A 72,089-nucleotide genomic window follows, 5' to 3' on the forward strand; every position below is an offset into this window, starting at 1 on the left:
ATACCGAGCGTTCATTTCCTTCCGAGGCCGAGAGATCGAGAGAAGTGTGGCGGGCGGCGCTAGCGGAGATGCCGACATTTTCGACCAGTAACGTCCCGCTTAAGTTTACCCTCGAAAGCATTTTGCTTCGCTCGGAATCGTTTGGAGGTTTCAAATGTGCAACACTGTATCAAGATTACGTTGCAGACTAAACCGTTAAAAGTCAATGGTTTTCGTTATCATTGTTCGCGACTACAGGTGCCCTGGACAGAGCTGCGAATGCAGTGAGGAACATACCTTGAACCAAGAGCGTGTTAATTTCGTACTGTGTGTAAGAGTGTGGTTTTTTGTTATTTGCCGTGCTACTTCTCTGTGTAATTGTAGTGTGTGTGTGTGTTGTGTGTAAGTGAAGCGATTGAAATGCCAGCCCCAAAGTTCACGTTATAACAAAGATTTTTCATGTATGACACTTACGTGAAAACACACTCGTGTCTAGATGTGTGTAGGCAATTTGCACAGAAATTCCCTGATAAATATCTGCATGCTAAAGATATGTCCATAAAAATAAACGGGACGTTACTGGTCGAAAATGTCGGCATCTCCGCTAGCGCCGCCCGCCACACTTTTCCCTATCTCTCGGCCTCGCAAGGAAATGGACGCACGGTATTATGAGTTTTAACTGAAAAGAGTACCGCTTCTTCCTTTACGGTTACTGAATGGTCCTTTTAGTTGGCTCACGGGGGGTGTATCAAATTGATACGTGTGTGGGTGAATCTTTGCATTTAAATTGTCTTGTTATGACAGTTTCAAAACGCTCTTGTTCATTCTCGATTTAACTTTGCTCGCATAAGGATGTGAATTTTCACACAATATTGTAAGAATAAAGGAATTTTAACAAAATGAATATCGAAAAGTTAATGTTGTTAGAGAAGCTATCACTTGCTGAAGTAAATGTTGACCTGAATCAAAACAAGATATTATACTTGACATGGTTCAATAGAAATATGCATGGAGATTGAGAAAACAAATATATTTGCATACTTTGCAATTTAGGCAAAAAAAATACATAGTATACACATGAAATTTGATCATGGTAGCTATATAGCAATTCTCTTGTTCACACCTTACCTTCACAAATGGAGTTTCTCTTGTTCATAGCCCTTTGAAACTCTTAGAAATCAGTATCCATTGCCCAAAACTAGTTGAAAGTCAAACAAAAATTATATACTATTTCACACATATAATTTCATTTCAGCCACAGTAATATGTGTTAATTATTGGTTGGTTGGTTGATTTGGTGTTTTCAGTCCACTTTATGCACAGGAAGGCTAATCGGGACTGGACCTACAGTTTAAAGTGTGACCCGAACTACTATGTACCTTCACCGGGTATCGAACCCGGGACCCCTTGACTACAAGGTGACGACGATACCACTGAGCCATCGGGGAGGCCGATGTGTTAATTATTGAAAGGGCCTTGGAGGAACATGATAACTTCAAACTGAAGCAATGCTTTTGAGGGGAAAGACTATTGTCGGGGAAACTGTGCCTTGTTTCCCCCCTTCCCCTTTCCTTGTACTCGCTTGTTCTTCCCTGAAAATAACCTGCGGACCTTCATAATTTGGCTGTAGCTTCATATTACAATAGGCTACTTCTAGCCACGAAATTCCTAACTGCATCACAAGTCTTATATTTCAAAATTACATAAGTAATAGGTATTATCCGTCGCCAGATTTTGCTACGATTTTCGCTATTTTAATCGGTAAATTAATGCAAATTCAAAGATTGCGACACTTCTTATAAAGTGATAATTTGTGAGCCTTTCTCGTATCGACAATAGATTGTAAGAAAAATATGCACGGTGTCAAGAATATATTTTAATTGAAGCATATTTTTCTAAACATTTATTATTACCTTAAATTTGTTCAGGTGGGCAATTGAATGGGCAGAGGAATTTTTGGGTGGGCGCTTGCCCACCCTTCGCTCCGTCCCTCTGGGTTCCGCAACACCACCTGAACATTTTTTCTAGCAGAATTTAAATTCGTTCCAAGTTGCGTATTGTTCTATTGATCCCGGAAAAAATGTTATTGGACCGTATTTAAATTGATCGGGGAGAAAAAGGTTCTGGATCGAATGGAAATACTGAAACATGAAAAGATTCTTTACGGTCTAGAACCTATTTACACTTGCCGATTTTCTCTCCCGGACGGGAATTGAATTTACTTACAATTCCTGTACCCTTCATTTTTCGTTCTTTGAGCGTAAAGTGTGTTGAAATTCGCGAAAAGGGCCATAATTCGTGTCTTGTGCCAAATTTATTTCGTGATTTTGAATGGCTGAAAAATGTGTTCAAAACATATTACTGCACATACATAAAAGCTCTTTTTTTTTTTTTCAGCAATTAACATTTTTCGGTGTTATCGTGTTTGCGAAAAATCAAATTCCCTAGTGATAAGCCACGCTCGTTTCTGGCTTGTGAGGGGATTCGTACATTAGAAAATTTATGTTGAGTTATACAAGAGATGTGTATGGTAGAAGGTTCAATGATTGAAGGCTGGGATTAGTTTTGGCTCGACAAATGGACGCGTGAGAAGGGAAGTGAGTGCATGACGGGGAAAACTCGGTTGCAGCTATCATCCGTTTGCTTCGCCCACTCGCTTTCTTCTCTTCTCTACCTTTATGCGCTACCTTGCTCCACAGATTCCTGAGACTGTAAATCCTGTAGTTGACAACTAATTTACACCTAATTTATATTTTATTAACGAGCATGGACATAATCGAACTATTAATCTTTATGATCACTGCTATTAATTAATTTATACATTTTTAAAAAGTAGAAAGGCAATTTGTTGAGATCGGGACATCGACTATTAAAAAAAGAAATAATTTACCGGGCCGCGGTCTCAAGAAGGTTGAGAACCAAGGACGTACTTAGTACATGGGGTCTGGACTTCCACCCCCCCCGAAAGACTTACCAAGAATAAAAATTAAATAATCAAAATATACTTGTTTAGCATTTGTTGTGTAATCGGTGGTTATTTATTTCTGCTGAACTTACTGGAAAGCAAGGAATTGGAATCATACGGCTTTGCAGGACAGTTCCAAAGATTTATGCACACTACTAGCAATGATAATGTGCATAAAATGTCAATGAGGAACTTGACTTTTCCTCAATTGGATCTAAATTCATTTTTTGTTATTCAATAAATATTCAACTCTATATCTATTGACATTAATTCCCTTGGCAGAGCAGTTGTTTTTATACACATTTTGGTGATCTTAACTACACGCAACATAAATAATGAATACGTGTTGTAATATCTCTATTCTTGTACATCTTCTTACCTATTCATGTAATAACAAGAATACAATATTAATTAATTTATATATTAATTAATATTTTTTAAAATTTAATTATACTATTTAAATTAGTATTATTATTGAGACGCTTGGTCGCCCCCCGCCGAAATATATTTCTAGATACGTGCATGTTGAGATCCCCTATCATAGATTATGTATGCAATGTATATAGGCAGTCGCCAAAGAGTACAACTTTTTTCGTTAATTCTAGGAATGCACACTTTGAGAGGTCCAGAATGTAGATGCGTCCACGCTCCACGGCACACAGTCTACATCCAATATCAATAGACGTCTCAGGTGCGTCTACGGCCGAGGTAAGTGACTTATTTTTCATTTTCCATCCATTTTGTACCGGTGAATGCATTGTGTTCTCCTTGCAGCTACGTTTGCGCTTCAGTCCGAAACCGTAATTTGACGATTGTCCTAGAAAGGACCGTTGGAGTAAGTTCGCAATATGTGAAGCTCGGGAGTGGCTGGTGGCGGGATCTGCTCTGCCTTACCTGGCACAAGAAAGCCAGCGGCGTGTGTTTTGTTGGGGGACGACCTCACAGCTCATTCGGATGGATGGAACCAGGAGGCGATTCAAATGGGAGGCAAAGGCCATAGCAGGAGCAAGGTAGGTGCCGAATCTTTTCGTTTCAAATGTTCAAATACTATTTTTAACCAGAAAGTGAAATTTTCGCCTTTGATCCGTTTCGCTTTTATTACGTTCGCGTTTATTCTTTTCGCTCTAATTCCTTTCGCGCTTATTCCGGTGTTCAGGTTCAGTTTCGCGATTAATCCCTTTCGCTGTTCTTTCTTTCGCTCTTATCGCATTTCACGCTTAAACTTTTCGCGCTTTTTCCTTCGCGTTTATTCCGTTCGCTCTTAATCTGTTTCGCGGTTGTGCCCTTTTGCGGTTATTCCGCAAGTCCGTGGAGTGTTGGACGGGAGACTCCACTGCTACTCCTGGTTCCTTCGTTAATTGTGCTGTAGGGTAAAGGCGACCGGAGCGTGGTGCTGATCACATCACACTTCCAAAATGACCGAGATCGAGAATGTGTGGGTCCCTACCCCCCCACATCCCTTAAAGGTGCCTTCATGGCACGCTGCTACGTATATGCACGGGGAACCTTACCTTACCATTTGACTATTATATTATTTCTCCTATTGAATTTTATACCAGCGGCTGCCCTCCAACACAAAAACTTTTCAACATGCCCTTGTCTACACTATACCTAGAAAACTGTTCATGTACATTTCCGTCACAGACTTCAAAGTTTCTTGAAAGGCAGATGGAAAGAGTTCAGTCAAAGAAAAGCAACATGATTATTGGAGTAGACAATTTGTTGTGAAGTTTTCCAATATCGACTTCTCCTTTCCTTAGACTTTTGTACAAATGGCGAATTGCAGTTCCTATATGGAAATTCGATTTCTCTTTCATGGATTTACCAACACTGTAAGCGCACTAGTCTTGTCCTAAGTTATTTCCAGGAATTAATAAGTTTGTACAGCCAACGGCAAAGATAACCGTTGGCAAATTGTCCATCACTATTTTTATTCTCTTTTATTCAACATCCTATGTTGTTTTAAGGCATGGAATTCTGTAAATGGGAGCACATCTTGCCCTCTGATTATTGATGTTTTTGTCTTAATGCATGTTCATCGAATTGTGGAAAAAGACAGTGAAAATGGTGATGGACAATTTTCCCATTTCTTTTGCCGTTGGGTGTACCAAAGCCTTGTTACGCCTTCATTTGCTTGATACAAACGCTGGTTCCAATTTTTGATTGGATTCTATGCTTATTGGTTAGATGGGCTACAACAAGATATTGGTGTATGCTCCACATAATCCTGGGACAGAGTACATACGTCCCAGGACTAAACCACGCATAACGGCAGAAGAAAATGAGTGGACGGAGCGAAGCAGTACGCGCTGCTGCAAACGGCTGCTATACTCAGTCCCAGAAATCTCTGGAGTCAGAGACAGAGTATCGCTGCAATCCTGTTGCAATAGGCTTTATTTCCTGCTAGAATTCTATCATGCATACTGTTTGGTTATTCATCATAATTCCCAATTAAGCCTATGTGAAATTTTGCACTCCCTCAATTATCTCATTACTTATCATTTTGTCCTACCTTGTGTTCTCCTCTTTGTTTTATCTTTATATAATCATATATTTATTTTCCAGTCTCTTCTGAGACCCTCCTTTTTGTTCTTTCTAATATTGTTACATCGTCTGCATATGCTACATCTGTCCCGGAAATCTATGGAGCAAGCCCGCGCATAACGGTAGAGATGGGGAGAAAGCGAGTGGGCGATGCAAAGCAGTGCGCCCTGCTGCGAACTGCTGGTAGCCGCAGTCGTGTTGTCCCCTACATGCAATCTCCTTCCCTCTCACGTGTCCATTTGTCGACCCACTCGTGTCACTACTTTCTTGTTTTCGCTCGCTCCCTCGGGAGCTTCCCGGGGCAGAGCAAACTGACTTTGTAAAAAGTCATTCTTTTTGGTATTTTTGCTCAGTACTGGTACTCTATGTTGAATATTAACGCAGACCCGTTGTTTAACTCCTCTGTTATATCGGAATGGATCACACAAACATCTTATTCTATCTTCTATATATATAAAAATGGATGTATGTGTGTATGTATGTTTGTTCCGGCGTAACTCTAGAACGCCTGGAGCAATTTCAACCAAACTTGGTACACGTATCACTTGCAATCTGAAAAGAATACTTTGGGGGTAAGACACCCCTGGCACCCCTACAGGTGGGGTGGGAAGGGGTAAAATGTAAAAATAATCGAAAACGAGCGATGTCCGCACAATCAGACATCCGTTACTCTATGCAATCCCGCACAACGATAGTGTTTCTCGGGTTGTCAAACATTCAGGCTCATCAGGCTGATATGACTTTGTGTTGCGAAAACGAACGATATGTGTGGAATCCATAGTTTTCGTGACACTCCCAATGCGGTTCAACTTCAAGTTCATCACCTGTCGGCATGGGGGGGGGGGGCGAAAAATAAAATGCCACAAATGACCTAGATTATACCGCGTTTGTTGGAACCTGTCCCGTTTCCCGCGCTAGCGATCGCTCGACAGTTTCGGTGCCAATGAGAAACGAGGAAAAAAACGTCTGCTGGGCAACGAGGAGCGAATGGAAGCCAGAAGAGAGGCGCTTACGTAGACACTGTTGTGACGTTGCGCATTTTAATTGGCTGCCTGACTTTGACTTTCCCCAGCACGGAGAAAAGCCAGCGACCAGCTAGCGCGGGAACCGGGACAGGTTGTAACAAACGCGGTATAGTGTGGAATCCATAGTTTTCGGAGTCGCTAAGCTATTGGTGACATTCACGATCACATTTAAAATTAGTTACATTTTAGAATTCATTATTTTCCTGTCTAATACGCCGGGTAATCAGCTAGTATACTATTAAAAACATTGTTGAAGAGATAGTGGATAAAGAATATCCAGGGAACTGTAAGGGTTAAAATAATGGTGCAGTTCTTGAGGTTTTCTTTCAAATTTATTCATTTTCTGAAACTTGTAATATTTACATGTTCATGAAAGAGAATGATCTACAGTAACGGTGACATTCCCGGGCAAGATAAAATAAACCTCCATTAGTGCTGACACACAAGGTAATCGTCTGCATCTTTTGTCCCGCTTTTATGATTCCATCCAGATGTCGTTCCAGTCGCCGTTACCTGGGATACCATTGTTGACCCTGGCTGGGAATCCAAAGATGAAAACTCTCTCGATTCGGAGATAACCTCTGTGAAGAGGGCAATATTCATAGCAGCGATAGCAGCGCCATTCAGCCTTCTGATGCGGATAATTTGAGCTTTCATGATTATTGCCCTTGAATGCCATACAAAATGGAAGCCTTTGTGCACAATTAGCGACATCTGACGCTAGTCTTTGAAGCCATTTCTTGTACGCCTTTATCTCATCTTCTTGTGCCATGTAAGATATTTATTTATCTTGCGGAAAAGAAAGTTCTACTGAAAAAGCTCTAAGTCTATCCCTCCCCATCTTTTCTATGTAATGTTGCTCTTTTGAATATACAGTAAAACGTCTAAATAACGGACAGGCCTGGGGGGAAAATAAATGTTCTAAATTAAGAAGTGTCCGCTATTCAGAAAAAAGTGTAGGATGTTACACAATAGGATAACCATATTACTGTACGTACTTTACGAACATAATGTGTTTTTTCCCCTACATTCAAAGAACAAAATACTGTACTACATACGGTGAATTTAAATTTACTAGAGTATCCCTACATACATTACAAATTTCAAAAAAGAAAATACAGTACACGTAGTGTAATCCTTTGTTAATTACTGCATTCAAAATGACACACTGCTCAAGATAACCACAAAGAATAGCCTACTGTTTACTCTCTGCATTTTTAAAAAGAAATACGTTCGATGCAACATGAAACTAGTTCGAAATACTGGCCATTGTTGTGTCAAATTCCAGGAATTTCTTTCAGGCTGTCCGTTATTAAGAAGTTTTATTTGCGTTGGAGAGGTAACTTAGTTTTCAGTGTCCACCGCGTCCGTTATTGAGAAGTAATATTGCCATTAAACCCCATGTATTTCTGTTGAAGAATTTAAAAATGTTCGTAATTTAGAGGTGTCTGTTACGAGAAGTTTTACTGTATATTATACACTGGTTGTTACGTACCCGATAGGACCAAATAAGGTAAATAGTTTCCCAAAAAGGAATAGAGATGGCAGCACCAGGCGTACAAAATTAAGAATTAACATAATATATGTGAATAACTTTATAAATAAGAACAAAGCAGATTGGAAAGTTAAAAAACAATAGAATCTACTGTAAGAAGATAAAGAATAAATATAAAAGAAATAAATTAATGTATATAATCGATAAATAAAACCAGTGTTCATATGTAAATTGATCAGAAAACTAAAGAAGTCAAAGTACCGATACAAATTTATGTCTGAACTGTCTATGGTCTGAAGAGAACTTGAATCTGTCTGATTTGATTTACTTTTCCAATAGTGGAAATTTTGTTTACTCCAGTGGCGACGCGTTCCAGACCACGCCCCACATCACTTCTGGTTGCGAGTTTCAGCCGTGGCACCTATACTTGGATGCATGTGTCAGTCGTTGGCACCAAGTACACCCTAGGTTGTACCTATTTAGTGTTCCTCAAAGCTTAAGGGAAAAGCTGGAAAAAGGATAAAGGAATTCCTAAATCCAAGAAAAGCGGAAATAGAAGGAAAAAAACATGAAGAAGGAAGTCCAGATCTAGATTGTTCAGTAAGAAGGAAGTCCAGATCTAGATTGTTCAGTAAGAAGGAAGTCCAGATCCAGACATTGCATTAAGAAGGAAGTCCAGATCCAAACCGTCCGTCCAGATATTCCATTAAGAAGGAAGTCCAGATCCAAACAGTAAGGAAGTCCAGATCCAGATATTCCATTAAGAAGGAAGTCCAGATCCAAACAGTAAGGAAGGCCGGATCTAAACAGTCCCTAAGCATAACTCTAGGAATGTTGATCCAATAATGACATGTAGTCCATGAAAGAAGAAAGTCCAGATTCCGACCTTCCATTACGAAGGAAGTCCAGATAGAAGAATATTCAAATCGACAAAAGAAATAATAAAAAGCATATTGAGATGAAAATTGTCTGTAAATGAGGATTATAGAAGAAAGTAGCTTGTCATGTAAATATTCTGATTCCATGTATCCTGTGTTTGAATAATATATTCGTTTAAAAGTCTCCATTGGAAGGTATCATGTCTGGTTTCGTTGTCTACAAAGAATCCTACCCTGTAGATATTCTAGCTGAGGTTTAATATTAAGATTTATGCACCTTGCACCAAATGGAGGTAGCATGGTGGGGCGCTATATCGCATTACCTTTTCTTCCGTACTTGAGAAGGAACACTAATAATAGTTTTTGTTTGACGATTACACCAGTATGTACGAATTTATCATCATGTGTTTTTGATTTATTTGGCTCAATTTTCCTCGCCTTTTGCCACTTTTGGCTACGCGAAGATGAGGATGAGTGATGATATGTAGAAACTAATGAAGGGATCATTACGGATGGTTTCATGAGAATGCTAGCATTTGTTAAAGTATCACAATTTTACAATCTTGAAAGATCTGTTGACATTGTGTGGTTTTTGCCCAAGTCCTATATAACTTTCGTAACACGGTCAGACTTATATATAGGGGCAGTGGCGGCGATTGGGTTCCAAAACCGGAAGGAAAAGACAGTATATTTCCCCTTGTGGATAAGGTTTTGTATAGTGCGGTGGCAAGAATGACGAAAAGTGGGGTGCGCAACTGACCCCTAATCGCCGCCACTGTATAGGGGGCATTCATGTCAAAGTGTCCCTGAATCTCAAATTTTAAATGACATGAAATGATGTAACTTCATCCTATCTTGTGAGTGAACAATTTAAAATTGTCATTTCCATAAAAATTCAAGTATTATACATAATTAAGTTAGGAGGTAAAGATATTTTACATATTGTTCCTTTATTTTAACTTGTGTTTTGTATTGTGTCCCACCCGTGACACCAAAAAACAATTAATTTCTCCTCTAACTGCTACATTTCCCTCTCAACTCAACTAGAATATTTAAAGGTCAATTACTTTCTCTCTTTGTCTTAAATAATTTATTTGACAATTCACAGAAATTAAAAAAAAATCTTATTAAGTAAATAGGCAGTGTTTCATCTGTGAAACAAAATTGTTCACTTAAAACTATAAATCTGTGAGAGTATTTTAAGTGTAGTTATATTTTATCAACAGTGTTAAGTTTAATATTTCATTGCACAGAAACTAAAAAAATGGTTGCTTCAGTAGAATAGTTACTTTAATATAAAAAATGTCGTGCATGTGTCCAACCCGTGAAAATGAAATGCCCTATCGGCTATCTTTAATTCGTCTATTCGTACAGTAGAAAAAGGAAAGTTATAACAAGAGGAGAATTTTTCACGATGTAATATTCACATTACCAACACGAAGTCTTATTCTAGACTTTTGAACTTCAAGGGTGTGTGTGTGTGTGGAGAGAAAAAAAAACCTTATTAAGTAGCCGCCATCATATATTCCGCAAAATAATCCCTTAAAAATATCAAAATTGTGAAAAGAAATCACTAATTTCGTACAACTTGTAGGTAATATGTAGTATGTAAAACAAGATTATGTAAGACACTTCACTATAGGTACTAGCAGACGAAAGACCGCGTTGTAAAAGTAGACAAAAATCGAAAATTCTCTCACTAAAACGAAAACAGGCAAATAGAGCAACGACTCGGCATTCTATCCAATCTGAGATCTCTCTATATCTACCCCCAAGGTTACAAACTTTTATGAACTAGGTTAAGTGGGAAAATTATCCCTTAAGTTCGTATTACTACGTAAACTTTGTTTACTACGTATTAAAAATATTATTTTAATTATTTATTAATGTATTCTATTCTTATCAATTTAAGGGCAAAAGAAAAGTCAAATGTGATGCGAATCTTTAGATTGATTGGTTGCTTTACCTATATTCTAATATTACTAATGTCTCTGAGAACCTCACACATACAATGAGGTGAGGATATGGAATTAATTCCTCCGTGTGAATGGAGGAACTGTGACCAGGCGCTTGCTCTGAGTTTCCGGGAGTCAACAGCGCATGCGCTGGCTTTGTCATCCCCCAACGAAAATCCTGGAACAACCAACAGCTGTTACGGGAGGCGGTTCACAGGTGACCGTTTACAATGAAGTGATTTACCGCAAGATAGTTCGCGTTTCACCGTCCTCTAACACAGGTAAATAAACGACAGAAACCTCGCAGATTACTTTCTTCTTGGAATAGAAATTCCAGAAAATGCGCCTTTTGTTATTGAAGGAACTAAAAAAAAGTTTTCGTGATTTAAAACAAAGTTTCTCTAGTTTATAAAATATCGTGTATCATTGTACAATTAATTGCCACGAAGCAAATGACACGTATCAAAAATGATATTCTTAACTAAGAAAAGTAATTAGAAACTTCTTTCTTTTTGCTAAAAGAGAAAAAGTCAAAGTAAGTGACAGTGACGCCATCTCTTGACACGAAAAGAAAATGCTTTCCGAAAAATCGGTCGCGTCGCCACAAAATTTGCAGAAAAGGTTCGCGTCTTCGCCGGACGAGGTGCAAAGGTCTTCGGTGACCCCGAAGTCAGGTCATTCGGAGTCTTCCAACCCAGGAGACACAACAACCGCCCCTGCAAGACCCAGGGCATCGTCGCCAAGACATTTCTTCGCTCGAATCTATGGAAATTTGGATTCCGAACCCCGTTCTTCCGCATTTACACGGACTGTGCAAACGACACCACCCTGTCGGCCACCTCTTATTCCCTTGGCACTGCCACCTCCCCCATATCCTCACCTTCCCTTAACGAATCCATTTTTCTCCCTTCCTTCAAGGACCTTGCCCTTACAGGAGGACCAGCTTCGAGCCCTGGGCGACGGAAATTTTACAGCAGGATTCTCAGCATTTTGTAAGTACACTCAACTTTCTTCAATTGTAGATTATATAAATAGTGTCTATGTAAATGTCTACTCAAAGAATAATAATTAGATATATAGTTACCGCAAATAAAATTTGGACACCTAAATTCTAAAATACTCGCTTCCCTGCAAGGTGTTGTGTGTTGTCTAACTTTACGGCGATAAGTGGATTGAATTGAATTGAATTGAATTGAATTGACTTTATTGCTGGGCGAGGTTCAGCTGTTGCTGGTCTACCACCTAACCCCAAAAAGTACAGATTAAAATTGAAATAAAATAAAATTCAAGATTACCAAGAAAATGAACAAGAAAGTACAATAAAATACAAATGGAATAAAATCTTATACAATAGAACAGATAAAAACTAAAAATTAAAATTAAATTCAGATTACAAAGAAATTGATCAAGAAAGTACAATAAAATACAATAGGAATAAAATCATATACATTGGAACAATATTGGCAGTGAATTAGGTAATAAAGTAACTGAAGTCGACAAAGTTGATAGTAAGAAAAAAAAATTCTGGCAACTCTCAGTATTTATCATTATTCATAAGTTGATTTACCCTGCTTCTGATCGTTGATCAGTGATTCACGGAGCATATCGCGAAAACGTCTGAAGTTTTGATTTTTGGTTAGATTTGGTAGTGCATTCCAGGCTTTGGGTGCTGCGTAGCTGAAAGAGGCCTGATAAGCTGAAGTTCTGCAACGAGGTAAGCTGAAACTGGCAGCGTTTCTGGTTGAATGCGAGTGAATTTTGCTTCTGAAGTTTAATTTCGAAAAGAGGTAGTTTGGGCTCTTGCTATTAATTATGTTGTGCAGTGTACAAAACAAGTGCAGTTTTCTCCGTCGTGCCATGGAAAGGATTCCGTGCTCATTAAGCACAGGGAGAATATGTTCACACTTTTTTGTTCTATATACATATCTAATGCATGCGTTTTGAACTTTCTGTATTTTTATTGCAAGCTTTTTTGTTATTCTTAGCCCGTAAACGACATCACAATAGTCAAGTAGGGGGAAGATAAGAGACTGCACTAGGTTTAATTTTATCTTATGAGAGAGGGAGTCTACCAGAAGATAGAGGCTTTTTAATATCGAATACGCCTTGCCACATGGTGGCCGCGGTGGCTCAGTCGGTAACGCGTCTGACTCCCATGCTCAAGGTCCCGGGTTCGATCCCCGGCCGGTTCAAATCCGGGAACTTTTCTAACGGTGGAAGCGGCCCCGGCGCCTACCCAGCGTCGAATAACATGGGTACCTGGGGGAAACCCTGGGGGGTAAAGGCGGTCAGGGGCGTGATGCTGATCACATCACCCCCACTCACGACCGGATCAAGAAAGTGTGGGGCGTTACCCCCACACCCCCTATACGCCTTCATGGCGTGGTGCTATGCACAGGGGAACACTTTACTTTTTTACTTTACCTTGCCACATTGTTGTATCACCTGCTCAGACCAATCGAGCCGCTGGTTCATGATCAGTCCTAGATTTTTTACTGTTTCAGAAAATTTAATACGCTGTGTGTGAAGAATTATTTCGCATTCATTGATGTTAATATGTTTCAAGAGACTGCAAGTTCCGATAATTGTAAATATTGATTTGTTTGAATTTATTACTAACCCATTTGAAGCGCACCAATCGCTTATGTTCTTTAAATCTTGGTTTAAAAGTGCGACCGCGTCCTGCAATTTTGATATGCGTGTGGATATATACAATTGAGTGTCGTCAGCATAACAGTGAACGTTGCATATTTTCACTGGCAGCTTCTACCACCGCCGTAGTGTTATGCAACACACTACACACATAACGTATTGCAGGTAAGCGAATATTTCAGGACCTATTTATCTCATTTTTGTTGCTAGTGGCTGTACTTTTAGAGTTTAATAATAACGGTAATACATTATTATCATCATTATGATTATTATTTTTCATTTTATATTGCTAGTAATACGTCACTTGTAATTTATTTTTAGTTATATTAAGTGTCTTTTCTACATACGTATTTTAACTTAATCGCCACGATGAATGATAGCTCATGAACTTGCCAGAACTCAGATCGGAAACTTGGAGGGAAAGGGGGGGTGGGGCTTAATCGTAAGTCCGACAACTCAGCTATGTCATGGCACCTATTTATATTATTCTTACTATTAGTATAGTATAAAGACGATGAAAGTAAAGTGAAAGATTTGCTTTCAATTTCGCAGTAAAAGATGAAAACATACTTTTGTTTCATTTTTAGTTTAAACTACGTTTCTTAAAAAATATGATTTCCACCTTGAGTTTGTTCTGTTCATCTAAATTACAAATGTTTGAGATAAGTTGATGTGCTGGCTATCAGAATGGGAAATCAGTTACATTTAGCATATATAATAAGGTCCCTTGTGGTAATAACGCCACGTTAAGGTTCTGTCAATTGTATCTCCATTTATGAAAATTCTTTTTCACAAACAAGCACAGGTTAATGTAGAGTAGCTTATGTAGAAAAGCAAAAGGTTGTTTAAACAAATGTTGTAGGGAACTTTAAAGAAAACGTTGCAAAATGCGTTATTACCCAACTATACCTATGGGTAATGACACCATCAGGTAAGATGTAATTACGCCAAGTTCTTAAATTGATAGTAAAGGAAAGTACATTTACAGACAACAACATTAAATTCTAATGAATAGTATTATAGTTGGGATGCATTTCGGACAAATACTAATTACACAAGTCAACCAAAAAAATGTCGTCGAGACCTTTTTTTCATCTAACTGATTTTGGATCTTCAAGATGTATGGATTACAGAAAAGACTGCAATTTCTTAAAAATTGCACGTAATATGTACATGCTTGAACTTTCAATTCTGTAATACACGTGAACCATTCAACCGACATAATATACTAAACAGTATGTACGAGCATTTGGCGAAGAGTCCTTTGTAAAAAGGTGGCAATAACCTTTATAAAATGTTGTAAAAGAGGCTGGTTAAGAATAGATTCCAGAAGGTAGAAATATGAATTTAGAAAAATGTAATCAACTCAACTCAACAAAGATTTATTGGACTTACAGCTTTACAGATGGCTGTTTATGCCCAGCATACATTATAATTACATAATAAACATTTTTAATATAAATTTTACACACAAAGTTCATAAACGCTCTTAAATACAATTTTATGTAACTACATTAAGTCAGTCAGTAACAGAAGTATATTATAATTTTATATCAGCTTTTCTCAAAAAAGCAAGTATAACATATCCAATTCTAATATCTGGAGCATACAACATTGAAGTCATATTAATAGGGAAAGGAACATTAATTTTTGACAATGTTTTGTATAAAGTCTTTCTTCTCTCTGAGTGAATTGGACATTCCAAAATAATATGATGAGCATCACCCCTTAAATCACCACAATCACAATTCGGAGATTTTAAAATGTGTATTTTAAATAAATGATGATATGTTCTCGCGTGACCACTTCTTAGTCTATTTATTAAAACAATTGCATTTCTTGATCCTTTACAATTATAAAACCAAGGTTTTTTTCTATTGTAATCAACATAAGGACGATAACTTTCACCAATGCTTTCTAATGCATTATTACACCATAAGTTCCATTCTTCAAAAATTTTCTTCTTAACCCTCGGAAGAAGATCTGTATAATGCAATGGTAACTGGATTGTTTCATTCATTTGAGCAGCTTCTTTTGCATATCTGTCTGCTTGTTCATTTCCGTAAATATTAATGTGTGATTTTACCCACACATAATGAACTACCTTTCCATTGCTAATTAAGCTATTAGTTGCACGAATACAATTGATGACATATGGTGATATTTTAAATAAATTTTTATAATTAGATTGTATTGCTTGTAAAACACTTTGCGAATCAACCAGTATTAGAAATTTCTGTTCAGGAACTGTACCAATATAAATCAAAGCTTGATATACCGCATATATTTCTGCTGTAAATATGGATGCCTCCACTGGTAACCTAAACATTTTTGATATATTTCTTTCAGTATCATAAAGAGCTGCTCCTACTCCACTTTCAGTTTTAGACCCATCTGTATATATATGATAAAAGTCTTCCCAAGATTCTCTAAACTCAGCTGAATTATTATATTTCGGGATATATATATTTTGAATTGGTTGTGTGGGAAATTCTAACGAGTATACTGGCAATGTTCTTGCTATGAGTACTTGACTACATTCATGGTGATATTTACTAAATAGTTGTACCCAAAGGGTAGCTGATTTATCATTGGTTATTCCTGAATCATGCAGCTCTAAAAGATTTAATAAAACATCATTGAATGGATGCCATGGTGAATGTTGTATTTTAAATAACATTTTTATTGCAATTAACTTTATCCTCACAGAAACCGAACATTCTACTGACTCCATATATACCACTACATTAGGAGTACTGTTCATTAATCCCAAACATCTTTTTAGAATTTTTCGTTGCTGGACTTCTAGTGGAGAAAGTTTTGTTACTGGAAGATTACACAAGACCATTAATCCATAATCTAATACTGCTCGATAATAATTCTTATAAAACATAAGCATGCTGGTAGGATGTGCTCCCCATTTGGTATTCGCCATAGCTTTAAATAAATGAAATATTTTATCGGATCTATTTTTCATCATATTTATTTGATACTGCCATGATAATGATGCATCAAAGTATACACCTAGATATTTTACTTGTGAAACAATTGGAATTTGTAATCTCCTATGATTAATGTTGAAAATATTTTGAAGACCCTTATGTTTAAATACTACTATTTTGGACTTATCTAAAGATATTGATAATTTCTTCTGCTTTAACCATTGGTTAAATTCTATTAATTTATCTTCAAACATTGAAAAATCTTTCAAGTGATTGTTTGAGTCTAAATATATACATACATCATCAGCATATTGTAGAAACTGAAATGGGGAATCTATTATTGTTTTAATATCTGATAAATAAACATTAAATAATAATGGGCTAAGAGGACTTCCCTGTGGTAGTCCTTGTCCAATATATATTGGACCTACCATTTCTGAACCAAAATGAAAATAAAGTTGTCTTTTAGATAACAATTTCCATGTCAATATGAGTATACAATGAGGCACTTTTAGTAATTGTAGTTGTCTCAATAGAACAGTAATATCTACGTTGTCATATGCGCTTTGAATATCAATAAAGGCTGAAAGTACTGATTGTTTTTTGTTAATAACGCTATAAATATGAGAAGATAATGTTACTAATGCATCCTGGGTTCCATAACCTTTACGAAATCCCATTTGTCTGGGAGAAAATACCTTTTGACCTTCCATAAACCACTCTAATCTCTTTAATAAAAGCTTCTCAAAAATTTTTGCCAATACGGAACTAAGAGCTATTGGGCGATATGACTGACCCAACGAAGGGTTTTTTCCTGGTTTTAGAATTGGCATAATAATTTGAGAGGTCCATGCAACAGGAATTTTACCCGATAGGAATATTTGATTGTAAATTTTACATAAAATGCTTAGTGCATTCTGTGGAAGATTTCGTACCATAGAATACGTAATTCCATCAATGCCAGGAGTAGAATCTTTAGACCCTTGAAGAATTTCATGAATTTCATTTACAGTGATAGAGGATGTGAACCCCTTTGAGTATTTTGATGTAGATGAGAACGTGTAGAATATATTAGGAGGTTCGCAGGCTGATGTAAAGGGTGTAGGAATTACTTTATTAATAAAATCAGTTTTCCATTCAGTGGACAAAGGTAAAGTCCGACTTACATGTGCTTTTCTAAGTGATCTGAACTTGCGCCATATGACGTCTAATTTTGTGTTAGGGTTTATTTCTTCGCAATATTTTTGCCATGAAAATCTCTTAGCCTTTATATATACTTTTCTAGATTTTGCAGTAGCTCGTTTTAAATTTATCAAAGTTGCAGGTGAAGGAGCACTTACAAATTGTTTCAATGCTTGTATTCGCTTCCTTTTTGCTTGAAAACATTCTTCATTCCACCAATCTATTTTAGGAAAATTTCGATCATATTGCGGTTTCAGTCGCGGACAGGCATAATCCATAACTTGAGTTATTATATCCACAAATTTTCCATATTGTACAGTATATTGGTTTTGATATTCTTTAGCTGAAAATTTTAAGTCTAAAACTGAATTATATTTCATCCAATCTGCCCTCTTTACGCTCCACTTACGAATTGTTTTTTGTTTTATTAATTTTGGAAATTTTTGAGATGATGTTAGCATGATGAAACATGGAAAATGATCACTAGTTCGTAAATCAAAGTCTATTTCCCATACAAATTCAAAACACTGATTATCAGATATTAAAGTTAGATCAATTGAGGACATATTGTTTCCATTTGGTGGTACATGTGTTGGAGATCCATCATTTATAACTGTCAAGTTATTATAATCCATCCAATCTTCAACTGTCTTTCCCAAAGTATCAATTCTATGATCACCCCACAATGTATTATGACAATTAAAATCTCCTGTTATGATAAAGGGATGTTGAAAGCCAGACAAAAGAGAATTTAGATGAGAGCTCTGTATTTGTTGAGAAGTATAATGAGATGGAATATACAAACTAATAATATTATAAAGTAAGTTGTTTAACTGCATTTTTATACCGACCACTTCTACATTATATTTGGAAAATAAATCATGTGTTGAATTAAACTGAATTTGTTGAAATGGTACACTTTCATGAACAAAAATTCCCACACCCTTATTTCCCACATTATAATCATTTAATATAGTATGATAGTGAGCAATATGAATATTTTCTGATTTTAAACCCCATACCTCACTAACACAAATAATTAACGGGTGACACTCATCTATTAATTTAATTAATTGAAGTTTCCTCGCAGAAAAGGATCTTAAATTCCATTGTATTATTAATGGCAAGATTTTTCTTTGCTGGCAACACATTGTTGTTTTAAATTAGGGGGTGTCCCCGAAATCTTGTAAGTCTTGAATTAGTTTTAAAATTTGTACAGAAATTTCGTTACATTTTAATATTATTTTCCTAATATATAATAAATCATCACTCACTGAAATTGTTGTGGTAAGTTCAGCTATTAGATGTAGCAGATTTACTAGCGATTCTTTCTGAGAAGGACTCTCTGCTGTTGTCCTGCGTCCAATCGAATCTGATTTTCTCTCCTGTTCCTTAGAGGAACACGTCGTGCTCACAGGTTCACTTGAATTACCCACTGCTGATGATGTTGACGCAATTTGTGGATCCTTGTGTTTATTTTTGTCCTTTATCAAAACAGGTTTAATTGTTTTCCTCAATTGTGAAGCAGAATGCAGTCTAAAATTTTCCCCGTGTTGTTTTTTAAAACTTTCATAAGACCGGTCAGATTCTGGTGGCACTTTCTTCCAACAGAGGTTACTTAGATATGTGTCATTTCTTCTATTTTCCCAATCTGTAACAGAATTAAATCTGTTTGTAGTATAATTTTCTGATGTGCAAGGGCTTTCCTTGTTTATTGATTCCTTTCTTATCTCCAGCAATTTAGGAAAGTCTTTAGCAGAGGTCGCATATGTTCGCCGTTCATTTCGTGGATCAATTCCAAAAAGTACTTGTTTCTTTGCATCTTGATAGGAGATGTTGTTATAAGCAATCAGCCTTTGTATTTCTCTCTCTTGCTCCCATCTTACACAAGACTTATCGGTAGATAAGTGGTTTCCTTTGCAATTAATACATTTAGGACTGGCATTGCAGATTCCATGTTCCGCTTGACCGCATCTATAACACACGGGAGAGGATTTACACTGTGTTTGTGAGTGTGAGAAACGGAAACATTTCTTGCATAAAATCACAGATCTTACTTTTGGCTTCACTTCAAATATTTGTCTCCACAACTTCACTTCTTTTGGTAACTGTTGAGATTGGAATGTTACACTAATCAGTTTAGTAGGTTCTTGTCTTACTTCCCCATCCTCATTGAAAAAAGTTTTCTTCATCCTTATTACATCTATTATTGGAACTTCAGCTCTAATGTCTTCGATTATCTCGTCTACTGGGATGTCGGTAGGTACACCATATATTAATCCTTCTCTCACTAATAGACCTTTAGGAATTCTGGCTTCTAAATGGTATTTTTCCTTGATGAATTCATTTTTAGCAAATTTATTTGCATCATATGCTGTGCGAAATGACAATTTTGCCTGCTTCAAACCAGTTTGTTTAACGAATTCAACATCAACCTTCTCCTTACACAAATTATAACCTAATTTTACCGTATTCAGGCTCTGTGATCCAGGTAATGTACTGTCCACCAACACGATATATGGGCCTTGATGTCCCTCATAATATAAAGACATATCATATGCCTCATTTTTATATTTAGCAACACCAACCTTTGTACTTGCACTTACTTTCAGATTTTTGGGGTTTTTCTCCACTTCAGGTTCCGTGCATTCTTCATTAGATCGACCTCTTTTGAAAGAAGTCTTATCACTAACTTCCATTTCCGCTAACTGTTCAGGTACAATCACATTCATATCACTCTGGATTGCTTGCATTAAATTTTCTTCATTAATCTTCACATCCTGAGCCATCTTGGGAAATCACAAGCGTTTTTATTTCACTTTTCTCTTTCACATATCAAATGTAAAATGTATAGAGAGATTTAATCTTGTAACTCTAGAACTATTATTCTCAAATCAAACTTCAATTAATTAATCTCAAACTAGAAAAACAATCAATTCAACACGCTATTCACACAGAATCCAAACGATACCCGAAAAATGTAATGCGAGAATTAGATAAAACAAGGTAAATTTAAAAGAGGTGGGACCATTCAAAAAATTCAGGAATACTTAAAGATGACGTAATTTTAGGGTTTTGTAAAGAGGTAGGTAAAAACTATAATTTTAACAGCCTTGTGCAATTAATTTTCTACTTATAGCCTACGTTGAATAATTCAGTAGTTCAAGGATAATTATTTACGATTTTATTTGTCAGAGATAAGTGCCTTTTTTGTATTTATTCCGCAATACCGTAGGTGTCTCTTAATTGATAATAGTTTTCTGATTAGCGTGTTTCGTGGGAGTATACTGCTTGTATGTACCTATTTGTGTGCTCACGCACACAGACATGCACTGACTGTGAAATTATGAAATTACGAGCAGAATCATAGAAACTTAGCTTCTTCCCTTTTCATATTAATATTATTATTGTTTCTCTCACTTGTTTATCCTTTTGTGTTCCTATTTCTTATATTCCCTTTTTCCCTTATATACATCACGTATACGCGGGACGTATAACTAAACTTTTTACGAGGACTGAAAAAGTTAGAGATTTTTAAAGTCTAAATTACATGCGTCCTATACGCGTATATTCACAATATAATCATTATTTTATTCAATAAATAATTAATTTATATGTTCCATATTATTACCTAAGAGTAAAAACAGTAACAACAATAAATGAAGGTTAAAACCAAGAAGTATCTGAGGTTACTAAAAGATTCTAAGCTATTGTTTCTTTTCATTTCTGATGTGCCACTTGTTCGATGTTCAATACACTGGATGTGTTCAATATCAAATATCACTTTACCTATCAACGTGATAATCTATAAATCATATCCAATAACAATCTCTATAGTTTACTTTTCGTTGAATTTTAACGATGTAGTAAAGTTACTTTGTCTCACGACTTCGAGATTTCATTCTGTAATTAGACTAATAGTGATTATTAAATATTTTTGATTGAAATATTCGAACACGATTTTTAGGTAGCACTTTGTTTAGAAAATTGTATCATTAATTTTGAAAAATCAGATTAGTTTCTTAGTTGGAAGCACCAGCGTCACATACACTCGTAATAAACCGTACACAAATCCGCTACGAAAAAGTTCTTCTGCAGATATTTTCATGTTTACTCTGCTGAGATAAGAAAATGCTGACCTACTACGTCATTTAGTGGTGAAAATCCAAATTTCAAGCTAAGGTAAACAGAATTTTTGTACGGTAAAATCACGGATCATCGTCGAACATCACGTCCCATTTTGATCAAATTTGCAACATTTGTTCCGACTGGTCCCCTGATAACGTATGCGCATTTTATGTGTGGAAAACTCAGCCATTTTCGAATTACAGTATTTTGAATATTTCAGTTCAGAATTTGAAAATATTCAACATTTTACACATTTTTCTAAATCTTGAACGCATTTCTTGAGAGTTTCCCCATCGTGGAAATTAATCATTTGTTTATGTTTTGCAACCTGATACCACGTACATACATTCGCAGTGCGTAGTGTATGTAATTTTCCTTCTAAGAGAGAAATCAATACAGTCACTGTATCGCTGCGTTGAAGAATATCGACAGATCGATTTTTCCTACCTTGGAGGAGATGCTCCAATTTCTTCTGATATTTTAAAATCTCGATCGAGACCACATTCAAGGAGATTGAAAAACGGAAATCTAGGTTCTTTTTAAGATGCAATTCTAGGCTGTACCTTTTTTCATCAAAATGTACTGAGGTTTGAGTTTGGTTTCTTGTAAGTCCACTTGAAACGCAGATAGGCTAATTGGGAATCGACCTAGAGTTTTATGGTGGAATTCGAAGCGCTATGTGCCTCGACCGGGTGTCGAACCCGGGACCCCTTGATTACAAGACCACCCGTGGTCGCCAGGTCAACATGGCGCCTGAAATTTTAAATTCAGTTCTACAAAATATATAAATATTATTTTAACATTTCGAGTTCGCTTATGAAAACTTACATTACCTTTCTTTTTTAAAAAAGAAAAATAACTGGTACATTATGTCCTTTTTAAAATGTATTTGTGTTTTCTGTATCATGTGAATAATTACATAAGAATAATAAACATTCTATTAGAAATTTCTGAAATGTTGTTAGCCATGATTAATTTCTGCAACGTTCATAGCTGAATTTTAAAATGTGCGGTGATATGGCCACTCCAGTGCAAGAATAAATTACTTTTAATCCAATATTGTATTAATTAATAAATTATATGTTTTAAGATCATATTTCATAATGTGTAACTTTATCTTAGTTGGATTCATGGTTTTCTTACACAGTATTTTAAAAAATAACTGCCAGTCCCCGTGGTCTACGACGCCAGGGGTCCAGGGTTCGAATTCTGGCCTGGGCATGGATGTTAGTGAGTGTCCATTCATCAATTTCATCATATCATCACTCATCCCCATCTTCGCAAATTAGCCAAAAGTGGCACAAAAGGCGAAGTAAAATAAAGCAAATCAGTCAATCATGAAAAAAAACTTGTTCCTGGAAAAAAAGGGGGCTGGTGCTTGAATTATTTTAATTTCTACCCTTAGTTATCACTATGCCATCGGTGGTCATAAGAATGTAATATAATGGCTAGCCTAGAAGGGACGGGGTTATAATGGTGACAAATCACCAATATTGTGACCAGGGTAACTGTAGGCAATTTAGAGGTTTTATGATGGAATTCGGACAGATACGTCCGATACTCAATCTATTATTTGAGTTTCAAGATTATAACGAAAATTCGATTTTCTATTTTGCTAGCGCTTCCATTTTTTCCCTGATATACCCTACCATACATCTCCGACTGATCACTATGTCGTCGTATGCCCATCTTCACTAACTTTTCAGGAGAACTGTTTTAAGTTTGACGTATGTTGGTTTTGAATACACTACAAGATTTGCGCAAACATTTCTTATTGTTGATAATTCATTCCACTTGACATCTAAATACGTCGCTTCTGAACGTGACGCATTTAACATGTAAGGAACACGATGACGTCATCAACCCATTTTAGACGAAAAGTTGAGATAGGACAAAACAGTATTCAGACGTCTATCAGGTTAACGTTCCAAAGAGCTTAACAAATAACACACAGTAATTTAACCATCAGCTATATACCGGGTGTTCAAGGAGGAGAAAGACAAAATGGATAACCATGCAATGTTAATTGGACATTATCCTTTGTCTAGTGCTTTAAACTATACTTATTCTTATTCTAACACCAAGTTTCAAGAGAGCACTTCGGGGCTCAAAACAGCATGAAACACTCGTCTAAGCGTAGAAAATACTTCATATGAACATTTATTGTTAAAATATGCAAAACATTCCTAGAAATCGAAGCACTTACATTCCAGAAAACAAGCATAAAATTAACAATTACATTTGTACAACTCCTGCAGCCGGAACTTCAATTCAACCGATAACTCACAGCTCCTTACACTCATCTACCTGAATTTAAACATGTGCAATCTTCCTTAACTTTACGCCATTTTTAAAGTTATACACGATTCATCTATTTGTTCGATTTGTGAGCCCTGCATTTCAACCATCAAAAACTGTACAATTGAACCGTAAATTTTGACCAGATAAGCTCAAAGTTCAAACCCATTGGCCAACTGTACTGAATGGAGGGGTTATGGTGGACAGAACCATACTTGAATTAAATGTTCCTGAAGAAAATAGGTCAATGTAATTACCCCAAGGAGACTTCTCCGTCAATGTATTTGATAAGAGAAAAAGATCTAATTTCTAAATTGTTTTTCTGTACACAGTGCATAAGGTATGGACATATCCTACAGGGAATGTCTAATCATTCCATAGGATGGCTAATTAGACATTGTATTGTCCGAAAACATTTTTAAAACATTGCAACATGAAAAACCATGACAATTATCCGCATTTGAAAATGGTCTTTTTTATATAAGAAACTGAAAACAACTTCAATTATATAAGAAACTGAATAACTTCTCAGACTCTTCTATTACATTTGATAATGTTGTGCCAACTTATCGGAGTCGTCCAGAAGCAAATCCGATCAGTGAGTTTTATCTGCTTACGTCTACGTCTTTGTCCGCTACGTGTCGCTTCAATGCAGCGTCTTCGATCCCTTATTATGAGCTTCGTTGACCACAGACTACAAAGTCTTGTCGTGCAACCTTTACAAAAGAAAAAGAGGAAAGAAGTTTACTGACAAAGACCACGCCAGAACAGGATCGAAAAGAAGCTCGCAGAATACAAATCAAATACTTGATAACTTTTTATGTTGTTCGAGAGATTTCGTGGTTGGCTGTTAGCTATATAACATTTTCTTTTGATAAGATATTAAAAGGATTTTCTTGTGCTGTGACTCGGCGGGAAGTATATTTTGGGCCACAATTTAATGAGAATAAGTTTTGTAAGGGATAACACAAACGAAAACAGATTCGTTTTCTTGAGATTGGAAAGACGGAAGTTAAAGAAAAATTGTGCGCGTGTGTATCTAATTTTGACCATCTCTATAACGCAAAATATCTAAACATTATACGCAAAGTCCATCTTATGCACGGATAGGCTAATCGGGACTGACGAACAATTTAAGATTATGAAAACGACAATTTTCTGAATTATTTTCAACAATTAAATGCAATTTTACCTTCAGTGGTATTTATACACATCAAATTACTTGCTAAGTTATTCTGCGCTCTCTGTGGCAGAATGGTTAGCGTAGCGTTCTACAGCGTTAAGGTTTCTAGGTTCGAATCCTGGGTAAGGATAAGGAGGCATAGGTGTTTCTTGTGTGTTCAATCATGCATTTCATCAACTATAATCATTCATCTTAGTCGTCGCCTGTATAAATAAATCTTAAAAATTTATTAATATTAAGTATTTTGTTGGTTCTGTTGTTTTTCTTAAATAGGTAAGGAAATTAGAAAAAAATAGGTTGCCACCATGTTACCGTTTTAAGTAAAAATATTTTAGTATGTAAATCCGGGAACTTTTCTAACGGTGGAAGCGGCCCCGGCGCCCACCCAGCGTCGAATAACATGGGTACCTGGGGGAAACCCTGGGGGGTAAAGGCGGTCAGGGGCGTGATTCTGATCACATCACCCCCACTCACGACCGGATCAAGAAAGTGTGGGGCGTTACCCCCACACCCCCTATACGCCTTCATGGCGTGGTGCTATGCACAGGGGAACACTTTACCTTTTACCTTTTTTTTTTCTTTATACGCATTTTAAAAATAATATATATATTGACATACATTATTGAGAGTTTCGATAACATTTACTATCACATGGATTTATCAAATGAGAAAAATGTTTCAAAACTGACTTAACAAATAATCGAAAATGACTGACTTAAATTTTATGTTCGTTATTATGGAATGGACGATATTCAACTTGATGTCATCACGGAGTGCACTTTGGGGAGAAACAGCATGAAGTCGTGCAAACAGATTCGCACGTGTTAAGGAAAGCGAATGAGAACCCTTACAGCGAGAAATTTGCTATATTTTATACGTACACATGCCTCATGTGACCACTATATCTACGTACTGATAGGACTGAATCTACTTTGTAAAGTGGGATCCGAACTCCATGTGCTTCCACTGGGAATAGTATTTGAACAGAATGAAATTGTGGCTGACACTGTATGTTTGATAAATATTGTTGGTGGAAACATGAAAAATATTTATATTTGTGTTTACTAAATGCTCATTTTGATAACAAATGTAACTAAGTAACTGCTATAGTACGTACATTGTAACTTACAATCGTTATGTGCCCAGTAAAATGTTTCTTCTAATTTTCTTATTAAGAATACATTTTATCTCTTTGTTTCAATATAATATAATCACTCGAGAGAAACTGATCTGGTAACGTTGTCTCTGCTTGGTAATTTTAAAAATAGTCACACTAAATATTGATGTTCATGTGATTTCCTCAGTTAATTAACTTTGAAAGAAAAGATAAAAAATGAACGTCATGTGTACTAGACTTTCTGCGTGTTACTGTTTATAATAATAATAATAATGTAATGTGTAAGATATACATGTATATACCATCTAAGGGAGACATGAAAATTTATTACTCAAGCGTTTGTTGTTTCTAAAGGTGTAACATTGTGTTCCGGAATTGTCGCTATCCGTGTGTAAGGGCGGAAGACAATAATTTCTAATGGGAAATTGTTAGTGCAACACAATTTGAAACACACGCGGAAAGCTCAAGTAATTTGCCAATTGCGTGAGCACAGACTATCTCTCACTCCTGACGTGTCTAATGCGGAAAAATGGCCTCAATTTCACGGCGTAACCGGTCGAGTAGTTTTGTGACAGAGTGAGACACCTGGTGGGCACACCACGTAACATCAAGACCGAAGACAAATCACCCAACTACAAACCTTCGGTAGCGTAAATTACACACTTGTCTCAAAATGCAGGTCAGTTATAAACGAAATATCCTCTCTGACACGCTCCTCAATTATAAACTGAACAGTGTGAAATAAATTGGTCGTTAATAAAGTGGGGCGTCTGCCCCCTCCTCCCTCGTAATATGATGTCAAGAAAAATAACGGTTTGGGATAGTATTATGCTTTCAATGGTTTAGCACGTTTACTCTGAAACTGTGAGTTTTCGGAAACATAGAAATTAGAAAATTAATGTCTTAAAATAATCAAATAATGGTATAACATATTCATACAGTACAGTCTCGATTGATTGATTGATTTAGTTTATTTCACTTCACTTTTTATGCCACTTTTTGCTAATCGCGAAGATACCTCTGCCAAGCGTAAATTTATCCGTTGCATATTCTGACTTTGTTGTATTTGGGAGGAATAATCTTTTGATGGCTTCAGTCCCCCTAATGTATCCCTCGCTACGGGCCTGGAGGAGAAGTCCAGACATCCCAAATGCCTAGCTGGCGATACTAAGGTGATAAAGGCAGCAACAAGAAGGTAGTTTCAGCTTGGAGATGGTCCGTGACAAGCGAGTTTGATGCGAAGACAAGACTATAAGCTCCGCCTTGCTAGTTTCAATAGCATTCAGTCAGGTCAGGGAGTGTCCACGGAGAAAAGCAAGTACATCAAGTGAAAGTGAAGATGTCCCCTATGTATCAATGGATGATGAAGACAGTGAAGACGACGATGTGAACTGCCATTTTCTGCAGACAAAAACGTTGAAACGTGTATACTGTGCACAAGGCGCTTCAGACGGTGTAGTACGTTCGTCAATACCGAAAGTAAAGCTGTATATTTGTGATGCTTGCTTAAAATCTTAGGTGTGTAAATTACGCTGAACATATGTGCGACAAGTTCTCAAAATTCAATTAATTTCAAGTTTTCATTTTTTTTACAAAACTGTTCCTTTCCTTTCGTTCGCGTGCTTTTTCTATGTTTTTGAAACTGTTTTTATGAAATAAAAGTTATTTTGTATTCATGTTCGAATTCAGTACATGTATCAAGGGAAAGCATGTGGGCTTCTATAAATAAATTTAAAAAAAAAATGTATATCAGAGGTAAAAATTCGAAAAATTAGGAGACCTACTAAAAAAACAGTAAAATATTTGCCATAGGCATTGGAATCTGCAAATGCCGCAAGATTAACCAACTTGTCCCAGTTTTGTTGTAAACTTTCTTTTGTCTTTTTCTTTCCGGGCAAAATGTAGCACTGCAGTAAATGCAAAGATCATGCTCCATCAGGTTTATTCATTACAGAACATGGAGAACAGATTTTCTCACAATTCCCTTTTTTTCCTCGTTTCCGCATAAACGACTTTTATTTCAGAATTCCCTGATCGAGTAGCTTCAATATGTGAAACACGATTTACTTTTTTCTCTCTCTCTGAAAAAAATCATGTTTTCATTGTCTGGGTATCCTCTGAGGATTTAGAAACTTGCAGACATTATGATATCTATTTGCGTTCTGCCATGATACACGTGAGGAGATGCGGAAAACGTTATTCTTGTGCAGATGAAGGCAACAGTCACGAGAGGGGGTGGGGGAGGGGGTGGCAGGGCTCTTGTTGGAAGGGGTAACACCATCAGGTGTAAGGCTATGTACAGTTTCTCTGTTGCAGGAGTAAAGTTTCGCCCCAACAATGGGACTCCCATATCAATGACACAGCAAATTCTATGCACTTCCACCACAAGGATCCCTCGATTCAAAGCGGCACGTGTTGCCAACTATGATATTTGAAAAATCCATATGGATTTGTATAAAAAGTTCTTGCAGATGAAAAATCATTAAGTTGAGTAATCTTATGTATTTACTATATTTGCAAAATACATTGTAAATAGATACACACGGTTGTTGAAACGGGTAGGAAGGTTGACAAGTTCCCCAAATAATCCAGATGTATGTGAATAGTTACATACTGGCGTTTTTATCCAACGTCATCCCAATAAGTTGTATTTGTATTAATTTATTCCTTTTTCTTGTTTTTTTGGCTAATCGTGACGGAGAGGGTGAATGGTAATTAGATATGGGCAGGAGAGATTGAACCTAGAGCCTCATTTACAAGAAGAATGCAGTTGCTAGGGTGTATAGAATGAGAGAGAGAGAGAGAGAGAGGTTGAAGTGTGATTGCCTCTATCCAAATAATAATTCAAAGGAATGACACCTGTGAATCCACCTAGTTACATTAGCCAATTTTCTGCCCAAAGTACTACAACACAATTTATAATTTTTTAAGATCCATACACTTCCATTGATTATCATTATTGGACGTTAGTAAAAATAGCATTAATTTGCAAATTAATAATATGATTTTTGACAGAATAAAAATTTATTCAAATTCGTTTCGATCTGTTACAATAAAATATATTTAAAATATCCATGCGTAGAAGCTTGTCTTTGGTGTTGGAAACACTGAGCGAAGCAGAGACCGAGGATTTTTCTTCCGTGAAAAAACCGGAACTTGACGCATGCGCCGTAGGTCTCGTTCCCAGCTCCCATCAATGTCACGACAATGGTAATGAGATTACATATTCACGATAGACTGCCTCGATTCCCTCTCAAAATCCCTCCCCCTTTCCCCTCCCCCTCCAAAACACTTGTAGTCTCACGCGACATTGTCGAACAACGGAGAATAGGAAAGGGATTTGAGTTTTAGTGCGGAGCGAGCTCGCAGAATGTTTAATCGTGTCCAATTGTATTGTTATTTTATATCTTCTTAAGTCTTCCGCTGCCTCCCCGTGCCCCCTTCTTTCCCCCGACCAATTTGCAGATCGTCCCTTTCAAAATGTGCAGTGTGAAATCGTGTAATAATTGTCGACTGGAGCTGTTATCGCCTGCTGCGGGACATATTGTCTGTTCTGCCGCTATTGGCTTAGAATTTCCGACTCCCTGTTATTTCCGCATGGGTTACTGCAATTGATATTTGTACAGCGCTCTGAAGCTAGTTGTGGCAACAAATTATTCAGGTTGTATGGTGATTAGGCCATACCTCCCAAGTACAATGAGGTAAACAATAATCATTGTGAGTACCAACATAATTAATTTAAGCTTTACGTATCATTCTTTCTTGAAATTCAAATAATTCCTTGTGCATTCACATAAATTATGCATTTTTTGTGCTTTTTTTTAAGTCAAAGAAACTTTTGCATCGGACTTGTTATTATTACCAAGCAAATTGTCCATTGCCATGTTCGCTGGCATGTTGGTTTAGCAACATTTGTTCAAGAATAAAAACGAAACACCAACAAAGCAGTTGAGAACCGCTTCATCAGCATCAGTAAAATTCAAATTCTTAAAAAACTCATACGATGTAATAGAAAGATTCATGAAAATAACAATGGACAATTCTCCTGTTAATATTTATGCATATCACCATATGTCCAACGTTATGAATCTTCCATTTAAAAAATACTAATCTATCTTGTATTAATCTAAACCTACAGACTTTCCACAGAATGGAGACGCTTTGTTTACATTGGATAATGTCTGTCCTAATGTTACCATTAGTTGGCTGGGTTCCTGCGTGCTTAGTGAAGTTAAAAGGACTTGTATTTGCGTGACATATTTGAGCTTGACGTAAATTTCTCAAAAACTGTGATATCCTGAACGCACGGCAACCCACATTACTCTTTCATATTTCCAGGTTGCGAACCTCCAAAGGGTAAAAGATAGGACAAATTCCAGTTATTAATATTTGTCAATGTAATAAACATATATAATCACCAATTCTTGCGGGAAATCAATATTATGAACAAAATTGTACTTCACCTATGATTTTATTATTTTATATTAGGACTAATACCTAAGTATTGGCTTAATACCTGAGATTGGCCACTTGAAATCAGGTATGCATTGGGACTTGACCTCTCGGATATTGGTAACTTTTTTTTGCGGGTGGGTGTGAATCCTATTTTTTCTTATGAAACTGTCCGATTTTTAATGGTTCAAAATAATCAATTGTTAAAAACCACGGTAATTTCAAATGCACAGACTTTAGGAGAACGTATTAATCTAGAAACAGAAAACCGGCCTTATTTTCAAGATAAAATAGATATTTCGAAAACGTTTTGACCTATTAAAATTTGGTGATGGGGTATTTTGAAATTTACATGTAACGTAGCAGTTTGCAATTGTCAGACAGGACTGTGACTTCCTCTGTGTGCAATAATTCATCCTAAAATTAGATTTTATCATGGTTACGAAATTACAAATAACTTCCGAGGGGACACCACTTCATATATTCAATTCCCATTACAAGATCTATTTCATAGAAACATTCAGGAACGAAGAAATTGCATTTGTTTGCAAGTTTTACTTTTGTACATGTAAACGAGAATAGTATAGTCATCAGTAACGTACCACGCTCTCAAACTGTACACATCATCTCTGTAAATTGTTTTTACAGTAGCATTATTTGTGATCATTTTCGACTTCAAATAAATTTTTCCACCGTGGTAGAATCATTATCGTGCACTGAGAATAAAAATATCGAAAAAACTCAGGTCTTCTCTCCATCCAGGTTTTTCACAAAGTCTGAAGAAGGATCATGTTATAAAGGACACTGTACTTTGTAATTTTAGCAATATTTTTAGGTTATATTTCAGTTTGTTTATCATATTTTTGGTAATTGTGGGGCATTTTTATCCCCCAAAAAGGAATGAATTCCGTGCATTTCTGTTTACACTCGAATCTTACTATACAGGTGGGTTTCATGTGACGTCAGGATGCGCACAGCCGCCATATTTGCGGCGAATTTTATTTGTCGTTTGCAAGGAAATATCCACCATATAGCGTTCGTTACATCTGCACCAACTGTACGTTTGTTTTAAATCACGAATGTTCGTGTTAGTATCTCCCGCCCGCCCCTCTTGCATTCCGTATGCTTACAAGAACTGGCCTCAATCATGGCTGCTCGAAGCCACAATTCAACAGTTTGTGACGTAGATGTAACATCCCTATATATCAAACGTTTAGTAAACACAGTGATAATGACTCCGATACAAAACCTCTGGACATGTCACTAGTTACGTACAAGTAAGTGTTACTTTAAGAGATGTTACAAACAGCAACTGCCACTTGTATAACTTCAAAAGGAAGTCCGATATGTGACCTTCCCACTCCATAAATTCGCGTCATAATTGTTGCCTTCCCGTTTGTAATTAGCCCTGATGAGGATGTGGTGGACGCATGCGGTGTTAAGTCTCTGACCAAGCGCCCATTCATTCTACATCAAGACCTAAGCAATCTAGCATCGATGAGGCGTAACCGTGACAAATAGTTCACCTAAAACCGGATATTAATTAGAAACGCGGGGCATTTAACAAATATGGCGTCGTGCCCAGCTTATTTTCCGAACTTTTTTCTTTTGTATGGTCATTTCCGGACGGAGCGTGGCGAGACCATCGACGAGGGGTTCGCCGGAAGTGGAAGCTCTTCGACTTCCGGTTTGTCGCGTGGCAATGGAAGGCTCGTTGGAATTTTAGAAGGATGTAGGCGATGTTCGCAATTTCACACTGCACAGTACAGATACACCGAAGCTTAATGTCTTAAAACTTTCACTATGGAAGAAGAATAGATACTTGAACATGACTTTGTGCCTAGTGGCATAACCTATTTACGATACACAAACAACAATTGTCAAATGGGCTAGAAACCTCTAGATCCTAGTAACTTTTACCTAGGGGTGGTAACGAGACAAGACGAGACGGTCTCGTCGCGATTTGTAAACATCCATTGTGTTCTCGTATCGGTTTTGTCTCCAGTCTGAAGTGTTGTTGATATGAAATAAAGTACTCCTTATTAGAAAACAATCCAAATATAAATATTCTCATCATCGCCGTGCAAGTTCTACTTCCACGTAGTACGTCATGGACAGCAATTTGCAGACTAGCGAAGCTCTGGCGTCTGGATCCATGTCCATTATAATCCTCTATGGGACTTGTGTTGTGTTTGTGATTGTTTCCTCATCTATTTCATTTTGTCACAATTCATCCCCATCTTCGCAATTAGCCAAAAGTTACAGAAACACGAAGATAAACAAAATAATTCAATCAATCAATCAATCCATGCAAGTTCTAAAGATATAAATAAACTTTGTGTTAGAAAACATACATATATAAATATTCTCACAATTTCATGCAAGTTCTGGAGATATACAGCGTGTCTCGCTTATACGTATAATAGAAGAAAAATTCATAACTTCTAAACAAACTGTCAGAATGATGTGATTGTTCTTTCATTTTAAAGAATGACTCAGATTTTTTTTAGCAACACATTCAGTGGTAGTTGCGCATGCGCAGTATCCAGAATGTCTTGAAGACTGATATTATCAGTTCTTCAGTAGCCATTCGTCATGTGGTCGCCACAAGAAAAGGTGTTTTGTGCTTTAACGTTGTCTGAAGTGAAGTCTGTGACACTTGTGCAGAGACGATTTCGTGCACGTTATGGTTTTGGTGCTAAAGAAGTAGTTCCATCGTACATTTCAATAAAGAAATGGGAAAAACAGTTACGCGAAACCGGTTCATTTCTCAAATCTCGTTAGAGACTTCCTGGACGAGCATTTCAATGGAAAATGGATAGGAAGAGGTTCGAATTTTATTGAATGGCCCCCACGGTCGCCAGACCTCACTGTGTGTGATTTTTTGTTGTGGGGGTGTGTTAAGGACAAAGTTTACTGTACACCGGTTAGAGATTAGCAAGACTTGCGTGAAAGAATTGTGGTTGCAGTAAGCAACATTGCCCCGCACATGCTTCAAAACGTGTGGCTTGAGGCTGACAACCGGTTTGACATTTGCCGTGCCACTAACGGTTCGCATGTGGAAGTGCGCTAGTTTTCTTGATTTGTAAAAAAAAAAAGTCTGAGTTGTTACATGTTTGTGCAAATTTGGACAAAAAAATATTGGTAAATAAAAAAGTTGTGATTTTTTCTTTTATTATACGTATAAGCGGGACACGCTGTATATAAACTTCGAGATAGAAAACAACCCATATATAAATATTTCCTTCATCTTCATGCAAGTTATGCAAATACAAATATATATATGTTAGAAAACAACACACATAGAAATATTTTGGCTGCTTAAATTTACAATAAGGAAACTATTTTGGAGGGGAATCCGGATACTGCGAACACCACCTCCCTTCTGATTACATAGTGTCCATTGTTTTAGCAGTTATTTTATTGCAAAATGATAATATTACACCTCATAATGTGAAGTCATAAATATTGAATATGCATAGCAACAATTATTCGTTTGATATTTCGTTAGTGTTATTTCCAACGATATTACAATTGAAAATTCATAACGTAAACCGGAATAGAAACGAATGAAAAAGTTTAAAAAGCTTTTCATTAATCCCTTGTACTCTGTTGGTGTGAAAATGTGGGAAAAAAGTGAGTGTAATTGTCATTTCAATAGGATTTAAAAACAGTGGAAGGGGAGTTTTGCAACGAATTTGAAATATCTCGTTTATCACCCATCGTTCAGTGATTTTGCATTGTGCGGAAAAAAATGCACGTGAAAGACAGTTTACCAAATATTTATCCCCCTTGTTGCAAGCAAACTACAAAAGCGGGATTCATTCATTTGGGATTGTCCAGGTGTTATAAATGTTAAGGTTTCATGCAAAGTAAAGAGATTTTAATTTGAAATCGGATTAAGTGAAACAAACATAACATTATTATTTTCATTTTTTCAGACAAAAAATGAGGATATGATGGGAATAAATTCCTGGTGAGAAATAACGAATAATACAGACTGTCTATTGTGATAACATAATCATTGTTAGATTTTTTTTATATACAAGGTTCAAATGTAATCCAATCAACAACTTTTCTGTCTCGGTGTATGTTTCTTGTTTTTCCGTCGCTTTTGGCCAATCGCGTCGATGAGGATGGAATTTATGAAGGAGCACTCACAAAGAAACGCACATTTTCATAAGAGAGTAGAATTACTAGGTATACTATAAGTATTACTAGGCAAATTGTCCACCCCAATTTTTATTCTCTTCATGTTAGTCAATTCGTACCAAGCCATTTTTTTGGTGTAACATCTACTCAAGGTACATCAAAACAGGCATTATTTTATCTTATTTGACTTCGTTTAAAAATCACAGCCACATAAATTTCATGGCTTCCTGCATTTTTATCTTTGCAAACAGTTGCTCTAAATTTGATAACTCATCTAAGAAAACTGAAACAAAGCTGGGGTAAAAAACAACAACATTGTTTTCAGTACAATTCAAACTACATTTTACCGTATATCTTGCACTTTTTTACCATCTCTAATGCAAATAACTGAAATTTAGGCCAAAAACACATTCGCCTTTTGAACAAAAATCAAAGTTCGCATTTTTTTAAACAGGGAAGTAATGCAATATCAGTTTCAGTTTATGTGATTCAGGTTGCATACATGTAAGGGGGATGAATCGACATTGTTGAAAAGGCTCGTACAGTGGAATCCATGAATATTACCGTGCAAATTGTCGTTGACTATTTTCATTAATTTTTCTCTTACATCCTATGTGTTTTTAAGTTATGGATTTTTATGTATGCTGGTGCAGAAGTTGTCAATAGCTTGCTTTGAGTTTTCTTTGAATTCTTGAAGCTTTTATTGGGTCAAATAAAGTGCACGAACATGGAGATGGATAATTTGAACGGAAATACTCATGTATCCCACTGTACAAGAGCCGTAACGCCATAGGATGATGAATTTTATTTTATTTTTCAGAGAATATGGTGAGAAATGTGTGTGTGTTGGGGGAGGGGGACATGCGCAGGAAATAAGGCAGGAAGGGTACCAGGTCGCCATCTGGTGTACGAATAAGAAAGCACGAGCAGGTTTCTCGACTTCCTGCATCGGAAATCACAGTCCAATTTCTAGCAGGAAACCTCAAAATGACCATAAGCGTCAGCTTGTTTATAAGTATTTTGGCGAGGGACGGTTTGACCCATATTGTCTTCACGTTTTATCTTTCGTTTGGGGGTGATTTTTCAGACACCTTTGAAGTGCCTTTCTTTAAGTTGCAATTAAACATTTTCCAACGCAATATATTAATAACAAACTGAATTAAGCATCTTGCACATTCTTCTCATGAGTTCAACTTTGCTCATTTTGGTTCTTACGAGGGGGATTTGAAAGATGTCATATCTGGGCCTTAATATACAGTGTGTAACATGATACAAGGATAAAGTGGGTCCTTCCAACACACACATTCCCTCTATCAAACTTATCTTAGCATCATTGATACTGAAATCGGAGAATTCGTTTATTAATCACCCAATTTGGTTCTCGAGTGTCAAAGAAACGTTTTTAGTAATATAGAAATGAATAATGCATATAATTGCATGACCATGTACAGTCATGGACACTTCTGTGTTGTGATGATTCTATTGAAAGCTAATGAGTTTGTTACAACCCTAGAAGGGCATGTGACTGCACAATGGGATGCAAAAGTATGGCTCGGCAATTGTCCATGACGATTTTCCATAAATTTTCTCTTGCATCCTACATGTCTTTCAGGACTTGATTTACTTGCAATTTCAAGATTGATGTCCTGTATTAGTTTAGTATTCTACGTAACTTTCGGAACATTAGCAAAACAGAGAACGTGTTCCTAACCTTCTGCGTGTCATGATTTCAGTGGCCAGACGGAGACGGAAGGAAGGACGCCCAAGACGTCAGAGGACCACGTTCAGCAGCGAGCAGACGTTGAGGCTCGAACTTGAGTACCACAGGAGCGAGTATATCTCCAGGTCCAGGAGGTTCGAGCTGGCGGAGAGCCTAGCGCTCACGGAAACTCAGATCAAAATCTGGTTTCAGAACAGGAGAGCGAAGGACAAGCGAATCGAGAAGGCGCAGTTGGACCAACAGTACAGGTATGTTTAATTATAGGCATTTTAGTCCAGAAATATCTAAGATTTGATAACTCTTCTAACCTTTGGATGTATCATTGTGTTTATCCCATTGTCATTCCATTAGTTGATCATTCATCTTCCTCAGAACAAGCAATGGACTCATCGGCAAGTGATAGATTGATTAGTTTGAATGCTGATCACGCACATGGCATGTTTGTCCCCCCCATCACGTCAGGATTTTTCACAATTTCAAAATCAAAATTCTCATATTCGCCATTCCATGAAACCTTTTGCAGTACGCAACAAATTGAATTTATGCAAGTGAAATTTCGGTTGCTTACAAACCAATAGATGATTCTGTAAGTATTTTGAATGGTGATCACGCACATGACATCTATTTTCCGCCATCACGTCAGGATTTTTCACAATTTCACAATCAAAATTCTCAATAACGCCTATTACAGAACGCTTTTTGATTGATTGATTGAGTTGCTGTTTTAAGTCCACTTTATGCACAGAAAGTCTAATCGGGACTAGATCTAAAGTGGGATCCGAACCACCATGTGCCTCCACTGCGTATTGAACCCGGGGCCCCTTGATTACAAGGCGACGACTCTACCAATGCGTCATTGGGGAGGTCCTCATCGTCTAGCGATAAGCCGTACAAGCCTGAGTTTGATTGGTGCAAGTTGTCGTCTGTCACGTGTCGCTTCGATCTGAAAGCTTCCTCAAAGCTCCCTTAGGCTCGAATTCTGGGATAGACATGGGTGTGTATTTCTGTGGTTATCTATTTTTATTCGTTCTGTCTTCGTTCAGGATATCACAGTTTTTGAGAAATTTACGTCAAGCTCAAATATGTCACGCAAATACAAGTCGACATATTGTCTGTTCTGCCGCTATTGGCTTAGAATTTCCGACTCCCTGTTATTTCCGCATGGGTTACTGCAATTGATATTTGTACAGCGCTCTGAAGCTAGTTGTGGCAACAAATTATTCAGGTTGTATGGTGATTAGGCCATACCTCCCAAGTACAATGAGGTAAACAATAATCATTGTGAGTACCAACATAATTAATTTAAGCTTTACGTATCATTCTTTCTTGAAATTCAAATAATTCCTTGTGCATTCACATAAATTATGCATTTTTTGTGCTTTTTTTTTAAGTCAAAGAAACTTTTGCATCGGACTTGTTATTATTACCAAGCAAATTGTCCATTGCCATGTTCGCTGGCATGTTGGTTTAGCAACATTTGTTCAAGAATAAAAACGAAACACCAACAAAGCAGTTGAGAACCGCTTCATCAGCATCAGTAAAATTCAAATTCTTAAAAAACTCATACGATGTAATAGAAAGATTCATGAAAATAACAATGGACAATTCACCTGTTAATATTTATGCAAATCACCATATGTCCAACGTTATGAATCTTCCATTTAGAAAATACTAATCTATCTTGTATTAATCTAAACCTATAGACTTTCCACAGAATAGAGACGCTTTGTTTACATTGGATAATGCCTGTCCTAATGTTACCATTAGTTGGCTGGGTTCCTGCGTGCTTAGAAGTTAAAAGTCGTTGAAGACAGGAAAAGTGCCGTGAAACAACAAAAATAGAAATAGAACAGAAATATTTAATCACCACTTCTGTCTCCCGCCCGCCTGCTTGAATGCTGTATGCTTACAAGAACCGGCATCAATCATGTCTGCTCGAAGCCACGATGCAACAATGTTTGCGACGTAGGTGAAACGCACCTATATTAGTGCTTATATATAATGTATCAAGAATTCATATTGTGATATGAACACTAACACTTTTAAAGTAAAGAGAAAGTATCATCAAATTTAGGCAGCTTTCAGAGTGAAGCGACACGCGAAACATGCAGAGTTTCACACGGTAACGGCATGATAGGCCGCACAAGCTTACGTTAGATCGTTGAAATCGACAAGCGACACCGAGAATTCACACCGAAGCAACAAGAGCCCCTTCAATCTAAATGACAGCATTTACTGCGTATGCGCGAGCAACAGACCGAGGCGACACGATACAGTGTATTGAGAAAACGGGTCAGTCCGAGATACACGCAAACGACTAGCTGCACGTGTCTCTTCGGTTCGAAAGGTTGCATTGATTACTGAGGGTTCGTTTCCAAGCGACACGTGTCGCTTGTCGCTTCGATCTCAAAGCTTCCTTAATATTGCCAGCTTGCCAACAAATATATATAGCAAAGCAATAATACAAAAATTGGAATATTTTATGCAACCTTATAAAAAAAATCCGGTACTGCTTGGAAAATTCCCGCGCGTGACGTCACTTTAATGGGTGACTGAGTCGATGAGTTGTGAATTCATGGAGTTCCTGTTTCCGAACATTATGTTCGGAAACTATACAAGATCAAGTTCCACTAAAAGGAAGTTTCTGTACCTAATAGATATTATACACCGTAGATTAATCTACTGACAGCAGACACTCTCGTGCACATGAAAGGTTTCGTCATAGCCATTTAACAGCATGAAGGTACGCTATGCAGATGTTACTGATGCCGTACGTGTGCTGTGATTTGAGCACACAGATTGCTTCCATGCTTGTAGGAGCTTCATTTCAACCCTTCCTTTGGTCAGGGGCATTGTCACCGGGGGGCGAGGGGGTTTCTATTCCTTTCTCCTGTAAAATAGTCTAGAGATTGTACCAAGACGGCCTTGTAAAAATCGAGACAATAACAAGACCAGACCTTTACAGACTTGTCGAGATGATGCCGAGAACGGCTGTAAAGGAGCTTTCTGACCGAGGCGACAAGCGACACAGGTCGCTTCGGAACGACCTAATCGGCAGCAACGTGTTACTCACCGTAGCCGCATGACATGACAGGTCGCACAAGGCTGCAATCGAATCGATTGATGAAACCTTCGTGTCACTTCGGTCTGAAAGCTTAAAAAAAAATATATATATATATATATATATATATATATATATATATATATATATATATATAATTATATCTTTGAAATTCAAGTCTCGTTCAGGACTTTAGTATGTTTGACAATTTTGCCCAAACCTAATTGCCTTTACTGTGCCACTTATTGACACAGCAATCGGATATATACCAGATTGTTTGTAGATAATTTTATTTACAGTAATTACGAAATCAATGCATTCATATGCTGGCAATCGTCAGCGTATCCTGCGTGGTTGAATACATTCAGGATAAAATTTTGTTTTTCGACTTTTCGTAGTGTCGATAGGATAAAAAATAATAATAAAAATTAATTCGTATTCATAAGTTATTTGTCCCACTCGCGACAAAATCCAATGAAAATCATTAATTGATCCGCACAAGTCTATTGCTCTTATTGTTTGCAACTTGAGACAAGAAAGAGAAGAAAATAAATACAGAAGAGGAAAGAGAGAGTAGGGAAATGATGTAAGATAAAAAGAGAAAAGAGAAGAGAGGTGAAAGATAAATGAGAGAGACAGAGAAAGCGAGACACAGAGAACAATGAAGAACCAATAAAAGAGGGGAAAAGGAGAAAAGAAAATGCAGCAAAGGAAAAAGAGAAAGACATTACAGAAGAAAGGAGAAAGAGGGAGAGAGGAAATGAACGAGAAGAGGGGAAGAAAGGATAGAACTTTAACAAGAAAATAGCAGATCATCTAGTGTGGGCATTGGTGGGAATACAGATTGTCTTCGAGTTTATTTTGTTATAAAAGATCGGATACAGATTGGATCACTTAAAATTTTAAAGTGATATAAAGAAACAAAGGTACCTGGGAAAAATTGGGAAGTTCCCGGATCTTTTGTATGTAGATAATATAAGGGACAATACTAATATTTTACAAGGCAATGTTGATATTCTACCAACAGTTTCGTTTTTGAAAAGATTTCTGCAGGTTGAAATTAAGCTTAAATTAATTATAAACATTGAAATACTTCAATTACAACAATAAAAGAAATAGTAATAATTCCTACGATATTATTATTATACACTAATAATATAACCTAATTAAATAAATTTTATTCGAGATTTATTATTGTTGTCTATTATTATCATGTTATTCGATCCAAAAGCCGAAGTGAATATCCAGCACAACTATTTTCCATTAATTATTTTACATTTCATAGTTACTATACTGAAATGCACAGTTATTTTTGTTATTTACTTTTGCAAATGTCGTTCAAGAAAGGGCTTTAGAAGTTAGAAAAATAAAATTGTGTGACCTCATCTAAAATTATAATTCTTCGAATTCTGAAAACTGTGGAACCATTTATTCTTTGGATTAAATGGTAGAATATGAAACTATAACCTGGTTCCTGTATTTTTCACTCATTTTTTTCGATCTAATTCATATTTTAAATTGATTACTTTGTTCGAATACTAACCCAGTGAACTTTAATTCTATTAATTAACAATAAAAGCAACAAGCTTTCTGCTTTTTTGCAACTTGAAATGAACTACTAATTTCCGGGGGGGGGGGTCGATTGACCCGTTCGACACCCCCTCCCCCCCGACGCACATGAGAGAGCGCTTATCAACAACCAAAAGGCAAATGCGTTATAAAATGATTATAAATTATAATTTTCGATTGGATTGGATTGATTTCGTGTTTTAAGTCCACTTTATGCACAGTAAGGCTAATCGGGACTGGACCTACAGTTTAAAGTGGGATCCGAACCACTATGTGCCTCCATATAATTTTCGAAACACGTAATATATTTTCATGTGATTTGATGAAGTGCCGACTGCAGAGCCTACTCCCACATGTTTGTGCCAAATCTTTTCGCTTTACTGCCAAAATCCACTGATTTTTCCGTATCGGGTCTGTCTGAAAAGGATGCATAGATATCTATCTCATGTTAAAACCAAAAACAACACAAAGATTGTCGCCTTTTCCGAAGACTTTAAACCTTTGAATTCCATGCTATTCTTTTCAAAACCGGAAGTGCAGTCCCCGCCAGCGCCAAGGAAGCACAGAAATGTAAACATTCGGTGAATAGCTTCCATAGGCTCCCAGAAAAAAATATTCTAAAACCGCCTATGGGTGTGGGCCTCCCCTATAGGCTATGGTGTTGCCTTGTAATCAAGGCGTCCGGGGTTCGATAACGTTGGAGGCACACACAGCGGTTAGGAACCCGCTTTAAATTATTCGTCAGTTCCTTTAGCATAAGGTGGACTTAAAAAACATTGTCGAATATCTTGGGTGTACTCACTCAATTCTCATTGCTAGTTCAAAATTACACGGGTGATTTAACTTCGTCGTACTCAGAACGGAGAAATATCAGAATAAACCGTGAAAAAGAAAAGTATACCGAGCCTGAAGTAAGGAAATTGACGTTTCAATCCTGAATTCAGGACTGAATTAAGTACCTTGTTGAACGAGCCTATCGTGAAATGGATACTATATAATCAAGCAGGGTACTCGATCACTGAATCTGTTAAAAACCCCGGAAACGCAAATCAATTTCTTGTCCATTTTGTCAGCGGAGATTGTTATTGACAGGGGGGGGGGGGTTGTCCATGGACGAAAGAATGGAGCACATTTGGCGTGATGGGCTGACAGGACACAGGGAACCGCTAAACAAAACAGGGACCCGTGCAGGAGGTTCCGAAAGGAAGGAAACAAAAGGTGAAAATTGAGCATCGCGCCCCGCTTGCATCCGTTTTCTTTCTGCAGTTCACACCCTTTCATTCGAGAATCCAAACCGGAAGTGCGGATTAGAGGAAGTTCGGGGAGCCATATTAATTAAATTTCCAACTAAATATGACAGCCAGTGATCCTCCTATGAACGATCAGGAAAAGAGATTTTGTTGGATGGAAGAACCGGGTGCAGTTTTGTGGTTTATTCGCCTAAATGGAAATCAGACATTCAGGCATACCAAAAGGGTGACTGATTTATAGATAAGGGCTAGGTTGTATAATGTTCCATGTGCAAAACTTTACAATTAATTCATATTTTTAGCCGGCCTCTGTGGCGGAGTGGTTAGCACATCGCGCTACGACGCCAGGGGTCCCGGATTCGAATCCTGGCCTGGGAATGGATATTTGTGAGTCTCCATTCATCAATTTCATCATATCATCACTCATCCCCATCTTCGCAAATTAGCCAAAAGTGGCACAAAAAGCAAAGTAAAATAAATCAAATCAAATTCATATTTTTATATAACATATTTCGAAACTCGAGACCAGATTAAGTAAGATTGAATTCAGTTATTTTACGTCGCTTTTCCTGCCACGTTTGGCTAATCGCAACGATGGCGATGAATGGTGATGTGATGAGATAGATGAAAGGACAACCGCAAACATATGCCGGCGATACATGTCCTACAGAGGATTATACTGGATGCAGGTCCAGACGCCGGAGCCTCGTTAGGATGCAAAATGCAGTTCAGGGTGTACTACGTGGAAATGAGGTTGACTACGTCCACTGTGAGAATTAAGCTTCTTGCTTTAGGGGGATGCTCATTCAGTGGCGTATTTGTGGTTTCATTTTGGGAGGTACGTTATTTTTGGGTTGGGGGTATTCAAATGTGTATATACTATGTATAACTAATGTTATATGTTATATATATATATATATATATATGTAGAGTATGTTACCAATCTGTAAACTAAACTATTGCCTTCCGGTTCTAAGCTAGGCCATTAAATTTTATAATATTTACACGTAATTGAGAAACATTATATTTACACTCTAAGAAACCCAAATTCACTCACAATAAGAGCTACCGAATTAACAACCGAAAACTGGACCTAATTTCTATTACCAAGTTGAAATTAACATCCATCTAACTACCTGGAAATTTCTTGTGAACACTTTAATAGATGTCAAATAATAGATGCCAGGAAAACTTAAGCGGAAGACAGCCTGCTGTTGTCCCGGTTCAGTGAGGTTGGACAGTTTCAGAACGGTGTCCTTTAATCTACAAGGCTGCATACTTTTCGGCACGTAAATCTCTCATAACTGTACCATTAATGGACACCAATGATTTTTCAATTGTATTAATTCCATTTTCTTTGACTGTAGGTCCAGTCCTGAAGAACCTTCTTACTTATAAACTCAAAACTCAAGGACTTTGAAATTGTTTGTAAGTCCGCCCCATGCTCGCAACTAAGCTTACAGTTCAAAGTAGAATCCGAACCTCTATGTGCCTCCACTCACTAGGTATTGAACGAGGGGCCCTTTGAGTACCACTACATTATCGGGAAGGCTGGAAAGACTGTTCGGTAACGGAGCAAACACTAAAATTCCTCTTCATACACTTTATTGAAGGCATAGGCGTAACTTGGCGCGGGCAAGGGGAGCAGTCGTAAGTTATTTAGAAAAATAGTTCTGGACTTTTACGGGATGGAAAACTTGTCGATCCCAAGTTTGATTGTGCCCCCGAAAGTTAAGTCCCAAGTTTGATTGTGCCCCCCAAAGTTAAGTCCCAAGTTTGCTTGTTCCCCCGAAAGTTAAGTCCCAAGTTTGATTGTGCCCCCGAAAGTTAAGTCCCAAGTTTGATTGTTCCCCTGAAAGTTAAGTCCCAAGTTTGATTGTGCCACCGAAAAGTAAGTCCCAAGTTTGATTGTGCCCCCGAAAGTTAAGTCCCAAGTTCGATTTTGCCCCTGAAAGTTAAGTCCCAAGTTTGATTGTGCCCCCGAAAATTAAGTCCCAAGTTTGATTGTGCCCCCGAAAGTTAAGTCCCAAGTTCGATTTTGCCCCTCCAAAGTTAGGCAAATTGTCTTTCAACAACGACAGAGGTTCCGGATTCGAATCCAGGCCTGGGCATGGGTATTGTGTGTGAGTGTGCATTCATCAATTTCATCATATCATCGCTCATCCTCATCGGCGCGATCACCTAAAAGTTGAAGAAAGGCGACGCTAAATGACAAAAATCAGACAAATCAAATTCTCTTTGAATAATGCTGCATCCACCACAACCTTGTAACAGCTAGCAATATTGTACTATTTGGAAGTTAATAAACAAACTATTATATTGATGGACAGACAGATAGGAGAAACGCGAGGTCACGTACAATTGATTGGTGGTACGCCGAAGGGTGAGGGGCGAAACCATTGAAACCCGACCACGTATTCGACCATAGCGCCCCTCTCTACCAACACAGGAAATTGGATGGCGAAAATTAATGGTTAGCTTTGGCTCTCCTGTCCGCGAACCGCTTAGGGGGAAATTATTTTGTAACCAAGTGTTAAGACTAATGATATTATTCATGTCGCTCTCGCTTGCGGACGATTATCCACTTGAGATGGGGGAGACTTGAGAATCTAAACACGTTGCTCCATTTTGTCAAATGGGGGAGCAGGAAGACAGCAGCTGACGTCGCAACCACTCCACCCGGTCTATTACCTTTCAGTGTTGCCAACCGCTACTTTGAAAAATCTTCCACCAATGTGCGAATAGCTTTGTCACAAAGTCCGCTCTGGGTGTAAGGCAGCTTTCAGACAGAAACCACAAGCGACACGGGAGTTTTAGGGAGAATTCACACCGATATGACATGTGCCGCTTGAGGATTTGACCAATCGAACGCGGCTTGAAAGGCCTGTAAAATTCATAATTGATTATGTTTGGCTACGGTGTGAAACGTTGCTGTTGATTGGCTCGTTCCGAAGATACATGTGTCGCGTGTCGCTTCGGTCTGAAATCTCCCTTAGCACCGAAGCGACACGGACACCTGAAGTGCTTAGAAAATGATTCACTACCAGATTATTCAACCTCTCCTAAATAAGAATTATTTAGTGTTAATAATGATTTCGAGGAGTAACAGGATGTGTGTTTTGACATTTCCTTAATGCGTGGAATTCAATGCGTTGTTCGTGTTAATTTGATCGTGTACGAACAGCTTTAGAAGCAATAAGAACCACTTCTTTTTTTTTTTCTCGCATTGGGAATCTCATGTTTATAGGAGGTACAATTGTAGTCTGTGATAATAAACCGTTGCTCAAACTGCCCAACTGCATACCTCACATTCTTTTTTGTAAAGTGAAAAATATAATTACTCGAATGTGGAAGAAAATTGATTGATTGATTTGGTGTTTTAAGCCACTTTATGCACAGTAAGGCTCATTGGGACTGGACCTACAGTTTAAAGTGGGATCCGAACCACTGTGCCATGTGCCTCCACCGGGTATCGAACCCGGGACCCCTTGATGAGAAGGCGATGGAAGAAGAAAATTGAATGTATACTGTTATAGAGCGACCACAAACAAAATAACCTTCGGCGAAAAGTCACCGCACACCTCCCCCTTCTTCCGTTCAACTCAGGCCCAATGAAGCATGCTCCTCTCTGCCCCTCCCCTCCACGCGGGAGTACGGTGCTCAGGAGTCGCGTGTCTGCGCAGGTTCCTTTGCTTGTGGTGCCACTATAACCACACAACAATAACACGGTAATAATATTACTGTTTATAGGGGTGGAAGACTTAGATGGGCAGGCCATGTGGCACGAATGGGAGAGGAAGGAAGACTTTACAGGATTCTTGATGAGAAACCTGATGGTAAGAGACCTGTAGGAAGGCCAAGACGAAGATGGAGGGGTAACGTTGAAATGGACCTAAAGAAAATCGGTAAGGATGGAAAATATTAGATTGATCTTGTCCAGGATATGGACAGATGGAAGGCTTGTGTTGCTGCAACCATAAACCTTCGGGTTTAAGAATGCTAGAGAGTGAGTGGGGTGAAATTATTGCAAGACGTGTATGTCTATTTGAAACTTGAAAGTATTTAGGGGATTGATTCCATGAATTACCAACGCAACAACGTCCGCAAAACAAAAATCTACATTTAGGTAAAAATTATTGCGGTTAGCACCACTATTGATGGTCCGTCACGCGTCCAGGACAGCCAATTGTTTCCCCGCTCCCAGCGCCACCAGAACAAAAGTCCCTAATAACAAAAGACAATCGCCCTCCTTTTTCCCGTCTCAGCTCCGCAGTTTTCATACCCCGCTGATCATGAAAGGGCGACGCATTTCCGAGGATTTACCAAACTAAGCGAAGCAAACTGGATGCGTTATTAATTCTGAATTAAAAACGAATCCGTGTCTTCCGTTCGCACCTTGTTAACTCACGCAATGTGAAGCACTCAATGGATTTTCTCTAGTAGTGAGCTGCAGTGAAGAGCTGCTCGTGATAGGGTCGTATTGGGCACCTTCCATGTTCATCTTGTGATGGACAGCATTTCTCAACTAGGTATAAACTCTTAAATTGCATTCACTTTCATGACTATATGGCAGTGACGTATTGTGAGGACTTTACAATTCTTATTTATCGTTTATAGTTATTATTAGCTCAGGGAGTTTCATGGCTTTTGCATATTTTTTTGTTTTTGGTAAGGGTGATGTGTTTCCTAAATATATAGAAATTCCTATTATGAAGAAACTAATTAAATTAAGGTGCTTTTTAAGGACATTTAAGTATGTTTGGCCATTTCTACGTGATAGAGCATATTTTGATAGATTTTCGGTCATATTCAGCATATTTTCGATTTTTCAAAGAATATACAGCTATTTTCGAAGTTGATTTGTTCACTCAAGTTGTTCATTTTTTTTTACAATTATACATCCCAGTTTATTTCCTTATGATATGATATGATAAAAATATGCACCAGTGAAACAGAAAGTAAAATTCGTGTGGGTAATAATATGTCTGACAAATTTACAATTCATGATGGGTTAAAACAAGGAGATGCATTATCTCCATTGCTCTTTAATTTTGCCTTAGAATATGCTGTAAGGAAGGTAAAAGAAACTAAAGAAGGACTAAAATTAAATGGTGTGACTCAGTTGTTAGCATATGCAGATGATGTAGACTTACTGGGGGATGATGTGAATACAATTAAGAATAATGCTAAAATATTTTTCAAAACTGCTAAAGAGATAGGTTTGGAAGTTAACAAAGAGAAAACTAAATATATGCTTACAGCTCGAAACCAAGTGTTAGGTAATAATCAAAATCTAATTATTGATAACAACTCGTTTGAACCAGTTTCCAAATTCAAATACTTAGGAGTAATATTAACAAATGAAAATTATATTAAAGAGGAAATAAAAAGTAGGCTTAATTCAGGAAATGCATGTTACTTCTCTCTTCATAAACTTTTGTCTTCTCGTTTAATATCTAAGAAACTAAAAGTTAAAATATACAAAACAGTAATTTTGCCTGTAGTATTATATGGGTGTGAAACTTGGTCCCTTACATTGAAAGAGGAACATAAATTGAGAGTATTTGAAAATAAAATCCTTAGGAAAATCTTTGGACCTAAAAGGGATGAGGAGACAGGTGAGTGGAGAAGGTTACATAATTTAGAACTACATAATTTGTACTCATGCCCAGATATTATTAGAATAATTAAATCAAGAAGACTTAGGTGGGCAGGACATGTGGCACGAATGGGAGAGGAAAGAGGAGTTTACAGGATTCTTGTTGGGAAACCAGATGGTAAGAGACCTGTAGGAAGGCCAAGACGAAGATGGAGGGACAACGTTGAGATGGACCTAAAGGAAATCGGTAGGGATGGAAAAGAGTATATAGAACTTTCTCAAGATAGGGACAGATGGAAGGCCTGTGTTGCTGCAGCCATGAACCTTCGGGTTTAAGAAGGCTAGAGAGTTAGTTAGTTAGTTAGTTAGTTTATTTCCTGAAAAATGGCGAATGCCAGTCTTCTTTTCTAATGGAAAGAAACAAAGTATTTATTTATTTACAGAAAGTATTTATTGTGCATTGCAAAGTAAAAATAGTATGTGAAAATACAGGGTGTCTACCAGTCAAGAATGTCAAAAAAGTCAAGAAATCAACAGGTAGGTCAAGAAAGTGAAGGAAGTATGCTTGTGGTGAAGAATGTTTTGCTATTTTTTATACAATATAGTGAATTTACTTTGTTATATACCTGTACTGGGATTTGCTAAAATTGAGTATTTGGAAATCTGAAATTGAGGAGTTAGCTCCAAAAAGGGCAGATAGAGGAAAGGGCAATTTTCGGGAAATCAGCTGTGAAAGATTTGTTACAATAATACTAATACATGTTTATTACAAATTGATGCCTACAATCAAGAAAACAAATACCATATTCTCTATACATGAAACAAAATGAATATGCAGATATTAGTCTGTTTTTATACCGATATGACAAAATTTTTGCATGCATGTTATAGGCCCTTTTTATGTAGAACGACTGAAACCGAAAAAATACATATGATTTTAGGAAGTAATGTCTTAAGAACTGCTCGTGTCCAAGAATACATTAGATTACTGACTCACACATGTTATAAAAAATATCATTCTGTAATTTCTAAACTTTTCAATTTCCATTTCCATCATTATCTTCATCACTAATTTCCTGAACAATGGATTCATCTAGGGGATGTGGGGAACTTTCCTCTAGTAGTATTTCTATCCAGCCAATGCTCTCGTGGTCCATGAACTTGAACAGTGACCTTACATCTGCCAATTTAGCACTTTTGATTCCTGTTGCTTTAGCACCATTTGGATGAATAGTGCGCAACACAGATCGGTCACACTTTGTTTTCGAGTACTTAAAAGGGCAAAATGTAGGTTCTTAAGTAGGTGAAACCAGCAAAGTTCCATCAGCTCTGTATTTCATTTGCACATACGACTGTATTCGGAAGTTATTCCGACCAATAGGATTTTTTGAAAAACATAGGCTCCAAGGCGCTCCTGAATATCTGTTTCTCTTGTTTACTTCTTGTTTCCATTCACTCTTGTTTACCGGTTTCTTTCCACCCAGTTTGGAAACCTTTAATGCTGGTTCTGATTGAGTAGTAGTAGGCCTACTCATTTTTACACCCGTCCAATGCTGCAAAACACACAAATGGAACATCATTTTCATTGCGCATTTGTTCAAACAAACAGAGCTACCACACTCAAAAATTGAAATACCCTAGAGATTTTACACAGACTAGTGCAGAAAAACATGGTGAATCTTTCAAAGCGTTCTCCATAGAAAGGGCACATACCGATATGTGCCCCTATTGCAGCTAACTCCTCAATTGTATTTAACTGTGGTTCAGATTTGTTCATTAAGAATTACCTTCTTGTATGCGTGAAGTTTTGTAACAATATTAAATAGAGTAATGCGGCCATCCCCCATCCAGGATGAAGTCTGAAGCATTAATTTTTACATGCATTAATAAATTAAAGCAAACCTAAATATCTTGTTAAAGTACAACTTCAGTTTTCATCTTAACCGGCCTTGTGGTACGAGTTCTTCATTGAATAAAAATATATATTTTCTTAATTTCCAACTATACCTAAGTAGTAAAAAAAAGTAGAGGGTGATTAAATAAATGTTTAAAAAAAGGAGAAGAAAAGGTCAAGAAAAAGGAAAGAGAAAGTTATGAAAAAGTCAAGAACTTTAGATATGCTATTTTGGTAGACACTTTGAGTTGCTTGAGTTGGTGTTTTAAGTCCACTTTATGCACAATAAGGCTAATCGGGACTGGACCTACAGTTTAAAGTGGGATCCGAACCACTGTGAGCCTCCACCGGGTATCGAACCCGGGACCCCTTGATTACAAGGCGACGACGCTACCACTGCGCCGTCGGGGACGTCCCTTGGTAGACACTTTGAAATATCTCAACTAAATGTTAAATATGATGTTTGAATCAGGTCAGTTGCAAGGGCATATTTTTCAAATTATAGGGCACATTAAAAAAATTAGGTTATAAGAGCATTTTTCATTTTGCATATCTAGATTAATTAGAAAAAATTAAAACAAAACACCAATGTAGGCATGCAATGAAACAAAAGGAAAAGTCTTACAACTTCCAAGTTTCTACAATTTCTGTATTTTTTTTAGATAATTTTCTTTTTTTTTCCTAAGATTGGACTTGGATTCCAAATCGCCAAGGTAAATTTCCCTTCATGTAGTAGCCTCTGCAAAGCGCGGCACAGAAAGCAGGAAGGAACAAGCAGTGTTCTCCTGCCAACGATGGAGGTGACAACGCAGACCCGAGTGTTTATTGATAGTCACTCGTCTTCGGCTCCCTCGCCTTATGATGCACCATAAGAAATGTATTTGGCGAATGCTTCGTGAGGTGTGAGGGGAATAACTTTAGCGTAATTAACCAAATTTCAACCTCTATTCCACATAGTACACTCTGGACTGCACTTTGCAGACAACGAGGTTCTGACGTCTGAATTCACAGCAGGCAATAATCCTCCATGGCAAGGGCGCCCACAATTTTTTTCTCGGGGGGGGGGGCAGAGTCACAGAAACTGTCATCATTATTATTACCTATTATCATCATGATTATCATTACTATTATTATTAATAATAATAATGTTATTGATATTATTACTCCTATTATTGCTTTTATTTTTGTTATTATTATTATTATTGCATTACTATTACTGCTACTTATGCTTTTTTTAAAATTACATACATTTGTAATTCCATATTCTGTATATCTATATACAATTTGCATAACTGTAGGGTAGATCGGGGCAAGTTGAGACGGAGGCAAGTTGATACATTGCCATTTACGAGGGAACGCGCATGCGCCGTTAAACAGAAGACGCCGTTCAGCAGTCCCTAGTATCTGAGCGTGTGCATGGCTAACGAACAATTTTGTGCGCGAAGTTATCCGACTAAGTGTATTTTTCAAGGTGTAAAGTAACTTTTTTGGATGTTGTTTGAAGTCTCCTGGTGGGCTTACATGAACTGTGAATTATTTTGTCTTGGTGGATGTGTGTTGTGCCACTAAAAGGTTAGAAAACTCGGTTATTGTTGTTTGTTTTTCTGTTGTCTGTAGTACGTTATAGTTCGTTAATCGAAATGGCGCCGGTTGGGGAAAGTTGATACGGCTGAATTGGGGCGGGTTGATACGGTGTATCAACTTGCCCCAGCTGCTTCTAATTATTATTTTTTTTGTTTGTTTACAGAAAATGGTCCGGGATTGCTTCAAAAAGACCAGTCGAGGAGAAATACCAGTTGAAACATTTAAGAAAGCCTACGCCGATGTCAAGAATGGTACCTTGTCACTGAGAGAAGCCGCAAAGACATATGGAATCGACAAAATGACTTATGAGGTATAAAAAGAAAAAAAGAAGTAAACCAAAGTGAGGATACCAAAATGCGAATGGGTTACTCCAAACATCGTCAGGTCTTCAGTGAAGATTTAGAACTTCAACTAAAGGAATACATTGTCCACTATTCAAGGATCTACTATGGTTTGACGCCTAAAAACTAGTGTTGCCCACGGGACGAGACGGGACAGGCTTTAAAAAATTCGAGACGAGACGAGATTGACCATGTGTCATAAGACAAACGAATATTTTCGAGAAGAGACAGCATTTCAACGAGTCTCCACGAGACGAGACAGGCCAAAGTCTCGTCTCGTGGGCAACACTACTAAAAACATCAGAGAGTTAACAAGGTGAAAATTCCTGACACTCGGATAAATAATACATTTGCCTCGAAAGAATTGTTTACTGCATACAAGAAAAGGCATCCTAGACAGTGGCCGCGGTGGCTCAGTCGGTAACGCGTCTGACTACCATGCTAAAGGTCCCGGGTTCGATCCCCGGCCGGTTCAAATCCGGGAACTTTTCTAACGTTGGAAGCGGCCCCGGCGCCCACCCAGCGTCGAATAACATGGGTACCTGGGGGAAACCCTGGGGGGGTAAAGGCGGTCAGGGGCGTGATGCTGATCACATCACCCCCACTCACGACCGGATCAAGAAAGTGTGGGGCGTTACCCCCACACCCCCTATACGCCTTCATGGCGTGGTGCTATGCACAGGGGAGCACTTTACCTTTTACCTTTTAGACTGTCTCTTAGAGAGCCTGAAGGCACGAGTCTAAGCCGTTGTACTAGCTTTAACCAACACAACGTAGGCATATTTTTCAATAACTTAAAAGCTGTTCTGGAGAAGTACAAATTTGAGAGCAAAGATATTTGTAACACCGATGAAACAGCAGTTCAGCGCCCTGGGAAAATCGTTGCAGAAAAGGGTGTACGTCAAGTAGCCGAGGCAACGTCAGCAGAAAGGGGCACAATTGTAACACTTGCCTCTGCCGTAAATGCGATTGGAAACTCCGTGCCCCAAATGTTCATATTTCCAAGGGTATATTTTAAAGATAACTTTATTCAGAGCGGACCCCGTGGTTGTATTGGAACTTCATATCCCACAGGATGGATGACAGCGTCTTCATTTTTGCTATTTATGAAACACTTTCAGAGCCACGTGAAGGCAAGTAAAGATCACCCATGTCTATTGATACTGGACAATCATGATTCTCATTTGTCGATTGAAGTGTTGAATTTCTGCAAGGACAACGGGATCATTATGTTGTCATTTCCGCCTCATACTTCCCACAAACTCCAACCCCTGGACAGATCGGTTTATGGACCTTTTAAGAAGTTTTATTTTGCAGCAATTGACCGTTGGATGACCATCAATCCAGGGAAGACCTTTACCATATACGACATACTAGGAGTCGTTAGTAGTTCACTACCCAATGCTCTAACACCAAAAAATATTATATCAGGCTTTCAAGCAACGGGAATCATGCCATTCAATCCACATATTTTTACTGAAGAAGATTATTTACCATGTTCCGTAACTGATCGACCAATGACCGAAGAAAATGATGGAAGTGACAATCAAGAATTGCATCGTGTATCAGTAAGCCCAGAAGAGTTACGTCCGTACCCTAAGGCTGGAGAACGAAAGCAAATCGAAAAGGAAAACAACGAATGAAATCGTCAATTCTTATAGACACACCAGTGAAGAACAGATTAGAAGATGAAGCTCGAACAAGAATTAACAAAAGAATATTGAGATCAGAAAGAGTTGAAAAAAGATTCTACCATTCTTTGAAAGAAGGAAAAAGGGCAGCAAATAATAGTAGTAAGAAAATAAATAATGGACCGACCGAAATAGAAACTCAAGGTCAAAAGAAGAAAATACCAAACAGGAAATATTTGAAGAATAATAATTCAGAGTCAGAAGATGAAGACAGCTTGTGTCTAAAGTGCCTCGAACTATTTTCAGCTTCTAAGCCTGGTGAAAAATGGATACAATGCATTTCCTGCAGTAGATGGGCTCACTTGAAATGCGGATACGATAGTTCTATGTACACCTGTGTTCACTGTAAATCAAATATGTGCATAACAGAAAGTGATAGTGACTCACTGCATGTAGGCTATCCATCATGATACGATATTTTGTTCATGTTTGTATGCTTTTCCTGAATACTAAACTTTAATTCAAAATTACTTTCTTGTATGTTGTCTTATTTAATCAAACTATGTCACATCGTTATCAACCTGCTTCAAATTAGTATCAACTTGCCCCACGACTGGGCAAGTTGAGACGTTCCGTCCTGCGTTACTAATTAGGTTCTCGTCAGCTTACAAATTATATCTGTGAAATTTTTATGTGCTTTTTATAAAGGTAAAGAGTTAAGCTATCGAGTTGTAACATGTTTTATTTTCTTGCTAGCAACATAAAAAAGAAAAAAAATCAAACTCTCAAATTGTATCAACTTGCCCCGCTCTCCCCTATACTTAACATTAATTCATGTAGGACAAAAAACTGTTCTTTACAGTTAATCAGTGTAAAATAGACTGTAAGCTTCAATGTAAACCTATTTCAAATAATAATAATAGTTGCTGTAACTTACGGCCTGTAAGTCACAGAAAACAATACTCTTCGTCATAAAATGTATTTACAATTTCACCATTCGAATTACATTAACTCTTTCCAAAAATCTCAGGGGGGGGGCATGGGGCTAGTGTTGTGCTCTGTCCATGTGTTTGTGCTTCTTCTTTCATCAATTTCATCCTATCACCTTTCATATCCTCATCTACTAGATTAGCCAAAGGCTAAACAAAACGAAGTAAAATAGAACAAGTCAACAATTTTTAAACAATCAAAAGAATGCTTCATCATGGACTACTTTTCTCACATATCACACCCATATCTTTATCATCGTTGTAAAGTACATTTTCGTTTTTCAATTTAGCAGCATTATAGAACCTATTATCCCCAGTTTTGCAAATATTGTTTTTGCTTGTAATTATATGAGCTTGGCTAGTCTATTTTCCCATACTAATATACTACTACTATATTCCACCTTGTCTACAACTTATTCGACAGCGCAAAGCTCATGATAAACTATCCTATTTCAGCTGAAAGTGATCTTGATAACAATTTTCTTTCTTCTTTCCAGAAACCTTGCTCTTGCAAGCGGATTAGTGACTTTTCCACCGAGCTACACTCAAGGATTCTGCGGCCTGTGTTTTTACAAGGACTTACAGCCAACAACAGCCTCTTCTACAAGCAGTTTCCCAAACACAGTTACTTCCGCGGGCGAAAGTTCTGTGACGACGACAAGCAGCAACTCCAGCCCTTCTTTGACTCTGCCAGTTGGCACGGAAGCAGTTGCTAACACTAAACAACCTTCAACAGGACTGGCTGCATGAAAGACAAATCACGAGGTGTCGAATCTGGTTCAAAATTGACATATTTCTAGTCAATCACAAGTTTCCGCAGACTACAAGAGTAGTTGTTGACTAAAGAAGAAGAAATGGATTTTCTCTGTGACCTTTGTGTTCAGGTCCTCAACTGAACTTTCAGTTGTTACTTCTTTGTGGAGTTTTTACAGAAGAGGAATGTGAATAGTTTGCATTCAATGCTATGATGTAAGCAGAGGCTTAATCCAATTTGACTATATGGCATAACTACAAATAAACTAATAAGTGTTACCAACCCTTCACCGTATACTCTTTTCTCACATAAGTTAAAAACTTCTTCATTTTTAACGCCAAGTATAATAATTATACACGGTCATTGCAAGTGTTAAGTAACTTTATGAAAGATTAAAAGAATAGTGCATTTGATGTTTTGAAATCTTTTTCAGACGTTCGGTGTTTATATTTTCGTAACTTCTTGACGAAGCAGAAGGTTCGTGGATTTTTCCTTGGTAACAGTGGCGGATTTGCTACTTGCACAGGAGCCGTTTGTGACAAATCTTGGTTTGTCCGGTGTATCAAGCAAACCCATCGAGAGGACACCATTTCGAAGCGGTTATAGACAACATATAATGATATTTTTTTAAGTGTCAAATGAATGTTTGTTTGCAGTTTGAAGTACAATGAAAATGTGCAAAAAAAAAGGTGAAGATCGTAAGATAACATCTGCATGGGCCTGTGATTTTATGACGTCAGTGCTTAGATCCCCAAGCATAGTCTTTGCATAAAATAAAGTTTTGCAATGTGTTTTACATCCATTGCTATATAATGTAAAGCTCGGTTACATGTTGAGTCAGTAAGCTACATCTAAAGAACTGATAGTATAAAGTGTATTTAATGATTTTGTTTATTTCATCACTTAGCGTATTCATTTATTAATTACGATCCTCAAATCGACACTGAGGCTCCTTTGTGCAAATGAGTAAATACGCCTCTGCTTATTCAAGAACCTGCATCCATTATCATTGCCATTCAGCTTTGTAAGTACTTTTTTATTCTTTAGAAATGTAGACAAACACAGTCAACATAATTTAACAATTATAAAGCACTTTAATATTGTAGTTTCATTTCTGTTACTAAATTTGCTCATAGTTTTGTAGTATTTTATTTTAATTCTAAAAGAAATAATTATTTATATACAAAATTTATATTTCAATTAATGCGAAACAATAAAAAATAAATGGCAATTAGCTGAACAGATGAAAGAACAATTACAATGAAGCACCTTTACCCTGATTGTGACTTTTTAAGTTCACCTTATGCGCAGACCTACAGTTTCAAGTTGAATCCTTTATAACAGCCATTCTCACGAATGGATTGAACTATAGCACCTTGTAGCGTGATGATGTGAGCGAAAAAAACTGTTTTGAGTTCCTGTTTCGTCTGGTGCTGGTTTCTTATGAAACGCTCTTTATATAGTGGACAGGAAGGAGATCTTACACAGAATAGGAATGCCGATAGAACTTTCAATCGGTCAGTGTCTTGCTTCATGAAATTCTAAAGTATCGTCCGGAAGTCATGGTTGACGGGGAGTTTGTTTTGAGGAGTGGTGTCCAGGGCGTGAAATGGACCGGACCGGTTTGTGAATATCTTGAACCTTCCCGTTCCGTCTCATCAGAATGACAACGTTTCGTTAATTTTCTTTTAGGAATTCACTACATTTTCTTTTTCAGTCTGAATTGCATAGATTCATTCTATTTTTTTCAGCCCGAAAATTGGTTTATAACCTTTTATCGCGTATTCATCGCATCAATGATAGCGGCGCAGAATCTTTTGAGCGTATCAGTCCATAGCTATGGATTGATACGGGACACAGAAGATTAAATTTTGTAACTCCGTACTTCGCAACACATTAGTAAATATTCTGAAGTGTAATATTTCGACTATAATGCACAAATCAATAACAACTACTATATTAACTTTTTTTCGGGCCGGAAAAATGTTCCCTAATCTGTGCCGAAGAAATTCTGTGTGTAAATTATTCAATATTAACATATATTCACGAGTATTTCGTGCATCCTAATCTTTCACCAAAGACAGTAAATTATTTTTACAGGCAATACCAAGCACCAGCACGTAATAATAATAAAAAAAATTAAAAAAAAGCTTCGCATAATGGTCGCACTCTACTTTTTTTTTAAAAAAATGGCATAAAATCTGCGACGATTATTCAGTGAAATACGGTATATTTCCTAGAAAGATGCTAAATAGCCTACCACACAGTTCGATCTGGCATAGAGAAATTCGTAATTCTAAATTCTGTCGATTCCTTAATTCTCCGAAAATCTGTTGGTTGAGGCATTGGACAACAGCTTCGGATGCGTGCCAGCAGCTAATCTTCTCGCTAAAAGAAGGAATCAACTATTAAGTTGCGCTTTGAAAGCTTTTCATATACAGCCGAGTCACGTGATTTACGCGGAGAGAATGAATGACGTCACTTTGGGAACACACCACCTGGCGGGTGCAAGAGATAATAGAGCGGCAGGGAGATAACGAGCTAATAGCGAGCCTTGTGTAATGATCCTGGAAGATTCAGATAGTCGACATCGTGGAAGGAGAAGGGAGAAAGAGGATATGATGGAAGATTCATGCAGGTGAGGTTTAAAGGCCCAAACAATTGAATTTCTCATCATTAGATCATGCTCGACTAACGGGCGGAACATTTATGCAATTAAGCTTTGCTGCTACACGAAAAAGTAAATGAGCATCGTGTCCTTCGACAGTTACCACAATCATGTGCTCTTGTGTGTAAACAACATTACCGCCATCTGCATGCAGAAAAATGTAATCTGCACAGACATGTATACTGACAGACGGGAGGAAATGCATCTACTGATGCCGCGCTTCTTGTCAGAAGTCATGACTTAAAGATGGCGGCAATGCGTATCCCGGATTAATAGAAAGAATAGGTGAAAACAAAAAATAGTGGACTGGGATATATGTTAGGGCCATTCAGTTTGGATTGTTTTGCTTTGAAGTACTGACAAATGGATGTCATTCCGCTCTACTTATTAGATGTCTGTGGAAATCTATGTCAACGCTATGGATATTTTACATATATACAGGGTATTATTACACGTAGAAATTGATTAACTTTCATAGCTTGTGTAGGGCAGAAGACATCTCTCTCCTGTCCGCTCTAATAAATATGATGTCTGGTTACACTTCAGTGTTGGAAGAGAATAATAATTATTTAGAACACAAAATCTTCTATCTCAGAACTTGTTCTAAATAATGTCTTGGGCATGATGAATTCTAAAAATCAGTGAGTTTCAAATAACTTCGACTTTTCTTGTCACAATTAATTCAACGTAGGCCTCCTCGATGGCTCAGTGGTAGCGTCGTCGCCTTGTAATCAAGGGGTCCCGGGTTCGATACCCGGTGGAGGCACATAGTGGTTCGGATCCCACTTTAAACTGTAGGTCCAGACCCGATTAGCCTTTCTGTGCATAAAGTGGACTTTTTAAAAAATCAAATTAATTCAACGCAGTAAACAAATTAACAAATCATTATTTCGACATTTAGAAAATGGCAATAAATTATCTGAATAGTGAGTAGACTGAGAAAAAGTCAAGAAGTTAAAAAACCCGAAAGTTCCACAAACAAATGTGGACTTCCTCCTTTAATTGTGGACAACACAGGAAGTTCGAAAAGAGAGATGCAATAGCAAAACCTCTACTGCTTTCATAAAAGATCAAGAAGGATGCGAAAAATCTTAGAGCGCACGAGAAAATTCCTGCTAGAAGCTGTATAAGGTAAGAACCTTTTGTTGAAGCAAAACTACAGCCCAGACCAAGCATTGTGTGCAGATAAGAATCCAGCTTACAGTATTAAGCGAGGGAAGATTCACTCCACCGTCTTTGCAGCGCCTTCAAATCGCGCTTCAGTTGTTTCCTACCCGGTGATTTTTCTCTCCCCTTGCACAGAACGGAGGCACAGGGCTGAGAAAAACATTCCGATCGGAAGGAAAGCGAAGATTTTCATTAGAATCTTCCACTTCTGAGACTGCAGCTTAAATCCATTCTGAGCTTAGCAATGACAATACAATTTTGTGGTTGCTTATGGTATCTTCTCTTCTATTCAAGTCTTTCCAACAAGAAAATTGTGAAGGCGAGCAGCTTTCTACCTGCTTCGAAAATATTACACCGTGCAATTTTCTTCCTAGTATCGATCAAGGTTATTAGAATTATATAGTATTGAGGATACTTGATTCAGTTGTTAAAGGTCAAATACAGGGAGGTTATTTCAGTCGTTCACCGCCAGCGTGTCGGCCGTTCGGCGGACTCTTCATGCAACAGGTCCCGGCAAATTGCGTTCAGGAAGTCCGTAACAGAAACCGCTTGTTTTGTAATGTTTCCACTTTTCACAATTACAGTTACAATTACAATTGAAATAAGCACGTACCTTGTCGCAAGGATGCTGTGTGTGTGTGGAAAAGGTGTCCTCCCAAATACAAATATTTCTGGCACCTTATTTCTGACAGAAAATCTTAGATTAGACATCGTTACTTTATCGTCAGTTGTCAGAAAGGGAAGACAGCATCCCGGCGCATAAAGCAAACCGAAAGCGTAAAATGATATTTAAAAGTAATAATAATGATGATCACTAACCTCCTGTGTTATGAGAGATGTTGAAAATGACCTCCTTTAACAGCAATACAACACGTTTCTTAGGTTCAAGAGATCCTGTCTATCGTAATTCCCTGACCACTTTTCTGCAAGAATTCGTTTTCTAGTTATGTGCGTACTTACTACGTAGGCTAGAGATGATAATTTACGTGGGTTATTATAAAATTAGTAATTTTTAAACGACATTCATTTGTAATATGGTAGTTCCATTGGTGTGTTTTCAAAGCAAGTAATTCTAACTTACGTTAGATTGCGTTCAATTTTTATTTTCTGTTTCATTCTTTTTCAGCGAGCTAATACAACCGCTAAGCAAGTTTACAAAGATTTTAATTGAATCAATGATAAATAATAATAATAATAAATGACTACTTATAATAGTCATTTCTTCATCCTGTAGAATTGAATGCATAAATATTTCCAAGCAAATTGCCCATTGCCATGGTCATTCGTACTGATGCAAGAGAAAAATAAATGAAAATAGTAATGGGCAATATGCCGGATAGTACTTATGCATCCCACTGTACAGTGACCGGCAATAAAAATGGGACATCTAAGATCCTGAAATACACGCTTCCCTACGTTATGTGTGTTGCCTAACACTAAGGCGATGGTGGAAGTTGCTATTGAAAGTGCACTTATCGCCGTCGAGTTAGGCAACACACACAACGCATAACAGACAAGCGATCATTTCAGGATCTAGGTGTCCAATTTTTATTGCCGGTGACTACAGTCATGGACACTTCCGGGTTGTAATAATCCCATTCAAAGTCAATGGTATCATTACAACCCAGAAGTGTCCGTGACTGTACATAATTAGAGCGCAAAAGGCTTCATGAAATAATATTGATTTAACCATTACAGTACAGTACAGTGTTATGCATAAGTAAGTAATACCAGGAAAATTGTCTATCACTATTTCTTCACGTGTATTTACGCAATGCAAAGTTCGACAACTGAAGCAAAGACGCTAACGAAGAAGCTGCGAACATTTGAACAAGCATTGGTACAATTCCATTCTTTAAAAACAATTAAAATTTAAGAGAAATACAAAGGAAAATCGTGACGTACAATTTGCCTGTTACTTACGTGTCCCAATGTTCCTGCATACGACACAAACAGGTTTCTAAAATTGAATTGTACTGTTAGAAATCTCAGCGGCTTACTTGGTGGCATGTTGTTATGTTTCGTTCAACCCCATTTGACACTTAAATAAATGCATTTTCATAGGGAACGTAATTTTTGTACATTATAGTTGCGTGTGAGTATGGTCATACATGATTAAATGGTTTAATCACATACATATCAATAATTGACGGTTTTTTAACAATTAATGGGAATGTAAATACATTTCAAGATTCGTGACATATCATGTAAGACTTCGAGAGAAGGATATGCGAGAAAAAACACTATATTTTTAGCTGCTCAAAAAGATTCATGTATGTAAACTATCCGTCACTGTTTTAATCCATTCTTCTGCAATCGCCGGCAGTGGTTTGCACACTGCGCTACGACGCCAGGTAGCTATACCGGGTTCGAATCCCGCAATTATCCGAAAGTGCCAAAGGAGCGAAGTAAAGAAAAACGAATCAATCAATCTTCTGTAGCATTGTATGTATTTGCGGGAGGATATAATGTAGGTAGCCAACGCAAGAAAATTTGATCCACATTTACACGCAATGCAGAGAAAACCATATAGATAATGGGCTATAGAAAATTCGGAAATTGCAAAATGGCGCTGAATTGTTACATATCGCACATTTTAAAGTGTACATATTGCAATGTTTCTGTGAACCCAAAAAATAATGTACTGTTGATTTTAATTTTAGTTTTGTCTTATTTAATTAAAAGTGCGTTTGTCCACTGTTGGACAAATCTCCTCTCCCTCGACCTATTATCCATTACACTATGCTGATACGAACGTGAGTAGTGTATATTGATTGTTTCAACGCAGCACTTTGTAGGTATCCTCTTTTTTTATCAATTGAACATCACTTTTTGACATATTTTGACAATTTTTTGTCGATGTTTTAGCGTTTAGCGATGTTTTTAGTACAATTTTCAATGCACTTTTTTTTCCCACCTCGCACTTGGTAGGTATATCACGATCTTACGTGATATAACTTAACCTATCTATTTTATTCGTGCTAAACTACACGAGAGCCTCTACGTGCTTTGACCTACTTAGCGAGTAGGTGGAATGCTTCGTTCTGGCGACATCCTTTGACCTACTTTTTATTTTACGACGTTTTACGCACTAAACTAACCTACAATGAGAGAAAAATGGAGAGAAAAAGCTCTGGCATCACTTTTTAAGCTATTTTTTACCTCCTGCAAATTTTGCTCTTATGCTAACTCGTCCTTTGACCTACTTTTGAAATGACTTACGACATTTTCCTATAAGGCTGCAGGTGGAACCGTACGTTCTGGCGACGCCCTTTGACCTACTTTTTATTTTACGACGTTTTACGCACTAAACTAACCTACAATGAGAGAAAAATGGAGAGAAAAAGCTCTGGCATCATTTTTTAAGCTATTTTTTACCTCCTGCAAATTTTGCTCTTATGCTAACTCGCCCTTTGACCTATTTTTGAAATGACTTACGACATTTTCCTATAAGGCTGCATCCTCATACTGTAAGGTCCCCCTCAGTGTAATCTACTACGACCTGCTAATAGGCTTCTGCTCTCAGCGTAATCTGTTTTTTACGCACTAAACTAACCTACAATGAGAGAAAAATGGAGAGAAGAAGCTCTGGCATCACATTTTTTAAGCTATTTTTTACTTCCTGCAAAATTTTGCTCTCATCCTTTGACCTACTTTTGAAATGACTTACGATATTTTCCTATAAGGCTGCTGTCTTCTCTTACTGTAAGCTCCCTCAGTGTAATCTAGCACGACCTTGCTCTCAGCGTAATCTGCCGCGATGTGTTTTGTTTTTAAAACTCTCATGTGTGATCTTCTACGATGTGTGTGTGTGTGTGTGTGTGATAATCAAAATTTATTTTTGTTAAGGAAATCCCTGGCCCCCAAAAAAAGAAAATATCCCGCCAGGGGTCCGTGGTGCCCAACACAGTTCTAATGGCCACGGCTAACAAAGCCATGCCTCTGTAGAGTTTCATGGGTTCTTTTTTTTAAACCCCCCCCCATGACTCCCTACAGAGGACCTCCGTGTGTAATGTGTGTGTTTTATGATTGAAGAGAAGAAAAATTTTTGGTTAAGAATGGAACGTGTAAGAACTAAAAAAGTTTCCGTAGGGAAAGAAAAAAAAATATCCTCAAAATAGTGTACATAATATGATAGAAAAAATACAAAAAAAAAAGAGTGTGAAAGCAAAAATTAGTGTGAATGATTGTTTTTTTTTAAAAAAAAAGTGGTGCAAAGAAATAATACGAAAACAATAGTTACTTTTTTGATGCAGAAGTCTAATGGTGCGAGCAGATTTCTTCCTCGTTATGGTATCCCCATTCTCGGGTGTGGATGTTGCAGTCCAGTAGCCTCAATTTGGTGTCGTGGGGATTAAGCGCCACTTTGTTGATCGTGGATGTACGCAACTGGTCGATGGTGCTCGTGATCCGATGTTCGGTCATGCGTTGCTTGCTTTTGTCGAACAAGCACGACCCTATAACCCTGCCAGGAGTGCGTGGTGCCCAACCAAAAAAAAAAAAAAATCTAACGGCTGCGGTTAGATAACCACACCTCTGTAAAGTTTCACGTGTTTTTTTTTCTCAAAGATCCTATGGGACACCTCTGTTTGTCAAAAATTTGAGATATTTGCAATTTAAGATTTTTTTTAACGCTGTGGACTTAGAAAATTTTCGATTGATGAAAAAAATTGGTTCTATGACGACCTATGTTTATTTTGGTATGGGTGGACAGAGGACACCGAGACTCGACCAACGCACTAAACCCGATCTGTCTACGACTATTTGTTCAAAAGTTACGAGTGATCAAAGTTTTGGGAGGTGGGCTAACTTCTTACCCCTTGACCCCAGGACCACCAAAACTTGGTACACGTATTCTATACCTCCAAAATCGACAGGGGGGTATCTAATGATACCAGGATGGGGGTGTTTTTCGATATATTTTTTCCGTAACTCTTACCATTTTCGAGATATTTGTAATTTAACGCTGGACTTGGAAAATTTTCGATTGATGAAAAAATTGGTTCCATGACGACGTATGTTTATTTTGGTATGGGAGGACAGAGGACACCGAGACTCGACCGACACAATAAATCCGACAGGTGGGATGCTTTGTTTTTGGCGCAGCCCTTTGACCTACTTTTGAAATGACTTACGACATTTTCCTATAAGGCTGTCTCCCCTTCCAGAAGAGATGGAAGCGATTCTGGACGAAAAACAACAAGAAGAAGAAGAAACGTAAGAAGACTAATCAACGCGAGCAAGACAAAAAAAAAAAAAAATAATCTGATGTAATAATACTACAGCATTTTAAGTGCCATGCATTCCTTCTTCGTTCGTAATGAAATCAACAAGTTATTCGAATTACGGAACTTGTCATTTGACTTCCCTAGCGAAGCATGTTCTAAAAAATAAAAAAATCATCGGAAGTTTTCATTTCGCAAGCCACGATGAACTTAGGAGGCACAGGCTTGTATGCATTCCGTCTTTCGTTCGGAGGGACAACGTAACCAACCATTCAATGATGGGGCCTCCCTATGGCACAGTGGTAGCGTTGTCGCCTTGTAATCAAAGGGTCCCAGGTTTGATACCTGGTGGAGGCACATCGTGGTTCGGATCCTACTTTAAAAAACTGTAGGTCCAGTCTCGATTAGCCATACTGTGCATAAAGTGGACTTAAAACACCAACTCAACAACAACAACAACATTCAATGATGATAATGTTTATGAATTTGTTCGGATTGAGAAAGTAAAAATTATCATGGAAGAGCCACCTTCTTTTGAATATCCCCTTTTCTCTGTTCATATTTTCCGTCCTTGATTTCTATTATGTTTCCCGCTCGTCAGAGTCAAGCGTGTTTTTTTTTTTATCACAGCTCTTCGTTTTCATTTTTCTTTCAACGTACAAATTCATGTTATCATGTCATGGAAATTCTTCTCCTTTTTGCATTGCATAATTGAAGATTTGAAATAACACAGGATGATGAAAATGCTATTGGCAAACTTACGAAGAGAATGAATTTTGTAAGAATTCCCTTGTCAATATGAACACCTTATTACTAACTTTGTTTTTGTTTAATACGTGAAAACCATATTACATTGAATATTAACTAATTAATTAATTCTCTACCCTTCTTGAACCCGAAAGTTCGATTTGTCCTTATCCTGAGCAAGATCTATATATATATATATATTTATTTATTTTTAGTTCCTTAGATATGAAACGAGGAGACAAAAGTTTTATGAAGAGAAAAGTAACATGAATTAAGCCTTCTTTTCATTTCCTCTTTAATATCATTTTCATTGTTAGTATTACTCCTAAGTATTTAGATTTGGACAACTGGTTCAAACAAGTTGTTATCACTTGCTTTCGGCCTGTAAGCACATAACTTTAGATTTCACATTGCTAACTTCTAAAACCTATCTCTCTTTAGCTGCTTTGTAAAAATATTTTAGCATTATTCTTAATTTGTATTTACATCATTCCCCAGTAAGTCTACATCATCTGCATATGCTAAAACTACTTCGTTAGTTTCTTTTAGCTTCCTAGAAGCATATTCCAAGGCAAAATTAAAAGAGCAATGGAGATAATGCATCTTTTTTTTTTAATCCATCATGAATTGTACATCATTTGTCAGACATATTAACAAGTTTCTTCTCGACTAATTTATCTCTTTGGCATCTTTGACTTCATTCAAGTTAAGTTCTGCTGTGCGTACTTAATTTATTTCTGATTTATCTCCTACTGAACATTTAAAACGCCATTAAAGTAGTTCTTCCATCTATTTAAAATGTCAGCCATTTTTTTTTATCAAGTTTACTTTAGGTTGCCACCCCTTTCTCAATTCATTTGCACCTCTGATACTTTTATTTCAATTTCGTTAATTTTACTTTTCAAGTAATCTTCTAAAACTTGCTGTTCTTTAACCGCCTAAGTCTATTTCTATTAGTGCCTCCCCGATGGCGCAGTGGTAGCGTCGTCGCCTTGTAATCAAGGTATCCCCGGGTTCGATCCCTGGTGGAGGCATGTAGTGGTTGGGATCCCACTTTAAACTACAGGTCCAGGCCCGATTAGCCTTACTGTGCATAAAGTGGACTTAAATCAATCAATCTATTTCTATTAGGTTATGCGAACCATGGCTTACTTTTTCTTGATTTATACTTTATTTAACTGCTGATTCTATTGCATTACGTACGTGTTCCCAATTCTTATTTACGTCTGTTCCATTTAAATCCTGCAAAATTAAAAAAAAAATGTTCAATTGTATAGGTTGAAGTTCATTATATGGAAATAAATTTCATTTTTTTTAAATTCATTTTTTGCCAGGAATTGTATTTTTTTTATAGTGGCATGTGCTTTCATAACTAACTAACTAACTCTCTAGCCTTCTCAAACCCAAAGGTTCATGGCTGCATCAACACAGGCCTTCCATCTGTCCCTATCTTGAGAAAAATCTATATACTCTTTTTCCATCTCTACCAAAATTTCCGTTAGGTCCATCCCAAATATTTGTCCTTCCATCTTCGTTTTAGTTTTCCTACAGGTCTCTTACCATCAGGTCTCCCAACAAGAATCCTGTAAACTCCTTTTTTTTTCCTCTCCCATTCGTGCCACATGGTCTGTCCACCTAAGTCTTCTTGATTTAATTAATCTAATAATATCTGGACATGAATATATATTTATGTAGTTCTAAATTATGTAACCTTCTCCACTCACCTATCTTCTCACCCCTTTTAGATCCAAATATTTTCCTAACGATCTTATTTTCAAATACTCTCAATTTATGTTCCTCTTTCAATATGACAGACCAAGTTTCACATCCATATAATACAACAGGCAAAAAATTACTGTTTTGTATATTTTAACTATAAGTTTCTTAGAGAGAAGTAACATACATTTCCTAAATTTTAAGCCTACTTTTTTATTTTATATCCTCTTTGATATAATTTTCATTTGTTAATATTACTCCTAAGTATTTGAATTTTTAAACTGGTTCAAATAAGTTATCATGTGCTAACCACTGAACCGGAAATCAACAGCGTTGAGGCAGGGGTCCCAGGTTCAAATCCTGGCCTGGGCATGGGTGTTATTTGTGGTGTCCCTTCGTTAATTTCATCATCATCGCATACTCATCTTCGCGTTTAGCCAAAAGTGGCGGAAAAAAAATAAAATAAACGAAATCAATTAATTGGTGCTAACCACTACGTCACGAGGTCGACTGGTACAGAAAGGCTAATCGGGACTACAATTTAAAGTAGGATCCGAACAACTAAGTGCCTCCGCCGGGTATCGAACCCAGGACCCCTTGATTACAAGGCAATCGGGGATGCCCTCTCATGCACGGTGTTGAATCATGGACAATAAAGGCATCAAACCAAAAATATCGGTGCCTTCGAAAGGTGGTGCTGGTTGCGAATGCTACGAATCTATTAGACGTTTGAAAAAACTGACGAACAATTTGAAATACATTGTGTATTCAAGAAAGGTTCTAGACAGTTTGCTGTCATCAGATTTTACAATACTTTGAGCATGTAGCACGTCGTTTTTGAAACTGGTCCTGGGAATCCATTCTCCAAGGAATAGAAAAAAAAATAAAATATCCAGAGGTTATTTACCAATTAGATGGATGCTTCAAATTGAACATTTTTTATATGGACTCACATTTCCTTACGAGATGCATGCAGAAATTTAATTTTGAGAAATGAAGAGGACGAATTGAACGTAATTTTAGTTGTACAGAATGTTTACGAGAGATTGAGTATCTATATATTTCCGTAGATGCAACGACAAAATCTGGATACAGCAATCCGCGACCATTATTAAGAGCTTTTGTTGGATGACTTAACAATGACATCACCGCAGAAACAGATGGAACTGTTGAATAAAAAGCAGTTGTTTTGATGCAGCCATATCACTGCAAGAATCCTATATCCTTTCTTCCGCGTTACAGCATTATTGCTTCTAAGAGTATAGAACTTCATTCACAGCCGCATATAAAAGCCATGATCGCAGAAACGCCTCACGATATAGAAACATGGACGGCACATGTTTTTTAGAAAGTTACATTACTGGAGCATGCATACTTGAAAGTACGTTTTTTTGACACTCACCTTTCAGAGCCTTTTTTTCTGCTCTTTTAGTTCGTCACTGCAATAAAACAGCCGCGAAACATAAAAAAAAAAGTTAGTATTAGGTCGTAGTAGATTACACTGAGGGCCCATTGACAGACGATCTCTGCCTTAGAGGAAAACATCGTCAGGGGAGACAGCCTTATAGGAAAATGTCGTAAGTCATTTCAAAAGTAGGTTAAAGGGCTGCGCCAAAAACAAAGCATCCCACCTGTCGGATTTATTGTGTCGGTCGAGTCTCGGTGTCCTCTGTCCTCCCATACCAAAATAAACATACGTCGTCATGGAACCAATTTTTTCATCAATCGAAAATTTTCCAAGTCCAGCGTTAAATTACAAATATCTCGAAAATGGTAAGAGTTACCGAAAAAATATATCGAAAAACACCCCCATCCTGGTATCATTAGATACCCCCCCTGTCGATTTTGGAGGTATAGAATACGTGTACCAAGTTTTGGTGGTCCTGGGGTCAAGGGGTAAGAAGTTAGCCCACCTCCCAAAACTTTGATCACTCGTAACTTTTGAACAAATAGTCGTAGACAGATCGGGTTTAGTGCGTTGGTCGAGTCTCGGTGTCCTCTGTCCACCCATACCAAAATAAACATAGGTCGTCATAGAACCAATTTTTTTCATCAATCGAAAATTTTCTAAGTCCACAGCGTTAAAAAAAATCTTAAATTGCAAATATCTCAAATTTTTGACAAACAGAGGTGTCCCATAGGATCTTTGAGAAAAAAAACACGTGAAACTTTACAGAGGTGTGGTTATCTAACCGCAGCCGTTAGATTTTTTTTTTTTTTTTGGTTGGGCACCACGCACTCCTGGCAGGGTTATAGGGTCGTGCTTGTTCGACAAAAGCAAGCAACGCATGACCGAACATCGGATCACGAGCACCATCGACCAGTTGCGTACATCCACGATCAACAAAGTGGCGCTTAATCCCCACGACACCAAATTGAGGCTACTGGACTGCAACATCCACACCCGAGAATGGGGATACCATAACGAGGAAGAAATCTGCTCGCACCATTAGACTTCTGCATCAAAAAAGTAACTATTGTTTTCGTATTATTTCTTTGCACCACTTTTTTTTTTTAAAAAACAATCATTCACACTCTTTTTTTTTTGTATTTTTTCTATCATATTATGTACACTATTTTGAGGATATTTTTTTTTCTTTCCCTACGGAAACTTTTTTAGTTCTTACACATTCCATTCTTAACCAAAAATTTTTCTTCTCTTCAATCATAAAACACACACATTACACACGGAGGTCCTCTGTAGGGAGTCATGGGGGGGGGGGGGTTTAAAAAAAAGAACCCATGAAACTCTACAGAGGCATGGCTTTGTTAGCCGTGGCCATTAGAACTGTGTTGGGCACCACGGACCCCTGGCGGGATATTTTCTTTTTTTGGGGGCCAGGGATTTCCTTAACAAAAATAAATTTTGATTATCACACACACACACACACACACATCGTAGAAGATCACACATGAGAGTTTTAAAAACAAAACACATCGCGGCAGATTACGCTGAGAGCAAGGTCGTGCTAGATTACACTGAGGGAGCTTACAGTAAGAGAAGACAGCAGCCTTATAGGAAAATATCGTAAGTCATTTCAAAAGTAGGTCAAAGGATGAGAGCAAAATTTTGCAGGAAGTAAAAAATAGCTTAAAAAATGTGATGCCAGAGCTTCTTCTCTCCATTTTTCTCTCATTGTAGGTTAGTTTAGTGCGTAAAAAACAGATTACGCTGAGAGCAGAAGCCTATTAGCAGGTCGTAGTAGATTACACTGAGGGGGACCTTACAGTATGAGGATGCAGCCTTATAGGAAAATGTCGTAAGTCATTTCAAAAATAGGTCAAAGGGCGAGTTAGCATAAGAGCAAAATTTGCAGGAGGTAAAAAATAGCTTAAAAAATGATGCCAGAGCTTTTTCTCTCCATTTTTCTCTCATTGTAGGTTAGTTTAGTGCGTAAAACGTCGTAAAATAAAAAGTAGGTCAAAGGGCGTCGCCAGAACGTACGGTTCCACCTGCAGCCTTATAGGAAAATGTCGTAAGTCATTTCAAAAGTAGGTCAAAGGACGAGTTAGCATAAGAGCAAAATTTGCAGGAGGTAAAAAATAGCTTAAAAAGTGATGCCAGAGCTTTTTCTCTCCATTTTTCTCTCATTGTAGGTTAGTTTAGTGCGTAAAACGTCGTAAAATAAAAAGTAGGTCAAAGGATGTCGCCAGAACGAAGCATTCCACCTACTCGCTAAGTAGGTCAAAGCACGTAGAGGCTCTCGTGTAGTTTAGCACGAATAAAATAGATAGGTTAAGTTATATCACGTAAGATCGTGATATACCTACCAAGTGCGAGGTGGGAAAAAAAAAGTGCATTGAAAATTGTACTAAAAACATCGCTAAACGCTAAAACATCGACAAAAAATTGTCAAAATATGTCAAAAAGTGATGTTCAATTGATAAAAAAAGAGGATACCTACAAAGTGCTGCGTTGAAACAATCAATATACACTACTCACGTGCCTTTGAATCTCTTCATTTTATTTCAAGTCTTGAGCCTCTTATTGTATAAAATAAAGCGAGTGTTCTAAAAGTGAATGGATATTTTTATTCGCACTCATCACTGTGGTCTACTGCACGCTACTCATAGTTGATCGAATAAATAGTGTTCGGAATAACTCTCTTGTGGATGTTTTCATAGCACATTAATTGTGTACTCAGATTGAATTGAAATGAACACTTTTACTAAAGAGTACTAGAATACGGAAATATATGAACTTAAAATAACATTCCTTATACGGGACCTTGACAGCATATACTGTCGTGCCACTACTTTCATTCAATACTATTCATGGATCTATTTCAACTTAAACCCGATAATTTGTTTTATATTTCGCTTTTCTGGCCCTTTGTCTAATCGCGAAATACAAGGAGCTATGAAAACTAATATGCTATTGCCGCATTCTGTGCAAGAATAGCATTAGTATAACAAGCTCTAACTCTAGGAAATGTAGAGATACTGGTACTGTCGCCACCTCCTTGACATTAGGTAAAACTATATTGTATAATTTACTTACATTAAACCTGAAAATGTAGTCAGAAGATATTATTTGCTCACAACTTGGTGAAGGATAAATTCACAGAACATGAACAACAGCTATTACATTCGTTCATCTTGTTTATGAGCCGAAGTCTAAGTAGCGGCAAGTAGAAGATTAGAAACTTCTTTCATGGGGAAGCTTCTTTGTGTGTGCTTTCGTTGCCCTTGGGAGCGTCAAGTATCTGAGCGATGATCGCTGATCAAGATTTTCGCTCGTTGAGGAGACAGATCATTTACTTGACACTGTGTGCTCATTGATCAAAATATCAGTGCCTTTGAGTAATCTGTGATCAATATGGCTGCGTCGAGTGGAAATGATTTCAGTGTTTGAAAAGTTGTTAATTATGGAAATACAGTCTGTAACACCACCTCTAAAAATGCAGCCAACCTGTGTGGCATACTGTAGACAAGTTGCTGACACAGGTCCACATCCAATTCATGGTACCATGTGGCATCTGGATTCTTTTTTTGTTATTTCATGTTTATCTTGATGTTCAATGGATTATTGCCTCGCCACTTGCCCCCGCCCCCGCAACCGTGTGAACGTCTATGCATTGATGGTCACATCTTTTGCCCCAACAGTCGACCTCTACCCCAACAGCCGACTTCTGTGCTAACCACTCCGCACGGTGATCGGCGAAATGCTGTTGTTATTCCCTGTTCATAGTTTGAGCAGATACATTGAGTTTTGCTAGCAAAAATT

General features: G+C 37.5%; 1 protein-coding gene across 1 annotated transcript; it reads left to right on the forward strand.

Moving 5' to 3' along the window:
• The first annotated feature begins 11,415 nt into the window (after positions 1-11,415).
• On the forward strand, positions 11,416-56,345 carry LOC145993855 (homeobox protein rough-like). The gene is made up of 3 exons (XM_083129750.1): positions 11,416-11,833; positions 36,681-36,915; positions 55,083-56,345. Exons 1-3 carry the CDS (start codon positions 11,416-11,418, stop codon positions 55,333-55,335), a joined length of 906 nt encoding a protein of 301 aa, XP_082985876.1. The 3' UTR covers positions 55,336-56,345.
• The last annotated feature ends 15,744 nt before the right edge of the window (positions 56,346-72,089 follow it).

This window comes from Lepisma saccharinum, chromosome 1 (genome assembly GCF_977018435.1).
Source record: "Lepisma saccharinum chromosome 1, izLepSacc3.1, whole genome shotgun sequence".
Classification (NCBI taxonomy): domain Eukaryota; kingdom Metazoa; phylum Arthropoda; class Insecta; order Zygentoma; family Lepismatidae; genus Lepisma; species Lepisma saccharinum.

Coding starts and splice junctions, on each gene's coding strand:
- LOC145993855 (XM_083129750.1), top strand. CDS start 11,416: ATGCTTTCCGAAAAATCGGTCGCGTCGCCACAAAATTTGCAGAAAAGG. Junction 11,834..36,680: donor AGCAGGATTCTCAGCATTTT/GTAAGTACACTC, acceptor TCATGATTTCAG/TGGCCAGACGGAGACGGAAG. Junction 36,916..55,082: donor CAGTTGGACCAACAGTACAG/GTATGTTTAATT, acceptor TCTTCTTTCCAG/AAACCTTGCTCTTGCAAGCG.